Source organism: Macrobrachium rosenbergii, chromosome 16 (assembly GCF_040412425.1).
Source record: "Macrobrachium rosenbergii isolate ZJJX-2024 chromosome 16, ASM4041242v1, whole genome shotgun sequence".
Classification (NCBI taxonomy): domain Eukaryota; kingdom Metazoa; phylum Arthropoda; class Malacostraca; order Decapoda; family Palaemonidae; genus Macrobrachium; species Macrobrachium rosenbergii.
The window spans coordinates 17,351,502-17,423,590 of NC_089756.1; the positions used below are offsets into that span (position 1 = coordinate 17,351,502).

Here is a 72,089-nt window from a genome sequence, read left to right on the forward strand (position 1 = left end):
AGAACTGTAGATTTTTCATTCATGTTACAGAAAACTATTGTCCAATCAGTTGGACTGGGGCGAGCAAGTGTTTATTCTAACTACATACAGGAAAGAAATATTACAGAATCCGGTCTAATAAAAAGAAAGCTTTTGGGAGCAAACGAATATCAGTCACGGAATGCAGAAACTTGATCCATTTATTGAAAAAGAAGCATGTGTGATGTCTAAATTTTAAGGAAGTTTACATGGGCCTACAGCAAAGGCATGAGCCTATCCACATAGATAAACAAGATGGCTAGAAGAGGTGTTAGGAGAAGAGTATTCGATGCTGTAAAAAGTAACAGATTTACTAACTTGCAAAACATGTCTTGGTCTAGTAAATGTTTATTGTATATTTATATATCAGAGTCAATACATAAATTAAGGCAACAATGCACCTAATAAGAACTTCATGTGGTGGCACAGTATTCAGAAAATATTGTGGTAGGGTAAAATGGCAAAAAGCAGATGCAGCTAAAGAGAAAGGGGACGCAATGATGTCTTTGAAAACAAAGACAAAACCTGTCCGGATTTACACCAAAGGTTTCATTTTTCGCTATAGTACATCTGCATGATACAGTGCATTACAAATTGAGAGGACACTCTTTGGCCTCGCCATCAGTTTCACAAAAACTGTTGTTGTGCTGCAAGGACTGAATCAGAAAATTAATTTTTACTTGGATGGCAAGTTGATTAAAAATATTCTCCTTTGTCACCTTAGCTCTTCCTTCTCAAACCTTAGTTTGGATGAAAAAGTATCTCCAGGAATTGGAAATGAAGCAGAAAATTCTGCTTCACTGCTAAAAAAATTTGGTTCCAAAGACTACTCACACTGTAAACAAAGGTCAATGCTGGAGAAAGACTGACTTAATCATACCTTTTCAAGACTTTATCTTTAATTGCTGCTGTTTGAAAAATTCCTCGAGATACAGTGGGTTTCATTCAGTGGCAAACATAAAGGTCCTGAAAGGGGCATATTCTGACTTCACTTATGCCCATTATGAAACAAGAAACTTTGTTGGATTGGCCATCTTATATAATGGATGACTGCCGAGATCCAAAGAAAATACTGTATGGAGAAATACAGAGGGAAGAAAATAGCTGGAGGACACCTTTTGTGCAACTCAGGCTCTGTGAAATGTGAACTATATCAGTATACAATAAAAACGGGTCTACAAACTTGTTTCAGTAACTTGCAAAACATATGTCAGAAAACCATGTGTTAACATAGTATTTAGAGAATTAAAATCTTACCAGAATATATGCGCTGTAGATATTAAAAGTGAACACAATGATGAATGGTACATGAATTGTGCATAAATATATGCATCTCTTCTGCTCCTATGCTGTCCATCATGAGCTTCATTTTTACTTCTTATGCTTAGCTTTGACTATCAAAGTCTGTAGACAACTTACACTTCATGAAAAGTATGTAGTAGTGCAGGAGTGAGCATTTAAAACTTATTTTCAACTGCTACCTGGTCCCAAGCCCAGGTCTACATACACCTGGAGTTGCTTGTATGTTTTTGTAACTTATATTAATGTTCTAAGTATTTATGTATTGTATTTAATGTAATTACTTTACCTCTTGCAACTTTCTTTGATCTATTCCTTCATATTAATGTTCTAAGTATTTATGTACTGTATTTAATGTAAATTACTTTACCTCTTGCAACTTTCTTTGATCTATTCCTTCTAGCAATCACATATAATGGTATAACGGGGCCATATCAGTGGTAACTTTTTCCTTCACTTCTCTTAAAAATACAGTAAAGTAATTTAAGCTCATCACCACTATTACCTGTCTGTGAATACTTAGCTGGTGGAAACAACCGATACTACTGTACAACAGCAGAGCTTAAAAAACTTGGCCCCATTTATCTCTACCTTTCCTTGAGGGTTAGAATCTACAGTTGAGCGAGTGTCTCATGCTTCACTCTCATTAAATGACTGGACACATATGCAACGGTTCCTTATGCTACAAACATCGTCATCACATTTTCTTCCAGAATTGTGAGAAAAGGTCACCAAAAAAGATACATCATGGCTAAGGTTTTTTTGTCTTGTTAGATTAATAATTTCTGAAAACCACTACACTGATCTTAAGCATTCCAAAGGTTAACCAGAATTTAAATTTTCTTTAAAAATGTTTTATTTTTCCCTGGGTTTCTTAATTTCATAAGAGAATAGTTTGATTGCATTGTAACCATGCTAGATATGGATATGTATAATAAATAAACTCTTTGTAAAACAAGCAAAATAATGTTTATAAAGTACAGTATTCAGTAACAAATATAATTTGACAACATGTATCCAAGTCCTGGGATTAGGAGTATTTTCTATCATATAATACACTATGGATTTTGGCATCCAAGACAACGATCCATCTGCTCCACGAGAAGGCACGTATTTCCCCACAAACACACACGTTCCCATGCGTTATGACCAGGAATAAGCAAACAGCCACACCGTACCTCAAAGTATTCAAACTGAACCTGAACTTGAATCTTACAAAACACACTGAAAATTCATAGAAAAATATGCTACCGAAAATATTAAAATATACTCAAAGTCATCTGTGCTATTAATAACTAAAGATACATTACATTAGAAATAAACTATTGTTTGCTGCTCTAAGGATTATTTGTGCTAGAGTTAGGAGTGATTACTGTACTATAAAAACACATTTACACCAAAAATAAGGAGCTCCTACTTCTCTCTTTTTGGTAAATATTTTGTGCTTCGTTTGTAAATAACAAAATAAACATTTACACCAAAAACAAATAACTCTCACTTTGATCATCAGAGAAGAATAACAAAACTTCAAGTATAGTGTACTTATAATGCACTGTAGAAAATAATAAAACTATCTAAAAAAACTTTTATAGGTATTCATATACAACTGGACCTATCTTTAATAAATTAACTCCTAAAATTAAATGCTATGAAGATATCGTGTCTCCTGTTCGCATCAATTCCAGCATACATCCAACAGCACCAAAATAGCCCTGTAAAGAAGATTAGGATAGCTGAACTTACAAGTCATTATTTAAAATACGCACCTATACTGTACATATGAGAAAAGCTCAAAATGTTATTAACTTGCTAAGTGTCCACAGATCAGAGTGCATCTAAGTGAAAAACAAAATAGTAAAGAAAGGAGAGTCTAGTCAAGTAGACATGAAAATTAGACATAAATCAACTTACTATAAAAATATAACAATCCATAAGAATTTACACAAGTACTAGGTTGAGGGATGTCATCAAAGTTAAAGCCAAAGGTTAATATATTATACTTCACACTACGCATGCAATTAATTCCCAGTGTAATATATCAAGGTATTACAATTCAATGGATAACACAGTTAACTACATGTATGAAAAAGAACTCCAACAACATTACAATTTACTTCTGTCTTTCTGTATATAACAGAACCACATGAAAAATATCTCTACCTCATGCTCTAGGAAAATAGCCTTCAGTTGTCCACCAGACCAGAAGTCCATTGCATATGCAAGCAGCTTCATCGAGATAGGATTTACACGCAGGAAGTTTCCAACAAACAAGACCTATAAAACATGGGACCAAAGTAAATGTCTGAAGGGTTAAGGGTTTACAAAAAAAAAAAAAAAAAAATGTTTCACAACTTGCTATTCCATATCATTTGTTGGAATTAATTTCTCTTAACATTTTTATTTCCTTTACCACTCTGCCAGTTTGCTTATTGTGTGCAATCAATTTTGCATTAAACCAGTTTTGAATTGGGTATTTGTCAAGATCAATAAACGAACACAATAAATATTACAAAAACAAATCTTCCCGACAGGTGATACCAATGAAGGATGACAAGCTTTCAAAACCTGATCGTTACTAACACATGAAGTTACATACCTTTTCTATTTTTTCATTTGCAGCAACCATGCGAGCTATCGAGCCAATATTGTTTGTTATTGTTACTAAAGTTGCGCAAGCCAGATCCTCTCTGGAAACCTTCGCTCTCTTCTCGGCACTGTTCATGTGACCAAAACTGAAATAAAAATTTGTGGTAAAAAAAAAAATACAACTAATGCATTGCTTTATATCAAAAATGTCTTTTCAAGTTTGTTTCCTCTTGTCTAGCATAGGGACATCCCAAGTTATCTTTTTAGTAGGCCATTTTATATAAAATCGAAGCTCAGGCAGACCACCTTAATATTTCATCTAGAAATATTGTAGGCAAGAAATCTGTATCCTCAAAATTGATGCATGTTTTTTAAAGGAAGAGTTATCATTAACAGTAAACCCTCAATCTATTATAGTACTCAAGTAGAACCAGGGATGGGGAAAGGGGGCTTCAAATACACCAAAAGTGCAGGAAAAGAAATAGTGACGAGGCTAGCTTATGGAAATCTTAACATCATAAAATATTGTAAACAATTCAAAAAGACATGATTCCTGATGTCTTTTTCATGTTAAGTGCCCATTAAACATTAAACAACCAAAAACTCTGACACTTCAGCAAGCATAACGTGTCCTTCAAGGACTTCTTTACTATAGCCTAGCCTACCAATATCTACGTATTCATGGTCAAGTAGCTAATATCATCAAACAAATGTATTCATGATCAATTAACTATCATCAAACAACATATCCAAACGTATTGTACTAATACGCCTGTACAATGAATGCTGTTTATGTGAAAGTTTATCAAGAAAATGAATACACAATGACCAGATTACCAGTAATGTTGAATGGCAGCACATAAGTAAGTGTGATGCTAGCATACTTCATGTTCATGTTGTATTTACATTTTATACAGTGGTTCCTCAGTTAACGAACAGTCCTGTTCATTAACATATCGGGTTAAGAACCAGATGTTTGAACATTTTTTGTTCTGGTTCACAAGCTACGCTTCAGGCCAAAAAACACACAAACATCCCCCAAAACAGTCCACTGAAAGTGCCCAGTTTTTTTTAGTGGAGGATGGAGCATCATCATAAGTACAGTGGTCGATGAAATGCATAGAGAGAGAGAGAGAGAGAGAGAGAGAGAGAGAGAGAGAGAGAGAGAGAGAGAGAGAGACTACTGCCCCACTTAGGTTGTTACACCAGTACAGTATATCGATTTGCAAAAGTTGAATAATAGTTGTATTGAGAATAATGATAATTTTAATAAAACTGTTGTTTTACTGTCATGTTGTCGTATTACAAAATATGAACTGAGAGATCATGTGCCATTTGCATTCTGGCTTTATTTACATTCTTAAATTCAACAGCTGATTGCATTTTACCGACATCATCACTGTCTTTAGTTGCCGAATGAAACTTAATTCAGAGAGAAGTTTCTTTCATAAATTACCAAAACTAGGTTTAAAAATTGCAACTACTTTATTTATAATAAAAATGAAGTAAATTACATGAAGTACATTTGTGACTGGGTCAGTTTCAGGCATTCCTTTTGCTTCCAAATCGTTTTGAAGTCTGCTCATTATTCGTTTCTTTAGCCACAGCTATAATACCTGCTGTTTGAAGTTAGTGGCATACTTTCTTAACACTTTCTTCTCCATTGCATGATGGATGAATAAAAATGTATTTGATTTTTATTTGTGGAATTACACTGAAAGTAAGCAAGTTTTTAACACGACAACTGTAATGCAACTCTTAGTAAAAGTGTGTTAGTTACGGTAACTAACATCAGCAAACAGTTGTTTATTAATATAAACTGCAAAACAGTAAAAGCTTTAGCATAATTTTTAGAGATGAAAGCAATGTAAATTTTAATAAAGAAACAATAACAACTCAAGGGATGCTGGTAAGCGAGTGGTGTACCCACTAAGAGCGCCTGATTTGAAAAAACAGCTCGGCTCTCGATCTGGAGGCAAAAACCCTCAAACTGATATTTCCATTTCACACCGACATATCCGTAAGTACAATATACCAAGGTACATTATATCGGTGTGCTACTGTATTTGTATATAATTAAGATTATTTTAATTTAAGTCTATAATCTTTGTCCCAGAAAAACATAAAAAAATTGACAAAAAATCTGTGTTTCTGAGGATTGAACAAATTATTTGTATTAACATTATTTTAAACAGGAAAAATTGATTCAGGTTATGAACTTATTGGGTCACAAACTGCGTCCTCAAATGAATTAAGTTCGTGAACCGAGGTAAAACTATATATGGATCCCAAAATCTAAATACAACAGTGTATATAATGACAGAAAACTAACACTCATGCAATAAATATTACAGAATAAAACTCAAATGACTGTGCCCTACAATGTTCATTTCTCTCTCCAATACATCCAATTTGATCTTCACTCTGCAATTTGCACTCATACCTTTTAGTGTGATTCAGTACATATACATGGTTGCAAGGAAAGGTGTGACAAAGGGCATACTATGGGTAAGGAAAGTGCAAATGATTGAGGAGTTACTGTATTCTATTCTGTTCATATAAACACTAATTGTATTCACCTCTCCTTACCCATATCATCATTATTCTTTTAAAGTTATTGTATTCACCTCTCCTTACCCATATCATCATTATTCTTTTAAAGTTATTTAATTTCTTTCATTTGCTTTACAAGTATGGGCCACTAAGAGTCCAATAAGTTACTTTTGGCTCACAGGTCTGGGGCAAACAGCTCTGGTCTACTGTACTACAAATTTATACTACCTTCCTAGCTCTATTCTCCAACTCAATCCGCTTCTTCGTATAAATGTTGATGCTAACAGATTTTCACCTAGTTAAAATACAGTTAAATTCAAATCACTGCAGGAACTGTATTTTCAAGTACACCCTTAATACATTTGTGAAACTGATATTTTAGTGATATCTGTTACAAACTATTAGTTCTTTTTATTTGTGTACTAACTTCCTTATAACATTAAGTGGTTTTTAAAATTTTCTTCCTTGAACTTTTCATTCATAGAAACTTTGGTAGTAGTTGCATGTCAATACAGGTAGTGCTCGAGTTACGATAATTCGACTTACGATATTTTGAGTTTACGATGGGGTTAGCAATTAATACCGATACGAAATATTTAGAAAATAATTTTAGATTTCATGCGGGCGCAGGCAGCAGCATACAATCAGGCAGCGAGAGAGACCAACTTACAATAGACCAACTTCTTTTCCTCCATCTCTTTATTCCATCTTCTAGTTAAAAAAGTAAAAGAGAATGATAAAAGTATTGTTAGTAACATTATACTCTTGCGTAAATGCGTATAGCCATAAACAACCGAATGAGAAACTGTTGTTTTGCTAATAATCGAATTGGATAACAACAGTTTTTCTTGCATTTCAACCATCGTACGGTTAAACAATTACTGTGGTTATGTTACAAATGACATTAATTACAACAGGACTGATATATTTTTTACACTATACCCTTATTCGCTTTGGAAAAAAGATCAGCAAGGAAATATACTGCTACAGAACTTTAAGCTGCAAGTTGTAGCTGAAGCTGAGAAAACAATGTTCAAGCTGCTAATGACTATAAATTATCATGCATCAGCAACATGGATGAAACTCGACCGTAAATAAAATTGGAGAGAATGTATTTTAATCAAAACTACTGGGCATGAAAGAACACAAATTACTGCTGTTTTCACGCCGATAGAAGGTAAATATGTAAAGCTCGTATTATGATGAAATCAAGAGAAAATAGCAAACGGAATCTTGATTTCTGTTTACACAAAACAAACATGCCCCCAAAACGGTCAGCCACGATTCCCGCGAAGGTCATATATTAACCCTTAAACACCGAGCCTCTATTTACAAAAGTGTCTGCCATATGCCGGCGCGGTTTGGGAGTTAGCGCTGAAGCGGAAAGAAAGTTTTTTTCAAAAAATCACAGCACGCTTAGTTTTTAAGATTAAGAGTTCATTTTTGGCTCCATCTTTTCTCATTGCCTGAAGTGTAGTATGCAACCATCAGAAATGAAAAAAATATCATTATCATATATAAATATTGGAATATATGACCGCAAAAAAAAAAATTCATATATAATTGTATACAAATCGTGCTGTGAGCAAAACGGTTAAAGCTAGAGTTATTTTTTTTCGTCGTATTTACACTAAATTGCGATGATTTTGGTATATTACAAATTGTAAAACGATCAAAGCAACACAGAGAAAATATTATCACAAAATGATGCATGAATTTGTAACGTGTGGATGTAAAAAAATGTTTTTTTCAAAAATTCACCATAAATTGAAATATTGTGCTAGAGACCTCCCGTTTGTTGCAAAATGAAGGTAAATGATTGAATATTACTAGAATGTAAGAGTTTTAGCTTACAATTGCATTTTTCGACCATTTCGGTCGAGTTGACCGAAGGTTGAAATTTCAGCAATTATCATGATTTATGTGAAAATATTTCAAAATTGATAAAAGCTACAACTATGAGTTATTTTTTGTTGCATTCTACATGAAATTGCGCACATTTTCATATATAAAACTTTATGTAATGGCTAATACAAAACAGTGCAAACATTATGACAAAGTGACTAAAGAAATTCTGAGATTTTCAGCAGAGTTAACGCATGTGGAGGTAAGGAAAAAGTTTTTTCAAAAATTCACCATAAAACGAAATATTGTGCTAGAGACTACTCGTTTGTTGCAAAATGAAAGTAAATGATTGAATATTACTAGAATGTAAGAGTTTTAGCTTACAATTACATTTTTCAACCATTTTGGTCGAGTCAAAGTTGACCAAAGATTGAAATTTTGGCACTTACCGACCGTGATTTATATGAAAATATTTCAAAACAGATAAGAGCTACAACCATGAGTTATTTTTTGTTGTAGTCTACATGAAATTGTGCACATTTTCATACATAAAACTTTATGTAACGGCTAATAGAAAACTGTGCAAAAATTACGGCAAAATGACTAAAGAATTTCTGAGATTGTAAGAGCCTAACGCCGTCTCTTCCAAACACGTGTGTGTTCGTCGTCCATCAGAGTGGCGAGACGTTTGGCGTCTTCACAAACAGAAACATACACACAGTTTTATACAGAAGATTCGTAGGAACATTATGAGTACATGATTAGAATGCTTGCATGGCAATGAAAGTAGTGGTGATGGTACATACATCAAGACAACAATGGTTAGGGAGAAACAGACGGAAATATTGTATGGTTGAAATGCGTTCCTTTAGAGAAAGAAAACAAGATGCTCTTGTTGTCTTGTCCACTCCGACGGACGACGAACACACGAACACACACGTGTTTGGAAGAGATGGCGTCAGGCTCTTACAAGATTTTCAGCAGAGTTAGCGCAGACGTAAGGAAAAAGTTTTTTTTTAAAATTCACCATAAATTGAAATATTGTGCTAGAGACATCTCGTTTGTTGCAAAATGAAGGTAAATGATTGAATATTACTAGAATGTAAGAGTTTTAGCTTACAATTGCATTTTTCGACCATTTCGGTCGAGTCAAAGTTGACCGAAGGTTGAAATTTTGGCACTTATCGTGATTTATATGAAAATATGTCAAAATTGATAAAAGCTACAACCATGAGTTATTTTTTGTTGTATTCTACATGAAATTGCGCACATTTTCATAAATAAAACTTTATGTAACGGCTAATAGAAAACAGTGCAAAAATTACGACAAAGTGACGAAAGAATTTCTGAGATTTTCAGCAGAGTTAGCGCGGACGTAAGGAAAAAGTTTTTCAAAAATTCACCACAAATCGAAATATTGTGATAGAGACTTCTCGTTTGTTGCAAAATGAAGGTAAATGATTGAATATTACTAGAATGTAAGAGTTTTAGCTTACAATTGCATTTTTCTACCATTTCGGTCGAGTCAAAGTTGACCGAAGGTTGAAATTTTGGCACTTATCGTGATTTATAAGAAAATATGTCAAAATTGATAAAAGCTACAACCATGAGTTATTTTGTGTTGTATTCTACATGAAATTGCGCACATTTTCATATATAAAACTTTATGTAAAGGCTAATAGAAAACGGTGCAAAAATTACGACAAAGTGACTAAAGAATTTCTGAGATTTTCAGCAGTTAGCTGATGCTTTCTTTTGGGATAAGAAAGAAATTCGCGCATGCGCAGCTGGGTCACGCTTGTAAACAAAACAACAGCGTGATCCGTGAACTCCCAGCATCCCTCAAGGCGCGCGATTTAAAATTTTTCGCAAACGAGGACTATAAGTATTTTTCCGCAAATATTTAAAAAAAAATTTTTGTAGTCGACGTATTTTACGTCCACTCGGCACCCGACAGACAACTTTTGTTGACATACAATACGTTCAGTCGGCGTTAAAGGGTTAATGAAAAAAAATATCTAAATTAATTTCACAACGAGACGTATTTGTTATATTTCAACTTAAAAACACTTCGTATAACGAAAAATATCCTTGTCCCAAATAAATAAAGTATCTATATTCATTTACGTTAACTAGAAGCAGAAAAGCGCTCTGAACTGAGTTAAATGTGGCGAAATAAACACCGCCTGATCGATTCCCAAAACAAAACATTGATCGCAATTTATAATACAAAAGCAACATGAGAATATACGCAAACGGATACAGTGTAGTAAAGCATAACTTTCTAAAAGATCCATGAAAAAGATGCACATTTGTTATGTTGATGCTTGTATAATGCTGTTAATATGTGAATAGAGTTCAGTATAATGTAGGCTAGGCTACCGTATATGTAGCCTATACGGTATACCATAGTGTAGGCTAAGCCTTGTTTGTTATTCAATTTCTCTTTATACTGCAGAATTAGCTGACAATAAGAATTACTATACCGTTAATGTATAGAGTATACTGTGTAGTGTAGGCTACGCTACCATATATGTACAGATGGTACTGATTACCCTAGTACAGGCTAGGCCATATTCAAGATACAATTTTTTCAACAAACGATGGGTTTTTTGGAACCTAACCCCATTGTAAGTAGGGCAATACCTGTAAATAGGTTGTAAATGGGAATAAGTCTGAAAACTGGATGGATATTAACCATGAATATCCATACTTCTAGCGATCTCTAAAATGACCACAACACAAAAGATGACTCTCCAAAAGGTCCATCACCTTAAAACTAAACCCCATTTAACTCAGCAGGCAACAGACAATGGCTTTTGCTGTTCTGTCCTTGTTCTGCAACTGCTGCAAGAGTAAATTAGCAGTATTTAAATGTGCAAAAAAACCGTAGGCATTAGCTAACACTTTCACACCATATCACAATTCATTTCTCACACAAAAATATATCACACTTTGAGGAATATTTATCAAAGCTCTGCTCAAAGCAGCAACTATTTCATAGAAGTTGTAACTGATGAGAAAAAATGGCTGCAGACTGACTGTTGCCAATCCCTACCTTCAGCTCAAACTATTATGATCATAAGGTAGTTCAATGTGACCAGCAGATCAAAAATGTATACAATACTGCAGGGGTCGAGTGTAAAACTCATTTTTAAAGGAATTGGACGGCTGGGTGGAACAAGACCAGAAACGCAGAAAGCAAGCATCTGAACACCAAAGTGAAGCAACAAAGAACATTCAGTACCATCTAGTCTGCTGCACAAGACACAATGTGTCCAATATTCCCAAATAAGGGATCCTACGCAATAATCCACTCACCTTACAAAGAAATTATAGTTTTCCCTTATTTACCCCTTGTTGTAACTATCATTGTTTGGTACTTTACCACAATATGAGTTAAGAAACTTCTGCTGTCCTCTATAAAATATGCATCCAAAGCATATTTTGCAATCCATTTTAAGAGGACTGGACACTAAAAGGTCTGACATTACAATCCAAATGGGAATTGGACTTGTAAACAATGTCTGACACTTGTATGATTGGTTTTCCACACAGCAATGAGCACAGTTGAGTTTTTATGCTAATACTCAGGGACCAATGAAAAAATATTTATCTCATAATAATCATAGTTGGAATTTCATTACCAAACCAAGTGAAGTGAAATTATAGTGCCAATGTTTGACGTTTTGTGCATGACATGCTTTACAAATGAACTGCTAGAATTATAGAAAGAGACCTGCCCTTGAAAACCCGTTGTATATTTTAAGTACTCTGTTTACAGTATTATGAAAACCCAATACCAGTACAGTATTTCTACGGACTGAACTCCTGAATGAAAATTTAAGTGACTAGAAGTAGTGCACAATAACATAAGAAACTACCTGTGAAAGTGCTGTCCCTAACTTATAACACTAATGAAGTAATAATTAACCTTACATATAACTTTCCTGCAATGAAGGCATTCTTTCTTCACCTCTATTCTACAGTCTCCCAAAAGATTTTTCTTTTCTTAACACATGTCCATCATTTCCCAGACTTGGAAGAGATAAATGAAAACCCGGAACACCTGAAAAGTATACCTTTGATAAAACTACAAAGTATTTGCTCCTGAGGTCATTCAACCTTCATTTTCAATCCTAGGAATAGTCCTGCTGAATCTATTTGGAAAATTAACCTCCATTACTGGTAACCTGGACAGCAGAAGAGAAAATGTGAATGATGATGATGACTTGGTAGAGAATAAAAGAATATTTATTTGATAAAGAAATACTGATGCAGATATGAATGGGTGTGTCTGTGTGTACGAAAATGGACTGTTTTCATGAACCTGAGGCAATTCTGGATCCTTTTTCTTTATTTGGATCAGCAGAGAAAAACCAAAATGTGACCTCCAACATGTAGCAATACACCATCAGCAGTCATGACCATTTATAAAAATAAAAACGAGTTAAGAAACAATGTAAAAACAACTGCAAATGACCAGTGAAAACCTCATATACACTGATATGCATTATATATGACTATTACTTTAAAAAAAAAAGTTTAATTATAAAGAAACAAAGTACCTAAAGGTTTATTAAGAGGTACTCTGTGTCTTAAAATTACCTATGATTAAACAACTGAAAATATTTTGGTATCAAGTTGATTTCAGTTAATTCTTTAAGCAAGATTAGCTGCCTGTCTTTCACTGTTTGAAGTCAACAAACTTGCCTTTGCATGTAACAGACATCAAATACTTTGTTCTATACTGTCTTTTCATCTGTATGTAAAAAAAAACCTAGTTATGTAATCTAGAACCCTAGACCTGGAAGCTGTGGCATAGTTACACAAGCATAATTTTAATGCATTTCTTACCATACAAAACAAAACAGGAATGGAAGCATATGAAATTGAAGATAATATGCACTTCTACTAGATAGATTAACCCAATTCTTTTACATGAATACATCTTTGACTAAAGTTGGTGCAATCGCTGATGCTTGATAACAAGGAAGTTAACCCTTTGAGATTTTGGGGGGCTCCAAAACTCACCTGTGTTAAAACACACACTACCGTATTCTGGCTTACTACTGACAAGCTTACGTAAGTAAATTTTTTTTTACTACTTTATGTAAAGTTGTTTTTCATGACAGAATGCTGGGTTTAGTGCTGTTGTCAAGCAAAATACTGAACATTATTTTGATATATGTTATTATACATAAACTTAATGGTCATAATGAAGCACTGAAGTTAGCCAAGAACATGAAGTTCTTTACTTTTCATAATAATAAAAAAATTGAAGTGATTTAATTTTTTTTTTTTTTGTGAACAAAATGTAGTGAGCCCAGTAATCAAGTTTAAGTGTGAATGGGATTGAAATTTTACAGGTCTGCAGAAACTAAACACTGACTAAGCTCCGAGTGTTGTTTCATACTGTGTCGTTAAAAAAGCAACAAAATTACTAAATTACAATTTATCAAAAACCCAGACTGAATCTCACTCTGAAGGAATCATCATGAACAAGTGAAAATAAGACTATTTATGGGAACACAAAATGAGCTCCCATGTTCTGTGCAGGAAGGAGAAAAACTTCACACAAAATTCTCAGTAGTAAAAAGATATTAAGAAGATATCGGCTACAGATATGTGGTGTTTAGCAGGACATTATTATAATTGTTATGATTATAGAGATAAATAGTTTGCTCAAAGGATCTGTCCTTAAAGAGAGAGTTGGAGCAAGGTTAAGTAAAAGAAGCTGGATAAAGTATAAAAGGAAGGAATGCAGCTTGAACTGAAGGAACGTTGCCAAGAACTTTTAGTACCATCTACTGTGTGTCACAAAGTTGAACTGCAGCAAGACAAACATATATGAAATTGGAACATGCAATCTTTAAATAAATCTGTTCTCTACATATACTGGATGTTCTCTATATATAATGGAGAACTTATCTAGAGAACAATAATACTATCAAGAAATAAAAATTGTTTATTAGCTTGGAGATTCTTGGAATGGAATGTGTGATTTAGGTATAAAGCCAAGCACTGGAACCCATAGGATCATTCAAAGCTATGATGAGAATGAATGAAAATAGAAATGATATAAATAATGAGTTTATGATAGACATTCTAAAGGTCAACATTAAAAAAGGTAAAATCAAAGAGATTTAATTTCTAATGGAATTAAAACTGCCATAAATAAAATAAAAAACAGAGATTCTTGGCGGGTCACAAAACTCGCTTACGGCAAACCACACAGGACTGATTATGGGCATGGTAAAATTTCCCTTTTATTGTTCATTGTGAAATCATTTTTAATGCTGAGTTTCTTTTTGTTTAGAAGCTGAGTACATGTATCTGCTTTGTAATAAATTTAAAATAAATTATTTAAAAATGGAAAACCACAAAATCAGAGTCATCACATCACATTAAAACTTGCCAATAATTTCTATATATATGTCATTTGATGTCACAGGAAATTCAACAATTAGGAGTTTGGCAATGTCCACTGACAAAGGGTTAATACCAGTGGATACAAGATCACTGATGATCAAGTATTCAAGTCAGGGGTAAAGAATCTCAATAACCTCTCCTAACTTAAGTCACAGCATGTGTATTCATGCAGACACTATCTTAAGCCAAGGGAAATGAAGGACATAGCATAAAACATACAAACTAAATTGAGTTTATATACAGCTTTCAGAAAATGACCAATGAAGTTGAAATATAATGTTTTCTTAAAAAATCTCAAACCCAATTCAAATAAATTTCAAATTTTTTTTTTTGCATGGCCAATTTGATAACAACCAGACTAAATCAGCAAACCAGGAAGCAAAGCTAACATGCAAAAACTGGGAAGCTCAGAAATGCATTTCAAGTTTTTTCCAGCATATTTAGCACTTTCTCTCAGGGAGATACAATGCTAATTTACAGGAAAAAGAACACCCATACCTTTCCAGCAAGATGCACAACATTATTCTCTTGTGCAACTGCAAAGCCAAGAAATAAAAGCAGGAGGAAATGTGGCCACTGCAGTAAACACACATGCTCTAAATAAATAAAGGGAATATTCAAAGAGCAACATAAGCACAACAAGAGAAGCACTACAGTACCTGCTAGCAACAACGCTGCCACTGAGTCCAAATCTTGAATAATCACCACCATAAATGTCCCTCACTAATTTATCTACATTTTCATTGTTGCCTACAGCTGCTAATTCGATGGCTTCTTCAAAAGTCTTGCACCCTGTGAGGAGGCAGCATAGTCCTAAAAATGTACCACCTCCCAAACTGGTACCAGAAACTCTTCTGTAATTATCAGGACCATCCACAGCTAGGATGCTAACTCCTGAGCCGATGTTAACAACCTGAAAATAAAAATTAATTTTAGTTCCCTAAACAACCACCTTGAAAACACAACTAAATTTCTAGCATATGGTTATATAAGTTAAAATATAGTTAAATATCACATTAAAAATCCTGGGTTCTCTCTAAATAAATGTAACTTTATGCATGAGAAATATTTCACAACAAACTTATATTTGTACATTCATATACAAAAGCACATACTCCCTATATTCAAAATTTTAAAATTATTTTGCATTGCTCTGATATAAAGTTTCTTAATTGTAAAAATACCCCATGATATTATTCGGTTCTCCCTCTACTTATCTAGTTTTCTCCTTCCCATATCTTCTACTTTTGCTTGGCTTCTTAAGAACAACTATTTAATTACAAAATGAAACTAACATGTTTAAATTATATATTAATTCATTCTGCATCAGCATTAATGTTCTTCAGTCCCCTACTGCTGTCAAGTGGCATATTAAAAAAAATCCTGAAGCATGCTAATACTAATATGGCACCAAAAAATGCCCTGGGCCTTAATTCGAATCTGACCCTCTTCAGTTACAACCTCTACTGTACGAGTATAAAGTTTTATTTTTACCACTTTGAGTGAACACCATTATGATAAGTGAGAACAGAATATTTAGGCCGAAGGCCAAGAACTGGAACCCGTGAGGTCATTCAGTGCTGAAAGGAAAATTAAGAGTAAAAGGTTATGAAGGTGTAACAGGAGGAAAACCTCGCAGTTGCACTATGATACAATTGTTAGAAGAGGGAGGAAAGTAAGATGGAAGAAAGAATATGAATGGAGGTAGAGTAAAATGAATGAAAAGGGTTGCAGCTAAAAGCCAAAGGGACACTGCAAAGGACCTTAAGTAATGCCTACAGTGCACCACATGTGAGGTGCACTGACAGCACTACCCCGCTAAGGGATGATAAGTGGGACAATGTAATGCTTAGCTGAGAGAATGATGTTACCTATCACCTATTAAAATGGAGATGATAAGCTTCTTTAACCACAGGTTCATGTCATACCAAAATACAGTACAATGTTTTGAGACCTAAATTTTTCTCATACAACAGAAGCAGCAGATCCACTGACACCTCAATTTAGCAAATTTTGTAACTTAATGGACTCACCATCATGTCCAGCAAAAATAAAATAAATTAAAAAATAAATATATAAAATTTGATTTTGCTACTATGCAAGATTATTTTTTCTTGTGATTTAAAAGTTTAGAGTGTACACAATAGTTACATAATGTAATGTGTCTGCTGGACATTCAATTTATCCTTACTGTAATACAACTCTAAATAAATGTGCCATAGTTACGATAACTAATATCAGCAAAACAGTTGTTCCTTGACTTAGTTGTTCAAGTTAGTACAGTATTTGCTATCCACCCCTGTGTTTTGTTGAGCAGTGGTCATTGAAATAGTTAGTGGTTATCAATTACAAGAAATAGTAATGAATTATTAGATAATCCAGTAAGTTTGGCAATCCTGGCTGAATGTATGGCAATTCACATTTAGCTTGTATGTGCGTGTGCATACTCGTATATGTATGCACGCATCGCACCATGATAAGCTAGCACTTACAGTAAGTTTGTCCCTCCCTCTCTCTCTCTTCTCTTATTCCTTACAAAAAATGGTTTACTATGAGAGAGAGAGAAGCAAATGCACAGTAACTGCGTAGTTTACCTTAACACCATCCATATGTATATGTACACATGCACAAATACACCAACTGAAAAATACGTCACACATTACTGTATTAGGTACAATATTGTACTGCATTGTTAATAAAAATACTGTACCAGAGAGAGAGAGAGAGAGAGAGAGAGAGAGAGAGAGAGAGAGAGAGAAGGGGGGGGGGCACACAGTCAGTGTGTAGTGTATGTTAAAACACAGATGTTTGTGGTCTTCTTATATACTGCATGATTTTTTAGTATTTAACATGATTTTTGTATATTTTACATACCTTTTAAGCATATCCAGTAAGTATGTAGTAAGTATAGCAATAGGCTATGTCAACTAACACTGTTCAGTAATGTTTTGCATGTATTGTTAGCAGAAATTCATTTTCCAGATACATATCAGAAACTGAAGTTGTGAATAAATTTAATTTCAGGCTGAATCAAAATATCAAATACCAGTTAATACAGGCTATTATTTTATATGGAATTGCTGTTCATTAAAAGCTAAGTGAATTGTTCTAGGGTACGGTATTGTGTTGGATATTTACCAGTCTTTGTTCCTTAGTAGATTTCATTACTTTATGGGGAGGGGCAGAGCCCCAAAAATAACAAAATAAACTAACAATTTGTATTTTTCCTAAGATGCAGACCTACACCTTCATATACAGGAGATTCCCGTGAGCTTCACATGAATCGGCTGACTGTAGACTCCTTCTACTGAAATCCACTAACTTCCTGTGCCCTCATTTGGCCTGTGTGAACCTACCCATGCTTTGTCATCTGCTGAGCCAGACCAAGAATATGACCGAAAATCTTCGCACGTGAAGAGATCGAGCTGAGAGGGGAGGAACGAGGAGGGTGACTTTAACTATATGAAGATGCAGGTTTGTGTATGAAGATGTAGGTTTGTATGTTAGGAAAAATACAAATTGTTAGTTTAATTTGTTATTTGTTCTGATAAGAATACTCCCTACACCTTCATATATAGGAGAAACACCTAGGTGGGAGGTAGTTCTCTCAGAAAGTAGCGTGGGTGACCCAATAAAAGAATTAAACTTGAACAAATACTATTCTGAGAATAGTACTCTCTAGATTTCGCAGAAATCCATGAAGCCATTTCTCTGAGTGACTGGAGACAGCTGTGAGTAGCTCTACACATTAAGACTACCTGTTGTGCCACCACAACTGGACCCAAGGAGAATGTGTCCAAAAATTTATGAGCGAAGTCCTTGAGGTAGAAAGAAGTAAACTGTCTGTCGCTTCCAAATGCCTTCCCGCAGGATTTGTCCAGCTGCATAGTTCTTTTTGAAGTCTATTGAAGGACCTATACCTCTAATATCATGAGCCTTGACTCTGGTAGAGACAGGACCTGCACTACCTCCTGAACTGTAAGCACTTTTTATCACTTCTCTCAACCAGAAGGAGACCGTGTTTTTGGAAGTCTCCTCCTTAGTTTATCCCATACTGATGAACAACCTACGTTTCATTGGTCTGTGTGAGTCTGTCTGTTTCAGGTAGAGTTTTGCAGCTCTTACAGGACACAGTAGCATTTCCTCTTGATCGCTTCCCACGAAGTCCTTGAGAGAGAGAATGGAAAAGCCACCAAACCTTAGGTCATATGTGGAGGGATTCTGAGTCTTGGCTACGAACTCTGGAAGGAATGTAAACCACAATTCGGTCCAACCACGGGTATGAGTGACCTCGTACGAAAGGTCATGTTTCTCCCAACCTCTTTGCAGATGTTAAAGCCAAGAGGAACACTGTTTTCAACATCAAGTCTCGATCCGAAGCAGTCTTGATCAGTTCATATGGAGACTGTCAAAGATGATAGGACTTTGGTGAAACTCCACTCAGGCAGTTTTAAAGCTCTGGGTGAGCAACTTATTTCTAAATGTTTCACCAAGTCTGATAATTCCCACGACATTGACAAGTCTTTGCTTCTTGCCTTTAACACTTTGGAGACGGTGGCTCTGTATCCTTTAATTCCTGAGACAGAGAGGTTCTTCTTATTTCTTAGAAAAGGGAGGAAATCTGCTACATCCTTTACAGCTGTTTTGAGGGGATGTAGATTTCTCTCACTAAACCAACCCATGAAGACCTTTCATTTCCCCTGATACAGGTTGAGAGAGGACTGTCTAATGGAGCTGGCGATGACTGCTGTAGCATGTCTTGAAAACCCTTTCTTCCTAAGCAGTTGCTGGATAGCCTCCATCCGTGAAGTTGAAGGGAGGCTACTGCTCAATGTACTCGGCTGCTGTGCTCGTCTCAACAGATTTTAGGCCAGTGGTAGCTGTTCAGGTCAGTGGTAGTTGTCTTGGAATGTCAATTAGCAGGTGGAAATCTGTGTACCACTCTACTTGTGGCCACTTTGGAGCTCCTAATGTCATTCTTAGGTCCTATGAGATGAACACCCTGTTTATTACCTTCTGGATCTGGCTGAACAGGGGAAACCTGTAAACATCCATGTTCACTGATGTTGGAAGGAGTCCTGTAGGACAGTTTGTTCATCTGGGACTGGAGAGCAGTACATGGGCAGTTTGTGATTCTTTGATGTTGCAAACAGATCTAATGTGAGACCCTCCCACAATCTGAACAGTCTGTTCGCCACTGTTTGATCCAAGGACCATTCTGTCTCCATTATCTGATCCAGCCTGCTTAGAGTATCCACCACAACGTTGTTCTTTTCTGGGATGTACGTGGCCACCAGTGTCAGTCCCTTGGGTTCCGACCATTCATGAACCTTTACTGCTAACTGATTCAGAACACTTGAGACCATTCCTCCGTGTTTAAGTATGCAATTCAGGTTGCGTCTGAGAAGACTAACATCTATGGAGCTGATTGTCTTAGTTGTAGATGATTCTGTGGATTCCTCCACCACATAAGGTCTTGTTTGTTCTTTTCTGTCACTATCAGGTCTTTCACTAGTTTTGATTGAACCTTGCTCTTTTCTTTCAAATTTCACTGCAAGTAATGAATGTGGGCCCTACAAGGGGAACCAGTTCCTCCACGGACACCAGATGCCATATCAGGATTTGCCATATCTTTTTCGGCTGTTGAGGTTTGGAGAGGAACAGGTTGGATATTTCCAGGAACTTGGATATCCTCTCCTGAGATGGGTAGGCCTTTGCCTTTTCTGTGTTGATTATCATCTCGACGTATCTGGTCTTCTGAGTGGGGATGAGTTCCGATTTCTTGAGGTTGACCAAAATTCCTGAGTCTTGCATAAATCTAAGATCAGGTCCCTGTCCCGGTGGGCTTGTTCTACTGTTCGTACCACGAGTCAATCGTCCAGGTATCGTCGTACACGAATTCATCTCCTGTGGGCCCATTCTGAGACTAGTAAAAACTTGGTGAGCTGTTGCCAGGCCAAAGCAGAGAGCCTTGAACTGGTAGGTGATCTTTCCTGAGACAAATCTTAGGACCTTCCTGGAGGAAGGATGTATCGGGATGTAGAGATATGCGTCTTGAAGATCTAAGGAGACCATAAGTCTTCTTCCCTGATCACTGCCAGGACTGACTGAGGTGTTTCCATCTTGAACAGAGTTAGGTCCAGGTACCTATTCAAGGCTGACAGATCTATGATGGGATTTCCACAGCCACCTTGCCTAGTATGTCTCTAATTTCTAGCAGAAGTGCTCTCTGCTTGGCATAGTCTTTCCTGTAAGAGGGGAACTTGAGTGGAATGGATGTCAAGAGTGGTTTTTGACTGAAAGGGAGGATGTATCCTCTCCTGAGAGTTTGTACAGTCCAATCCTCTAATCCTGCCTTCTGCCACTCTAACTACTTGGTCGCCAGACATCCCCCACAAAACCCCTGGGCTGTAATAGTGGATGGGGGAACCTTTGTGTCTCGTCTATTACCTCCTCTCTTTCCAGCTTGTCTTCCTCAGCAGATGGGGAAAGAGGACAGTAAGACTGTCTTCCTTCTTCGCGTGTCCTTCTCTGAACGACTGACAGCCCTGTTGACGAAATTTCTGCTGAAAAGGTTGCCTTGAGGACCTTGCCTGTCTGCTTTGAGGGTTGGCACTGAAGAGTTGTCTTCTAGGGGCTGAAGAGAAAATGTCCTTGACATCCTCTCTTCTGTCCACAATTGCTTGGTTCAGAGGCTCTGGGATGAAGTAATTTGACACGTTTGATAAGGGACTATTTCTAAGATTCAGCCAACTGTCATAAGAGATCTTTGAGTTAAAGAAAGGAGGGATTCTCTTCTAACCAAAATTTGTTGGGAATGGATTCCTTAGTCTGTCTAACCACTGCTCCTTGGCAATTGTCTAATCAAGAGACAGCTCTCAACGTCCTTCCCAAGGCTATTTCGAAATCACCATTGCAGCACTGGTGAATTTTGAGCCTACCTGTCTTAAGGTGTCTAAGGAAGCATTTCCAGGTAGACAGGAAAGTGCTGCACTCCTGGTTCTGGGAAGAGAGGTCGGATTCTGTGACATAGAACTTTGCCTGACGAGTCAATGGAGGAGGTAGTAATTTCTGTGACCTCGAAGAGGCTAGGGAACCTTCTTCCCCTTCTATCAGGTTATCTAACTACTTCAAAGTAGACTTAACCATCGGAGACCAAGAAAACAAACAGAATCTTTTGCCTCTGGAATGGTCTCCACCATTTGTTTCATGAAGGAGGTGTCGGTGGTGTCTTCAGGGATTCTCTCTCTGGCTCCGATAGTTTTAATTTCTCTCTTATCTTCAAGACGAGGTTTGTAAAACTTAGTTCCTCCTCGGGCAGATCTTGTTGGGCTAGGTCTAGTTCCTCTTCCAAATCCAAAGTGCTTGTCTGGCTTGTTCTGTTCCTCATTCCTTTGCTGTGATCAGGTGTCTCATCTCTGGTGTCTGGTTCTGCCATCCGAGAGCGGAAGAACTTTCAATTCTCCGTCCAAGTCCCAACTCGGAGAACGGTGGAGGGACCATTGTGTGGAACAAAGAGGAAAGATGCGGCTCTTCTCTTTGTGCTGCTCAAACCTCGAGTAAGCATCATGCTGCGTCAAGCTTCTAGAACATGAGCGGGAAGCATTCTCGGAACGCTGACAAGATGGACAGCTCTTCTCTGCATGCCACCATCCATACTTCACCAGATCACCTTGCCGCGTCACACTTCTGAAACGTCAGTGGGAGGCGTGTCCACAAGGGAAGGGAGACTGACGAGTGACAGAGTGGTGCTTAGACCATTGTCGAGAGCACTGGCTCTTGTCCCTGAGTTTCTCATACCTCGAAAGGCACCATGCTGCGTTACACTTTTAGAACACGTGCGGGAGGTGTTCCCAGAAGGGTATGGAGATTGACAGTTCTTCTGTTGTTTCTGCCGTCTGAGATCCGTTTTGTCCATGGAACGGAGATCCTTTCTCTGTATGGCCTTAGTTGCAGAAGGCAAGTTCAGAAGACAGTCTCCTTTGTGCTGGAGTAGGATGTAGAGGGGAGACTGACTCAGGAGAGAAGGACCTCCGTCTCTTCTGCTGTAAACCACTGGGCCCTGCCTGCTTGATGTCCTGTTCCAGCACCGTCAAACTACCGATCCTTGTTGAGAGTTTGCCACAGAGCCAATGTTTCCTGTGGAATTTCTTTTGGAATGGAGGGGGAAAGCTAAGGGAAGATGTTCCTCCCTGGAGAGAAGGGAAGCAGAGGTGTCTGGATGGGTTGTGTAGGAGAGGGCAAAGGGATGCAGGTGATGTAGGAGGTTCTCTGGATGCCGGTGTCAGCTTCTTTCTCCGCCTTTTCTCGAATTCATCCCACTGAGAAGACGGCCACTTATCACACTCACTACAAGTGGCCTCTCTGGAACATTCAAGACCTCTACAAGAAATGCAAACTGAATGGGGATCGACTAGCACACGCGACAAGAAATCACTTTAAAAAAAACTGTTTAACTTAAACACTGTTATAAAACACATTCCACAAAGTTTTGTTTGAGTAACACAAAGCGAAAAGATTGTCGAGAGATGGGCAAGACTGAACAACCACCCTGATGCCAATGCTTGACCATAAGATCAAGGGAGTGGATATCTCTCTGTTCTCCGATACACACTAAAACTGAAAGCTAGCAATATGACACTTTGTCAAGAAAGTCAAAAAAGCTCAGTAGATGTAAGGGCTAAGAGACAAAACCCGATAAAATTGCACAAAGTTAAATGAGAGACTATAGGATGCAGAAGCACCAAAAGAACGTCTTATCACGCGCTCGGCTGGGAAGCAAGTGAAGAAGCATGGGTAGGTTCATACTGGGGCAGATGAGGGCTCAGGAAGCTAGAAGATTTCAGTAGAATGAGTCTACAGTCAGCCGAGTCACGCGACACGCATGGGAATCTCCTATATGAAGGTGTAGGGAGTATTCGTATCGGAACAACGACCATTAAGTTGAGGTATCACTGTACTATAATGGGATTTTTTAAACATTACCAAGCAAGTCAATGCCTCGACTATGGAGCTAAGCTGGAGACCAATCAGATGGAATGGAGAACACAGCTATGTTGCCAGACAAGACAAGACAACACACCATGAGCAGAGCTGTGACCCAGGCTTTCAGGACCTAGGACTTAGCAATGTCAGGAACCAACTGAAGTTGCAGTGATAACAGCTGTTTTCAGTTGGAGATGGAACCATGAGTGCAAGTAGAGTTGCTAGGAGGTCATACAGTACAACTGTCCAGAATCTCTTCTGCTTTATATGTCCTTAAACAGTTTCCATCCCAGAATGCAAAGAAGCATTACGAATCCTCAAAGCAGAACTAGAGTATGCATTTCCCCTCCTTCGATCTGGAGCACATTGGTATTCTCCAACACACAGCCTCAACATACCAGGTTAACACATGCATGTTGTAAGATACTTCAACCAGGGTCCTTCATTCAAAAATTCATTTTACACCAGGAGAGATGGCCTAGGACCATGATAAGCACGATAAAGCCCTATTCAGTGAAGATTATGGATGTGATTACTGCAATCTTCAGTTTTGGGAGGTAACAAGATCCCTTTCAATCCTTTGATCTCCCAATGACATTTTTCAACACTCCAAACATGCTTACTGGCAGGATTTAAAGGACAACAGAATAGACAGCTAAAAGGGCACTGATTCCTGATTTAGAACTGTAGGAGTCAAAAAATAGCTAGAGGTTCACCCAAATAGAACTTTCCTGTCCTTTGTCTTTCTTTCTGGACAATACATCCTTTGTATCTACCTATCGGGACAATACAGTATACCCCTGCCTGTAAACTTCTGGGCAATATATTCCTTGTCTCTCAAAGTTTTACTGGTGCATTGTACTGTACTCTGAATGCAATTATTGAATTTTTAGATATTTTGCCTCTAAACTTCTGGGCAATATACTCCTTGTCTCTCAAAGTTTTACTGGTGCATTGTACTGTACTCTGAATGCAATTATTGAATTTTTAGATATTCAGCCTAAGTCAATTCTGTACTTGCTAAAAAGTTGCTTAAGTATGCCTTTTGAATTTATTCACCAAATTCAGATAGTTGGGCTTAATCAGAATGGATGTGATGAGCGCCATCTATTTTGCAGCAGCAAGGTTTTATTCTATTTTTTCATATTTTGTGAAAAATCACCTCTTATAAACGCATAATGCAAAAAAAAAAACCTATTTACAAGTGCGTAAAATGTTAAAGATTCATTCAATAATGATTATAAATTTAACCATTTATGTACTGTAATCATTCTCAAAGCCCCAAAATCTTATATTTCTTTTCCTCTTTTAATTCTTGGACAAACAAAATGTGACTGAGGAATTCGCATTCTTTCTTTTCTACCAAGATACAGTTTCTACACAACTATTACAACTAATGCAAGGTCAAGACCCAATTTGAAGGAGGGACTACTCTGTCTTATCTATATACATATTATTTTATCTTAAGATTCTATACTCAAATGCAAAATTCTTTTAAAACATTCATGCATGCATTATGCTACCAGGAACTAAATTACTATTACAAGGGAATAAATATTCCCATTAGATAAGTCATAGAAAGAAACTTGCTTCTGAAAGGCATTCACTAAACATAACAGCAATTACAAAACATTACAACACCAGCAAATGACAAAATGGGGAATAATGCTCACCAAAAAAGGATAAGGGTCACTAAAATCATACATGATTTTTTGGCAGGTTTCTTCATTCCGGGGATTAATGAAGTAATAACATTCCCTGTCCATATTGTTATCCTCTATATACTCAATACCTCGTATCAAGCAGTCCAGTTCATCAAACTTGTGCAACGTTAGGTTCACTTCCTGAAATAAATGCAGAAAACTATTATGTAACATATGCCCATACTGTATATACAAAAGGATCTTAAACTGAAAATTTAATACTAACATTTCTGGGAAGCAAACATCTAGTACAAGCTACCGATCTCTTAACTGTTAAGTACCACCAACGCTATATCAAAATGGCTACAAATGAACATTTCCGCCATGGTTACAATGTTTCTTAACATCTGACTTTCTATCTGCTCACTTTGGTTTTTTCCCACCTAGCTGTCCAACTTCTTTAATTCTGTCTTGCTCCAGTTTTCACTGACTGTTTGAGAAAAAATCTGCAAGCCTGGAAAAGTAGCACCACTGTCTAGTGAAACTACTCCACAATGATCAGGTAAAGAAATTACAAAATATTCTCATGAACTGATAAGACGGTTGACTGAAATATACCAAGTAGCCTACACCCTAACTGAAGGAAAAACCAGTGTATAAAATTCTTTTAACTTTTTGCAAGCCTGATGACGAAAAACATCTCTCACTGCTGTGTTTTCACAGTAGCCAATTTTTATTAGGAAACTAAGCAAATTCTTTAACAAAAGGCTGTAACCATACAGCACAGTCCAACTGCTGCAAATGTCAAAAACAAAATCTGCAATGTCTCTGTAAATATGAGAATTGACTGTTTCGTATAAATCCCTCAGATATGTTCTCTGTTTACAGTGCTCTAGACAAACGACAAAAAAAAAAAATCATTAAAATCCTTCCTCTTATAATTGGAACTTCCAAAGAAAATTACATTCACTTCTTTACTGCCAATGTGTCATTGCCTCCCACTTTTACATGTTACATCTCGAAAATATCTTGGTTATTCTACATACTACCTCACTTCCGACTGTATGGTGTACTGCTAGTGCTTCTTTGTTCAATGTCAAACCTGTTAAAACAATTTACGCAAACCACAGTTAAATTCTGAGGACTTGTTCTTGACGAATTGTTCTTAAGATGTAAATATTTGAACACTACCAAGCTGAAGTTTGGTAGCTAGGTGGGAATAAAATTAAGAAAACAAAGGGAACTGATGAAAGATAAACAAAAAAAATAGATGAACTATATAGTTTTGCTTGCATTATCAGTTACTCTCAAAAAATTACATTTTTATAATCAAATAAAATTTATATATACTTACCAAATAATTACATAGCTATTGTTTCTAATTTACGCGGCAGCTCAAAATTTAAAATTCATGGTAGTGCTCTTTTGTTTTGGGTGTAGTTATGCTGCCCGCCCACTTTCGGGGAGGGATAAGTATAACATAGCTAAAGACCGCAATTCGTTTATGCTCTATGTCCATGAGAGGGGAGGAGGGAGGGCTCTGATCATGTAATTATTTGGTAAGTACATATAAAACTTTATTTTATAATAAAAATGTCATTTTTGTATATATAACTTGACAAATAATTACATAGCTCAATACCACATTGACAGGAGGTGGGACACATCGACAAAACTACTCAAAAACACTCAGAGATGGAGATGAATCTGAAATAGGAAATTTAGCTGGCATCGTGAAATGCTTGTTGTAACCTTACCTAGTGAGGGAGCTACGGCAGGTGGGTACTGCCTCTGGCCAGAGTTCCTTTCGACCTGTAGTGGTGTGGCGGTAGAGCCAAGAGATGCCTCTACTTCAGTGGTTGCTTTGCAACGTAGGAATTAATCGCAGGTTGCCAAAGCTAACAATCCAAAAAGACACATCGAAATGTGTGTGCCCCCTTGCCCTGGGTGCAGTACAAAATATGACCAGAAAATTAAAATTAAAACCTACACCACAAACTTGTTAAAATTCAAACCAACTGATGGCACTCACAACACAATACTAATCAGGCTTCCCAAGAAAACATCAATCCTCATTCAAGGAGAGTGGATAGAGGAAAAACTAAGAAAATCCTCCTACCCTCTTTACCCAAACCATGCCAGCTGCGAAATACGGGCCTAGAGTACTGCAACTTTCATAAATTGTTTCCACATCACGCAGGTAAAACATTACAAAAACTAATTTGTACCTCCAATACATGGACTGCAGGAGAGAAGACAGCGACAGATTATGCTTGAAGACCAAGGAAGTCGCCACTGCCCTAATTTCATGTGCTTTGACCTTGCATAAAGGAAAGACATCTTCCTGGATCTTGGAGTGTGATTCAGAAATCATAGTTCTTAAGAAGAATATTACGGCATTCTTAGATAACGGTCGGCTGGGGTTTTTAACTGAACACCACAGGTTTGGAGAAGGGCCTCTAACTTCTTTGGTTCTTCGTAAATACACGCAAAGAGAGCGAACTGGGCAGAGGACTCTTTCCTGATCCACTTGACCTAGAATGTTAGCCAGGCTCTTGACTGGAAAGGAATGTGGCCAGGGACTAGAAGGGTCTTTGCTCTTCACCATAAAACCTAAGGTCAAGGAGCAGATAGCATCACCTTGAGAGAAGCCTACTCTCTTATCAAGGGCATGTAGCTCGCTAACCCTCTTCGCCGTTGCTAGAGCCATTAGAAAAAGCGTCTTTCTTGTCAGATCTCTAAGAGAGGAGGATTCTAGAGGCTCAAAGGGTGGGCCTGAGAGCCATTTGAGGACAATATTTAAATTTCACGAAAGATCAGAACTTCCATCTTGCTTACTAGTATTCAGGGACTTTATCAAATCACTTAAGTCCTGGTTTGATGAAAGGTATATCCCTCTGTGTCTGAAGACAGAATTCAACTTAGCTCTGTATCCCTTGATGGCTGAAGTAGCTAAACCTTTCGAGGATCTGAGGAAAAGCAAAAATCTGCAATCTGTGCTACAGTCGTCTGAGAAGAGGATATATTTCTGTCTCAACACCAGCTCCAAAAGACTGTCCACTTCAATTGGTAGAATGCAGCAGAAGATCATCACCTACATCTTGCAATAGCTTCTGCAGTCTTCCTTGAAAACCCTTTCGTTCTGACAAGCTCCCGGACAGTCTGAAGCCTGTCAGAGCAAGAGTGGATAAGCCCCGGTGAAAACGACGAAAGTGGGGCTGTCTGAGAAGATTTCTCTTCAGAGGTAGAAGCCTTGGATAGTCTACTAGTATGCTCAGAAGGTCAGGGAACCACTCCTTGTGTGGCCAAAAGGGAGCCACTAGGGTCACAGGGACGCTGCTGTGGGTGCTGAACTTCCTCAACACTTCTCTTACCATGTTGAAGGGAGGAAAGGCGTAGACGATGAGATCCGACCAATCTTGCAACATAGCATCCCTCACCCAAGCTTGTGGGTCTGGAGTCAGGGAACAGTACAGAGGAAGTCGGGGAACAATACAGAGGAAGACGATGGTTTCTTGACATTGCAAACACTGGCAAATCACCGACTGCCCTTATGAGCGCCAGAGTCTGAGTCACTGGAAGACAAAGCATGTATGTCCAATTGGATGCCTTTCCAATGGCAATCCTCCGAGTCCTGGGAAGGGCAGACAACGGGCTCAGATGAGGCGACCACTATTCGTGTGCAAACCCCACCAACCCCCCTTGGACTGCCAGTTTGCTTCCTCCCAGGTGAGCAAGGGGAGTTTAGCAGGGACCTTGGTCTAGGAGCATCGGTACGACGAGTAGCCGCCCCCTCCACTGACAATGCACTAACACTGTTGAATTTGTCCATGAGGACATGTACAGTTCCCAATTTGGGAAACAGTGTTCACTAATAAATCAAATTTCTTGTCCACACGAGCTTCTAAGCTGGCAATGGCGTTGGGACTAGAAGAATGAGAGCCAGGGATCGGAGTTGCAGGGAAAGTCGGAGGACTTGAGATGGGGGAAAAAGTGGTCCCAGGTGTTGCAGGAATAGGTAAATGAGTCACATCAACCCCCAGAGACACACCTTGACTAGCGGAAGCTTTCGCTTCAGCCCTTGCAGTAGCTTTTCTAAGTCTGTCATGCTGTAATTTGTCTAAATATGCATTAGGAGTCTTCCACTTCCCCTGATCCCAGTCTTTACATTCGTCACAGCAAAGTCTGGGAGAGCAAACTTGTTCCCTGCACGAACTACAAACAGTATGATCGTCATATTTGGCTGAAGTCAACCTATTCTTACAGCCTTTACAACAATACCTTATGCTAGAAAGGCTAGAATCTGACATGATTACTAAATCAAAATTGGGAAAATCGCAAAAAGAGAGTTCTGAATTAGCTATGCTAATTAACAGTAGCGCACTACCTAATAGAACAAAGTACTTCACCAAATGACGAATAACAGCAACCATCCGGTGAAAAATTAACAAAATCAGAGCTGCCAATGAACAAGAATTCAGTCATTGACTGGCAGAAAAAAATTGAGCTCTTTAGCTGTCTTGTACCTATCCTTCCCCGAAAGTGGGCGGGGCAGGGTAACTACACCCAAAACAAAAGAGCACTCCTGCGAATTTTAAATTTTGAGCTGCCGTGTAAAGTAGAAACAATAACTATGTAATTATTTGGTAAGTTACGCACATAAAACTCAATATTTTTCCACCTTTTAACATATTACATACAAATAACCAATAATCCAGTTAACCAAAGGTCTGTCTTGTGGGATGAAAAGGGTTAGCTCAAGAATCACAAATTATGTAAAGGTTATCTCTGCATACTGAACATACACATCAGTTAATTGTTAAGGGTGAGATAGAAGTTTGTCAAAAACTACACGTGTATAGAATATAATGCTATTGTGCATACAGTACTTCATTCTTTAAGGGTTAAACAATGTTCAAGCTGAAACAAAAAACATACTGAATTTTAAAAAGAAATTGCAAAAGGCACTGGCAGTGTATGAGACAAAATTAATAAAAGTGATCCCTTACAACTACGAACACCACATCCGCACATCACCACAACCAGACCACCACCAGTGCAGTTGCAAGACACGGTCACCGCCACCAGCCAAATACTGTGGTACCCAGGCCTGTCTCTACCCACACAAGGAGGTTGCCCGTCAGCTGCAGGATGGCAGGAGTGGTGAGAGTTAACTTTAATACCCACGCGTTGGAAATCTTTTTCAAATTTGTACGCTCCACCGCCAGTGGCACAAATGGTTGATGCCAAAGTAGCCATTCCTTTGCTCTTGGACAGTTCTAAAAATTGTGGCATCTCGGAGGTAGGAAATCGAATGAAATGCAGGGTGCCAGTGTGGTTGCCCACACGAACTTTCTCCATCTACGGGGAAAAATAAACAGAATTAGAATAATATTGGTTACATATGAATTAATGCTGTTTTTATCTCCAAATCATACTGCAATGCATATCAAAGTGAATTACTCTACATAAATGAATAACTATAATGAACTATGCCTACAGAGAGAACTCTTACTCTGTTCTCTGCTCACCTGAAGATGTGCGTCTCTATGGCCAGCATCTCCGTAGGCCGAGTTACTTTTCAAATACTTCCGAATGTTCTTCACGGTCTCCACTTCACTCTCTTCTTCAGCCTCACTTAAATCCGTAGGTTCAAAATACACTAGTTTCGTCAAGGTTCCTCCAATGTCCATTCCAAACCATGGCATTGCTGTAAGGAAAAACACTACAATTTATTGGCACTCTCAAATAAAAAACCACTCTGATATTAATTTTGTGTACACTATTCATAAATCACTGAGATTAAATTTAATAGCAACCAACAGGAAAAACTTATAGTACATTAAAAAAGTAATTAAAAATATACAACTTGAAATCGAATGTCTCCAAGTTCATACGAGCCTTTAAATACTATACATGCTTATTAAAATCATAAAATGAGATACCATGTAATATACTTATACATATTAAAAGGGAATATTTATATTTCATGAAGGTAGTTATCTGATTATTACCAACCACACCTCCATTCATTGGACATACCGTACAGCATTATGGTCTGCATTCAAGGTCTTGAAAAAGAATTAATGAGAAATCTTAAAACATTGTCCATCAAGAAAAAATTCTACAAATCAAGCACAATTTTTCAGAGATTCTCCATAAATGCCTTTTAGATTCAAGTCTTTCTCAGTTGTACTTACGTGGAATACAGTCATGGGAGTTTTGGTGACCATTGCTGCCATTAATTTCTGTCACCACTCTGTTTTTGGAATGTGAATCAGACTGCCCATTCAAGGTCTGGCCACTGCATGATGGCTGATTTGCAGCATTTCCTGAGTCAGATTTTTCGACAGGCATTTTCTGAAACCAGTAACAAAGTTAATGAGCATATAACTACGAGGCATTTCAAAACTGGTTTACCTTGACTTACTACAGTGTGTTTTTCTGAAATGCAGATACAGAACTTCTTTACATTCCTTATTTAAAAAATATAGCATAAAAATCCAAAGATTTTAAATGAATCTGATAATGTGTAACATACTAACCACTGCTTTGATAGCAAGCAATTGCTTAGAAGGTGTCTTGGATGTCAAAATCTCACCTACATGGGGTTTTAAATCAGTATAGAATTAAAAGTTAGAACACTTGTCAGTTCTTATAAAATTATGACTACTGGATAGAAAACTAGCAATAATGGAGGATGTGGTTACTTCTTAAAAGAAAATGGGAGGAAAAAGTAATGTTTTTGTTGCTTAGCCTAGAGCTCCACAGATAAGATAAGACAGGTCAGCCACCTGTGTCATTCAATGTTAATGTCTGGAACTTTTTTTTTTTTCATTTTGTAAGGAGGCCCTGGAATTGGCAATGCAATGACCTGTATAACACAAGCTTGAAAAAATAAAAGAAAAAAGGATGAAACTAGAAAATGCACAGCTTCATACTGGAAAAGGTTCAGAAAGCTCTAAACTTTCTCAGCTGATGACTATGAGAACAGATGAGAGGTAAATTACTGTAAAGAGAGGCGTTCTGAGGATAGGCTAAAGCAATACGTGTCCTGTAATGACCCACGACCAACTCTCTAAATGCCTTTCCTATAAATGTAGGTTTCTTTAGTCAACTAAGGTGGTTCTTCTCCAGATTATTTATGTTAGTAGTTTGGGGTTTTTACCATTAAAATACTTCTTTATCTTGTCAAAGGATTTGTTTCTCTGTCAAGATAACCTAATACCCTTAAGCAAACACTTCTCATGCTACCCCAAGACCTTCCAAATGAGCATATTCTTAATACAGTACCTGCAGAAAATGTGTTGCACAATGAATAATAATCACAATTGTCAACATTGTTACCTGCAATGATTCAGGTAACAACCAAAACTTGTATAATTTGCCTCACGGACACCATAACTAATATATATAGTGTTTTTTATATACATGTATTCATGATGGTTGCGAAACTGTAACAAGGAGATGCAGGAGTCTAGATGATTTCAAACTTTTAATGTACTTAATGTAATTTGCCTTTGACCAACAAATACCCACAACAAGGTTAATATCTATACAAATTACAATAGTCCCCAAGCTTTGTCAATGGTTCCATGCTGCAATGGAAAAAAATTAATACTAACAATAAGTTTAATGCACTTTAAATCTTGACAATTAGTTATTAGCATGATGATAATGTTGCGCAATAACACAAAGCACAAAGCATAATGGTTTGGACACCAAAATGGAGCAACTGTTTACATACACTTAAACTTGTTTACTAAATGACAGAACACCAGTCTTTTTAAGTGAAAGCATAGACTAACAGTAATACCAAAATCACCTGTACTTGGGGGACTACAGTGCAATATTAGCCCAACTGCAAAGTGAAATGTTCTGCTTTATCACATTCAAACTGGACAGAGAGAGAGAGAGAGAGAGAGAGAGAGAGAGAGAGAGAGAGAGAGAGAGAGAGAGAGAGAGAGAGAGAGAGAGAGAGAGAGATTGTTTTTGCCAAGTAACTGACATGAAACGCTACAGACAAGAAACACTACAGTACACCTAAACACTACATGTATATATACAACCACACCAAGTGCATACCTGTAAGTTAGAACTAACATTTTTACAGGAATTGTTAAAGGTTTTTTTAACAAAATTATTTTACTTCAAAATAAAATGAAAAACAGTCCTGGTGTTTAACTAAACTTTGTTTTAAACTAATATCAAATTAGTTTAGGTTCCTTAAACAGTAAAAGTGTCCTTAATGGCTGAATGTCATTCCAGTACATTATATTTCGATACATATTAATCTTAAAAGTTTATCGCCTATTACAGAAGAGTCTTGCCAATCCATACCCTATGAAACCTCGTAAGCTACTAAATGATGAAGCTGCAAGGCAGCAGGTAGACCCTGTAACATACTGAGGGTTGGAAAAGGCTGCCAGATGTATGGGATTTTTAATGACAAAATAAGTGTGAAAATTAGATAATAAAACTCTGCCTAACTAAATCATACTTATGTGACATATGTGCATATTGTACATCATTATAAATGTGATGCATCACACTAATTAACATAATAGCAATTAACCATGTTTAATACATAAATTTCATTATAAATGTTACCTATATGTTGGCCTTTACTTTTCAACACAGAACTAATTTTCATTGGATGACTGACTTTCCATTGAATTTTGAACTATGTTTCACATTCAAATGGGCAATACTATAGAGTAACTTAGAACGTAAAAACCCGAGTTAAAATAAATAACACAAAAATTTCCAAACCAAGTTCAAGTACATTGTTGCGATACATCTCTGCAGTAAAAAAAAAAAGGCACACATACATCCTAAAGCTTCCAGAAAAACCTGAAACACATACTATAAGGTACAGGTCATAAACGTGCTGGGTGCAAAAGAAACCCAGACTTTACATAGGCTTAACCTAGGCTAACACACAAACCATGAAAATTTATTGGCTAGCCTACACAATAACGAAATGCAACACAATTAAATAAAGTTTATTGAAACTCACCATTATCAGTGTCTAAGCATAGCAAACTGAAGGACTACTAAGAAACCGAGATATATTCTTCCCCTACAGCAGAAATGGCAGATGCCTGAACTCTAAAATGACTGCTAGGAAATATCCTAGTTTAGACTAATACAGTACAGTATTGATCTGGCAGTTTTCACTCATTCTTAAACTGCTGTAATTTACTGATCATACAATACACAGCGCAATCAAATGTGAATTAAATCCTTGGGTTAGATTTTCAGTAGTGTCATATGATACACATTTTGTCACTTTGACTGTGGTTTAAGGACACACTACTGCTGCTCTACTACATAAACTCCTGAAAAATGATATTTTTATGATAAAATAAAGTTTGTTCATACTTACCTGGCAGATATATATATATAGCTGTATTCTCCGAAAGGGACCGACAGAAATTCAAAAACTTACGGCACACGCAGATGGGCCAGGTGGTTAGTACCCATTCCCGCCGCTGGGAGGCGGGTATCAGGAACCATTCCCATTTTCTATTCAGATTTTCTAGAAACTAGAACTACTGTCTCCTGAGGGGAGGAGGGCGGGTACTATGATTATATATATCTGCCAGGTAAGTATGAACAAACTTTATTTTATCATAAAAATATCATTTTGTTCATGACACTTACCTGACAGATATATATATAGCTGAATCCCACCATTGGAGGTGGGAAGAGACAGAATAGGATTTAGGAAACAAAACTATGTAGGCGATTGACGCCTTGGTTCCTTACCTGTTAGCATTGCTGACTTCGTGATTACTGTCACCCAAGCCTGCTTCTGCTTTACTAGAAAACTCCAGCGAGGTAGAGACCTATAGAGCTGGTGGAATCTAGATGATCTGTCAACGGGGCGAGACCACAATGTGACTAGACCATATGACCTTACTATGAGGGTGTTTACTAACTAACAACCACCTGACCAAGCCTAGTTACGTTAAAAAGATTAACATAAACTAAGGACTGGGGCGACCACCACTGGTGGAGACCCAACGACCATAAAAAACAACACAAAAAAAAATATTAAAAACACACCAAAACAAAACTAAAGGAGAGGATGAGAGTCGCTTTCTGTTCCCAAGATCGTATTTGCGGAAACGTAAGGCCCCAGCGCACAGCAATTCTCATAGGACGTCTTCACTTCTGTGAGATAATGAGAAGCAAAGACCGAATTGCTTCAGCCAAAAGTGGCACCCAGAATGTCATTGAGAGACTGGTTTTTCTGGAAGGCCACTGAGGTAGCAATGGCTCTCACTTCGTGAGCCTTAACCTTCAAAGTTCTCAAGTCTTCGTCTAGCACACTGGAATGGGCGTCTATGATGGTGCTTCAGAGAAAGAACGCCAGGGCATTTTTCGAGAGAGGTAACTCAGGCCTCTTAACGGAGCACCAGAGATTGCTAGAAGGACCTCTACAATTCTGGGTCCTCTGCAAATAAAATTTTAGAGCCCTGACAGGACATAGGGTTCTCTCAGGTTCTTGTCCAGTGATGTCCGTCAAGCCCTTAATTTCAAGGACCTGGGCCAAGGGGTAGACGGGTTCTCATTCTTAGCAAGAAAAATAGGGCTCAGAGAACAGACAGCATCAGGGCCTCTGAAACCTATAATCTTGCTGAACGCTTGAAGTTCACTAACTCTCTTCGCCGTCGCCAGAGCAGTTAGGAAAATAGCTTTCTTTGTTACATCTCTGAAGGAAGCAGAATTTAAAGGTTCAAACCTCTTCGACATCAGGAATTTTAGAACTATATCTAAATTCCATGAAGGTAACTTAGGGGAGGCTACCTTAGACGTCTCAAAAGACCTAAGAAGATCATGAAGGTCTTTATTGTCCGATAAGTTCAGGCCTCTATGCCTGAAGACCGTTGACAGCATACTCCTATAGCCTTTGATGGTCGGGACTGCCAGGTTCAAATCCTTTCTCAGATATAAAAGGAAGTCTGCTATCTGGGAAAGAGAGGTCGTGGTGGAGGAAATTCCCTTAAGTTTACACCACCTCCTGAAATTGATCCACTTGGACTGGTACACTGCACTGGAAGAGGCTCTCCTGGCGTTAGCGATCGCCTTAGCCACTGGTCTAGAAAAACCTCTCGCTCTGAGCAACTTCTCGATAGTCTGTATGCAGTTAGACTCAGAGCGGGAAGGTTTTTGTGGTACCTCTCGAAGTGGGGTTGTTTGAGAAGATCTGTTCTCAAAGGAAGCGTTCTTGGATAGTCTACCACGAGAGACATGACCTCTGGGAACCATTCTGCTGAAGGCCAAAAAGGAGCGATTAAAGTCATTCTCGTCCCTTCTGAGGCTACAAACTTTCTGGACGACTTCCCCCAGAATCTTGAATGGGGGAAAGGCGTACAGATCTAGACCTTTCCAGTCCCAGAGAAAGGCGTCTATTGCAAGGGCTCCCGGGTCGAGAACAGGAGAGCAGTAAAGGGGCAGCCTTGTGGTCCTTGAAGTCGCGAAAACGTCCACTAGGGGACGTCCCCAAAGTTTCCAAAGATCCTGACACACTTCTGCGTTCAGAGTCCATTCTGTAGGCAGCAGCTGATGTTGTCGACTGAGAAGGTCGGCACGAACATTCTCGACCCCTGCAACAAAACGAGTGAGAAGCGTCACCTGGTGAGAATGTGCCCAAAGCAGGATCTCCTTGGCGATCAGGAACAGGGACCGGGAATGAGTACCTCCCTGTTTCTTGAGGTACGCCAGGGCCGTGGTGTTGTCGGAGTTGACTTGAATCACCCGACCTGCAACTTGATCCTGGAAGAACTGAAGAGCCAGGAAAATCGCTTTCAGTTCTTTGAGATTTATGTGCCAGGACACCTGTTCCCCTTCCCAGGTGCCTGACACTTCCTCCCCCCCTAGTGTTGCTCCCCATCCCGACATGGACGCGTCGGAAAACAACACTAGGTCGGGGCTCTGAAGATAGAGAGAGACCCCTCCTGCCAACTTTACAGGATCGAGCCACCACCGAAGATGGTCCTTGACGGAGAGAGAGATCCTGAGAGACTCGTCTAAGTCCTCCTTGTTCTTCCAGTTGTCTGCAAGAAAGAACTGTAGGGGTCTGAGATGCAACCTCCCCAGGGAAACAAACTTCTCCAGTGATGAAATGGTCCCCAGCAGACTCATCCATTCCCTCACCGAGCATGTTTCTTTCCCCAGGAAGGCCGAAACTTTTACTAAGCAGTGCTGCTGACGGTCCTGGGATGGAAAGGCTCGAAAACCCGCTGAATCCATCCGAATCCCCAGATAAAGAATGGACTGAGAGGGGATCAGATGAGACTTCTCTAAATTCACAAGAAGTCCCAGGGACTTCGTCAGTTCCAAAGTCGAATGCAAGTCCTCCAGACACCTTTGTTTCGACGTGGCTCTGATGAGCCAGTCGTCTAGATAGAGCGATATCCTTACTCCGGCAAGATGAAGCCACCGGGCAACGTTCCTCATCAGGACTGTGAAAACCATAGGAGCTGTACACAGACCGAAACAGAGAGCTCTGAATTGGTACACTCTTCCCTTCAGGACAAACCTCAAAAACTTTCTCGATTGAGGATGAATGGGGACATGAAAATACGGCGTCCTGAAGGTCGAGAGAGACCATCCAATCGCCTGGTCGCAGTGCATTGATAACCGACTGAGGCGTCTCCATTTTGAACTTCTCCTTGACGACAAAGTTGTTCAGTCTGCTGACGTCCAGGACTGGTCTCCACCCCCCTGACTGTTTTGGAACCAGGAAGAGACGGTTGTAAAAACCTGGAGACTCCAGATCCAGGACTCGCTCTATTGCTCTCTTCTGAATCATATCTTCCAGCAGATCTAAAAGGATCTGTTGCTTTTCCGGTCGGTAAGAAGGCGACAGATCTCTGGGAGTAGAGGACAGGGGGGGGTTTTCGAGGAACGGGATCCTGTAACCTTTTTTGATCACATTGAGGGACCAGGAATCCGCCCCTCTTACCTTCCAGGCTTCCGAAAACAGGAGAAGCCTGGCTCCTACTGGTGTCTGGAGGTGAGAAAAATCACTTCTTGCCCCTTTGGGAAGAAGGGGCTCCGCCTCTGGAGAGACCTCTTCCTCGCGAAAAAGGTCTAGAGGAGGAAGATCTCCCACGAAAGGGCTTCTGTCTCTTCGGGGGAAGTCCTTGCGAAGACGTAGAAGGGACACTAGGACGCCTGGAAGACTGAGCAAGGAGATCCTGAGTAGCCTTCTCCTTAAGGCTGGAGGCGAGATCCTTGACAAGCGGCTGGGGGAAGAGATGGCTAGAAAGAGGGGCAAAAAGTAACTCAGCCCTCTGAACAGGAGAAACTGACTTGGCAGCGAAATTGCAGTACAAAGCCCTCTTCTTTAGGAGGGTTGTACCAAAATGAGAAGCCAGTTCATCAGCGCCATCCCTGACGGCCTTGTCCATGCACGACAGTACACTGGACAGCTCCCCAGAGAAATAGAGTCCGGACTACGAGTCCTTAAGTCCAAGGCCCCAAGCACCAGTCCAGAAAGTTAAAAACCTCCATCGACTTGAAGAGGCCTTTCAGATGGTGGTCGGTTTCAGAAAGAGTCCAAGACACCTTAGCTGAAGAAAGAAGAGACCTCCTTGACGCATCCACGAGGCTCGCAAAATCACCTTGAGAGGAAGAAGGAACTCTAGAGCCAATTTCCTCTCCCGTCTCATACCACATACCCGCTTTCCCGCACAATCTAGACGGGGGGAGAGCGAAGGAAGATTTCCCTTGAGACTTCCTATCTTCCATCCATGCATTGACCCTCTTGAGAGCTTTTCTTGTAGCCAACGAAGTCTTCATTTGTAGGAAGCCGGCGATTTCTCACCTTCAAGAAGCTAACTGCGAAGGAGGGGAAAGCGGAGCAGAAGGCTGAAACTTATCAGGAAAAAGCTCCTTAAGCATACTAGCCAAAATCCTGTAATCGGAGAAAGACGAAAGAGGGGGCTCTTGTTCAGCAGAGTCCGACTCCTGAGACAAATCCGCCTCTTCGACAGGAGCGACAGGAGAGTCTTCCGGGGCTAGAGAGAAACAAAGACCTTTGGGTCCAATACGACCCAGAGACCTCTTCTCGTGGGAAGAAGCAGCAGAAAATTCAGGAACAACTCGTACAGGAGCGTCCTGCCGAGCGTCCTGATGAGCGTCCTGAGGAGCGTCCTGACGAGCGTCCTGACGAGCGTCCTGATGAGCGTCCTGACGAGCGTCCTGCTTCGAAAGCAGCCGAGCGTCCTGAAGAGCGTCCTGTCTTACAAGCTGCCGAGCGTCCTGACGAGAGTCCCGACGAGCGAGCCGCCGAGCTTCTTGACGAGAGTCCTGGAGAGCATCATGCAGGGATCGGGAAAACGAAGCGTCCTGGTGGGCGTCCTGCCGAACGTCAAAACGAGAGCGAGAAGCAGGAGGAGAGGCAAGAAGAGCGTCTTGGCGCGAACTCTTACTAGCAGCAAGCCGAGCTGCAAGAGGAGCGTCCTGATCAACCAGCGAGTCACGACGGGGCAAGGAGAGCTGATGATCCGCAGAACGATGAGGGTGACTACGAGAAGCCGCAGGGGAGAGAGACAAACGAAGAGAAGGAGAGGGAGACCTCTTAGATCTTTTAACTGGCAGCGACAAATCCTTGCGGCGCCCACGAGGTTGCTTCTCCTTAGCAGCGAGAAGGGAAGCTAACTGCCGCTGCATATCTAGGATAAGACGCTTCGAAGGAGAGGAAGCCCTCTCAGGAGAAGGGCTGCTCTTATGAGAAGAAGAGGGGGAAGGAGACGTCCTCCTCCTTCTACCAAGAGCGACAGGGGCTCTCTTCTTGGTGCGGCTGGGGCGTTCAACAACGTCCTCCTCCGAAGAAATCCTGGTCCTCTTCTGCGGCGGCAAATCTCGCAGCCAGTCGGGAGAAGAGTCCAAGGCACGAAAGAGGAGAAAGAAGCGTCCTCTTCAACGCGCTCCTCTTGAAAGGACGAGAGTCCAACCGAGAGCGTGACCCCTTAAGTGGAGAGGCGCCTCGGAGGACGAAAAACAATCCTTAAGGATCCGTGGCGCGAGCACGATCCTTGGCAGCCTGGGAGACGTCAACAAGGCCTGCCGAAGGGACGCCAGATCGGTGGGGGGTCCCCGTAACCCTCTTGCGGCTTTCGACATGCCCATTCCCTAAGTCCTGGGAGTTCGGCAGAGGTCTAGACCTAGAGGCATTATAGGGCCGATCTGACGCCCCCTCCACAACACTGGGGGGATCACTGCACTTCACTGCACTTTCGATCGCCAACACCTTAGACTCCAAGGTGCGAATGGAGTTCAAAATCTGCGCAAAGGGCATTACCTTCCGCAGACGCAATCACAGGGTTAGAAGGCGACTCTACAGGAAAGGAGAAGCATTAGTAGGGTTAACAGGAGATAAATTAATACCCTGACTCCCACCTACCGACACACTCCTGGAGGAAGACCTCCTTACACGATCACGCTCTAGCTTGCGAACGTAAGAATCGTACGCCTTCCAATCAGAATCAGGCAACGATTCACACTCCTTGCAGCGATCATCCAACATACAGACATGCCCTCTACATCTCATGCATACTGTGTGAGGGTCTCACCAAGCTTTCGGTAGCCTCACCTTACACTCCTGAACAACACACACCCTGAAACTAGCAGAACTAGATCCAGACATCTCGTTCAAGGAAAAGCCAAAACCAAAATCAAAACAGTCCAAAGAAGCGTATGCCTATCCACAAAGCCAAAGTCCAAATACCAAAAGACAATCAGAATACTTAGTGGAAAAAGTTTACGAAATCCAACGGCGGAGGTATTGGCAACAGGTGTTGACAATACCGGCGACAGAGAAAATCTGAATAGAAAATGGGAATGGTTCCTGATACCCGCCTCCCAGCGGCGGGAATGGGTACTAACCACCTGGCCCATCTGCGTGTGCCGTAAGTTTTTGAATTTCTGTCGGTCCCTTTCGGAGAATACAGCTATATATATATATCTGTCAGGTAAGTGTCATGAACAAAATACTATTTTAAACAGCAAGATCTCACCTAAAGAGCAAACCAGCAATGATTCCTCTAACAAAAATTAAGACCTTGTGATGTTATTAATTAAAGTAGTATGCTAATTTCAAATCAAACAGAATTTCCTAAATGTGTTGGCCATCTCACTGCTGCTTACATACTTCCTCCTAAGTGATCAATTATTCTCTTCAAGGCCCAGCAAGACCTATCTTTGCTAGTGTATTGCTATAGCTGTTGTACTGAGTTAACAAAAATTCAATATATATTTCCAAATGTGACGGACAAAGCTTCATTAGCCAGTGCAAGTCAATACTCAACGTATCCAAGAGCTTTATGTAAAAGCTCCAATCATATCACCTCTATGAGTTGGCTTGCACTGATACAAAACTTATGAAAACATGCTACCCACTTGCTACAACAAATGGCAGCTCAATAGGTAGGAGAGAGACCAATTAATTTTTTCACCAAACACAAGTCATATATTTTACTTACTGATTTGCCTGTACTTAGCATGTTTATGACCATCAACCACTAACGTTGCAAACAATGTGGGAAACTGGGGTTTTTGGGCAGATAAAAACTTACAATAATGAGTGAATGGTGTTACCCGCAATAGTGAAATGAGTTAAAAACCACTGAAAAGCAACCACAAAATATAAATAGCAGACATGCATTCACTAAAAATCAAGAGAAAATATCCATAACAGAAAAACCTCTTGCCCACAAAACATGTAATATTGGTAAATTACTAGGATTCATCCTAACTTTTCCTAAACAAATAAAATGTTAGATGTCATGTGTAAAAGGTATTTGAAATAAAATACCGACAATTACAAACTTGAAAAACTAATTTGTTGTAACATTCTATCTTTCAAGAAAAGAGCCATATATACTTATTTAGAACAACTCTGATGAAAACATCACAAAATGGGATTAGCATAGTTTGTTTCTCCTACATTAGGGGGTTTAATGTTGAGGAGTAACAAATGGGGAAAAACACACCCTGCACACATGGTTTTGCTTAAGAATTTGGCAAGGACGATCAAACATGGACTAAGAAGGGTGAGAAAGAGCTCCACACACAAATATTGATTAATGATGAAATTTTTTCTAGGACAACACAGAAAAGGGTGTACATAATGCCATACAAGTGACATCATTTAAGGAATTTACCAAGATAATCTGAGAAATTTAGAGTCTTTTGTTCATGACTTTATGCTCCCGAAAGCTCTGAGGGCACCATGTTTAGTACCAGCCCTCAGGGATGAATGTAAAATCAAACAAAAGAAGGTAAATTTCTCAAATTATCTCAGAAAAATTTCTCAGTTATCTCACCAGTACTGCACTATATACACCATTTTCTATATTGTTCGGTCAAAAAATTTCATTAATAAATAATATTTCCATCCGTATAATTTATCGAAGAATTACACTAGGGACACTGCAAAGAATGGGTAAAACACATTCCTGAAGGAATACAGGAGATGGTGTTCGTGAGGATGACAAAATTCAGCCTAGCATTCAGAAATCTTGTACATCCAAAATAATCCCGGAGCTAGAGGGACACAGCTGAATCAAAGGCACCATTACCATAAACTGAAGCCAGATTTTTAAGGAATGCCCAATTTCCAAAATCCTATACTCTTTCTGACACTTGTAACAACTAATCACATTTCAGCATTTTACCAAGGACCCACAATTCCTAGAGCAGATGTTCTTGATATATAATCCATGCTTACCCACAATGCACTTCCACAAATAAAATCCAATTAGGGCTCCAGTCCCGTGACAGTGTTAAAAAAAAAAAAAAGAACTTAAAAAAATTTCTATAGCATCCATATAATACGCCTACTTTATCGTCAGTTTTCTTGGTAATTATTACAATTTCTCACATTATCCCAGCTGTATTGCATTTAATGCAACCTTTTCGATAATATTCAGTCAAAAAATTTTATTAATAAAGAATAGGCTATCTTCATGCAGAGTGCTTTCTTCAAAGATTTACTTAGCTTTTCTACATAATGCAACCCAGGACATATAATTAACAAGGATATCATTACCCTGCCATTCAAACCCTCTGAATAAAAGTCACATACATATTTACTTGATCACTGGTGCTAGGCTAGGCTATTTGATTTAATTTTTACAAAATTAACTGGCCAATGCCTATCTTAGGATAGCTAGTCTATTCAATACAGGACAAAGGTAGGCTAAACTAACTGGTTCATGAAAGTGCTCAATAAAATTGAAGGCTACTACCAAACCCCTCTGGTTCATTAACTACCAGTTAACATGCAAAGTGGGCACCATGTTTAGGCTAAAGGGGCTGAAAGTAAAACCATAAACAAAAGGCTGTAAAAACCGCAAACACAAACAAAAGCCATAAACATAAAGAAAAACATATGCAAGAGAGGGTAACTATTCCTGTTGGCAACTGGTGGGAACCTGGCCAAGTTATAGTAGACTAGTCTTCAGTGTTACCACTACTAGCCTAGGATACAGCCTTGACCTATGGTCTTTCATCATTAGCGAAACGAAATATATAATCTCGCTGCGACATATGTTTAAAATCTTAAAAATTTATATTCACTTCGCTATGGTCGCCCGCAGTAACCTACCGTAGGTATACCAACCAGTCTCCTTTAGCTACGGCCGCGTAATCCCCGGGGACGAACCAGCCAGTACAACTTGCGTTGCAAGACTTAAACCTTTGATTCATTACTCACATGCAAGCTACATACTCATCACAAAGCTGATGATAAAACCGAGATAAGCCAAGGAGGAGCCTTTTCCATAACGCAATCAACCTTTGCCCAAAATGTCTTACTAGTGGCGAAGGCGACTTAAGGCCAATAGCGGTTCGCCTTGGCTAGTAACAAAAAACAGACCTTCAACTCACATCAATTATAACAGGCGGAGCGGCTTAATGGCCCTAAATGAGCGAGGGAACCAAAAAGGGTACGCAAATCTTGGTCGATTCCACTTCATCCGACTCCGGATCCGGTGATTTGAAGCCACGAAGTACCAACAGATGATCGTCAACAGCAGAAGGGGGTTTGTCCCACACTCGACAGGGTAGCCAACATGTAGGAAGATACAGTCACCTACAAAATTACAATTATACGTCATTTTCCACCAACATTAAAAAAATACCTAACATTTACTAAATTAAATACATTTATATACGAATCTTTATGCTTAAAATTAGGATTGACATGTAAAAAGCATAGACTTTCAATTACATTTACTCGCAATAAAGATGGCATCTTGATTTTTGACGTCATGATTTGTTTAGATGCAAAGGAGTTCTCATTGGACAAGATCTATCACGTGATCAGTAGGCTCATCTCGGCGGAACAGTACTCGGCAGGTAATTAATATCGGACTGTGGTAAAATGTATATTTGGCTTGAAATAAGAAAAAATCTGATAGAAAATATGCTCGATATCTTATAAACAGTTACAAACTGATTTTATCGTGATTTTCCTCTGAAAATTACGTACAAAATAAGGAGTATTTTTGGCTGTAGTCTGTCCTATTGCCCCACCAAATAATATCTTCGAGATCAATGGCAGCCTTGCTCGTAATGTTTATCTTATCACAAAAATAATGTATGCTGCTGTTATCTACCCTGCTTATTATGAGTAATAATAAGATAAGGTATAAGTGAAGTAACCGTGTTATGACCACTCTTGAATAAATGCTCTTTTCGTATCAAGCACAGGAAACGGCAGTACGACTATAACCGCAGTTGAAAAAACGCACAAGGAGAGAGAGAGAGAGAGAGAGAGAGAGAGAGAGAGAGAGAGAGAGAGAGAGAGAGAGAGAGAGAGAGATTAGATTCCGCAAGTCACATCGATGTCGTGGTTTTCCCAAAGGGACTTAAGGTTCTTTTTGAGAGTAGAAAAACACACACAGACACACACGATAAACCTTGATACTGAACACACCCAAGATTGTGCATGACCTCTACCGAAAACCTGGCAACGTTTACCCTGGTGAATTAATCCCTGATTATACATACATCATATTGAAGGTTTTATGAACACAAGCGAATAAACTTTGTACGTGTTTGACATTGTATAATAAGAAAATTGTACAATCAGTAAAATATATTACAAAATAAAAGGGAAAGCAACCAATGGTCAATATGGGACAACAACACAATTAAGAAAATGCTTTAAAATTTGAAATATTCGAATGCTGGAGTTAAAAAGGCTAGGGGTTTAGGAATTGATAATGAACATTTGTGCACAAAATGACATATCCTTCGCAAATCCGCAAAGTATGACATGACAAATTAATAATGGCGGAACAGGTGTGTGAGTGAATTAATAACCTTAACACTAACATTTAGAAAAAAGCAGCTGGAGACATATGCGCTGTGGTGACGAACTCACCCCCCTAACAGATGACCTACCGATCAAGTGCTCTCTCTCTCTCTCTCTCTCTCTCTCTCTCTCTCTCTCTCTCTCTCTCTCTCTCTCTCTAAACCAAATGCTTGAGGTGAAGGCCGTTGCCTTCTCTTTAGACTGTGCCTGGATGACCTCTGATATTCAACACGTTCTTTTTTTTATAAGATCTATCTATCTATCTAAATGCTTTTGAGAAAAATTTGCTTTGTAGACGAAGAATTGTCACGACACGGATGTCGCTCTATACTGTGGTAGCTACAACACCAGATAATTTACAGCCAATTGATCAGTCCTTCACACAATAATCTTGACATCACAGTTAGGCTTAGATTCATGGAATTTAGGCTAAAAAAGGAAAACAAGAACTGGGACAACTTCAGCCATAGAGTGTGAAAAGAGGGAGGTCGAGTGCCTACAGCAAGATACAGACACCAAAGAAAACAAACGGAGCTAAATTACAAGGGTCTAAAGGTGATTGGTTGATTTATAGATTTTAGGTATACATGCCAAGCACTGGGGCAACAAAGGCCATTCAGCGCTGAACTGAAACTGACAGACAGTAAGAGGGTTGAAAGCTGTAACAGGAGGAAAACCTCGCTGTTGCACTATGAATCGACTGTTAGGAGAGGGTGGACAGTAAGATGAAAGAAAGAGAATATGAACGGAGGTACAGTAAAAGGAATGAAAGCAGTTGCAGCTAGGGGCTGAAGGGACGCTGCAAAGACCCTTAAGTAATGCCTACATTGCACCGCATGAGGTGCACTGACAGCCCTAGTCCTCTACGGGGGGTCTAAAGGTGAAACTGGGAGACAGCCCCACAATCGCAGAGAAATAATAGTTAGAGAGGATGGGCAGCAAGATTTCAGAATGGAGGCAAAGGAAAAGGCTAAAAAGTGGGTGTAGCCAAGGACCGAAGGGAGGCTACAAACACCCTTCAGTAATGCCTACAGTACACCACGTGTTGTGCATTGACGTCACTAAACCCGTACTGGGAGTTTACGAATGGCCACCGCAACCTAATTACAGAGACAGAAAGATGTTCTACCACGAATCCAACTGTTGTATGCGAACATTTAGTAAATAAACTGGTGTATTTAGGTCTAGGTTCATGAATAGTCCATGCCATGAACCATGTGGGTTTATTGTTAAAACATTTACGTATTTAGCACTGTCGACTTTCTTTTAGAGATATCTATGCTGTTTTAACAACTGGACCCGTAGATTCTCCTCTTGAGAAAGATAAGGATGTGCTGATAAACAGAATTTCTCATATTAATGGGTAAATGTCACGGTTAAGCAACATCTGTGACTGGCTTATCTCCAGGGCCGCGCATATTAGTATAAAATAAATTATGTGCTCAATATGCTGTACAGTACTTTAGTGCCTGTCGATGCGTAGAGCTTCTGTTTAATTGTTTTTTTGGTTCCTGTTATGTAAAACAAATTGCGTTTTGTTCAGGTCTTTTATATAATCTTTTATGACATTTCGATATGAATTTCTAATGCATCTGCTAGGGGGTATTGCCGTCAGTGCACCTCATGCGGTGCACTGTAAGCATTACTTAAAGGTTCTTTGCAGCGTCCCTTCGGCCCCTAGTTGCAAACCTTTTCCATTCATATTCTCTTTTTTCCAACTTACTTTCCACCCTCTCCTTACTATTGATTCATAGTGCAACTGCGAGGTTTTCCTCCTGTTACACCTTTCAAATCTTTTTACTTTCAGTTTCCGTTTCAACGCTGAATGACCTCGCAGGTCTCAGCGCTTGGCCTTCGACCTAAATTTTATATTCTATTCTATTATTTTTGATGCATCTGGTGCACTTCAGTTTTCCGTAAAATGTAGTAGGCCTAATGACCAAGGATTTTGTACTGTGCGACTTGACTTTACTCTGTGAGTGTGTGTATTAAAAGACCGCTCTCTCGCACTACTTAAACTCGTTTTGGCAGGAGTCAATCTTTTAATTTTTTTTTTTTATTCGTTGCTGTTTAGTGTTTGGCATTTGTAGTAAAGGATGGGCATTGTCTCCATGTAGAAACTTATTTATTTTTCTCCTGGAATGTTCATTTTCAGTTTATCTTTTGGGGGCGGTTGACATTTCAGGCAATGTGACTACTCATGCTCCGTTGCTGTAAGGACTGCAATAGAACATTCACTGCTGGCAGAATTTTCACAATTTCTTAGTCAGAACGGATAACGGACTTGTAATATTCTTATATTGTTGCGTGATGTTTTCAAGTCGTATGATGCAGTTATAAAAAAGCACGTCCAACTAGGAAGGTGGAAGTCGATCCTAGAGCCTAGAAAGTCATTATGAAGTTGGCTTGCAAGGAGGAAAAGATAAGAGCAGCGCTGTGAGGGTCTGCACCAGTATTCACCTATCGTTTTGAAATGTTTCTAGGAGACATTGTAGATAAATGCAATTCATGCCTTCGAGGCTGAAGATGAAGGATATTTATTATTGCTTTCAGTGGTTGTCTCTTTCCCAGAAGTGAATGTTTTGCGAATATGTTAGTGAGGAAGACCACCGATTCATTTTTTTTTTATTTCTGACCAATCATGCATATATCTCTGGCCTAGGACTCGCCCAACCGTAGTATAAAATTCTTTGATAGAAATATTTGTTCTCTTGAATATCATTCTGGTTACGAATTTGATGTTTTGTGGTGAAAATGTTAGCTTAGGATATATAAAATTAATTATTTGCAAACCTAAAGTAGTTAGCCTAAAAACATTTTTCAAAAAATGATCATTTGGAACCTAACTCAAGTGCTTCAGTTGAAAGAAGTTTTTCTGATATAAATAAAATGAATCCCTAACAGGTTTGCTTCCTATAAAACAAATGTTGAGGAATGAATCGAGTTTTGTTTTTACTGTGACAAACGATGTTCTAGAGCGAGGTAGGCTGGAAGTTGTAGCCAAATATAATGAACTGCTGTGTCGTGCTGTCTAGTTGGAAACATTTATTTAAGTTGGAGATAATTATGTGACAACTTCTTTAATTTTCCCAATTTGTAGTCCACAGGAATAACCTGTGTCCTCTTTAGTTCTGAATATGTTTGGTGAGGTAAAACTAGTTGTATGCTCCCTTAATTTTTTGTTATTTATAGCAACTTAAGAAACGCCCTGCATTGTTTCGGTTGTGTTCAACATATAAAAGAAGTAGTGTTGATTGAATGCCCTTTAATTTGTCCGTATTATGTGTAAGTGCACGGATTTTTTAAAGATTTTATTTCATGTCTACAGATTTCTACAGATTTTTTAAAGATTTTATTTCATGTCTACAGATTACTGCATATTTTTAAAGATTTTATTTCATATCTACAGATTTTTTAAATATTTTATTTCATGTCTACAGATTTCTACAGATTTTTTAAAGATTTTATTTCATATCTACAGATTTTTTAAAGATTTTATTTCATGTCTACAGATTTCTACAGATTTTTTAAAGATTTTATTTCATGTCTACAGATTTTTTGAAGATTTTATTTCATGTCTACAGATATCTACAGATCTTTTAAAGATTTTATTTCAAGTCTACAGATTACTGCAGACATTTTAAACATTTATTCATGTCTACAGGTTTCTACAGATTTTTTTTTTAATTTTATATATTTCATGTCTACAGATTTCTATAGATTTTTAAAAGATTTTATTTCATGTCTACAGATTTCTACAGATTTTTTAAAGATTTTATTTCATGTCTACAGATTTTTTAAAGATTTTATTTCATGTCTACAGATTTCTAAAGGTTTTTAAAAGACTTTATATCAAGTCTACAGATTACTGCAGACATTTTAAACATTTTATTTCATGTCTACAGGTTTCTACAGATCTTTTAAAAATTTTATTTCATGTCTACAGATTTCTATAGTTTTTTAAAAGATTTATTTCATGTCTACAGATTTCTACAGATTTTTTAAAGATTATATTTCATGTCTACAGATATCTACAGATTTTTAAAGACTTTATTTCATGTCTACAGATTTCTACAGACTTTTTAAAGATTCTATTTCATGTCTACAGATTTCTACAGATTTCTAAAAAATTTTATTTCATGTCTTCAGATTTCGGCAGATTTTTAAAGATTGTATATCATTTCTACAGATTTCTACAGATTTTTTAAAGATTCTATTTCATGTCTACAGATTTCTACAGATTTTTTAAAGATTCTATTTCATGCCTACAGATTTCTACAGATTTTTTTAAAGATTTTATTTCAGATCTACAGATTTCTACAGATTTTTTAAAGATTCTATTTCATATCTACAGATTTCTAAATATTTTTAAAGATTCTATTTCATGTCTACAGAGTTCTACAGATTTTAAAAAAATTTTATTTTATGTCTTCAGATTTCTACAGATTTTTAAAAGATTTTATTTCATATCTACAGATTTCTAGAGATTTTGAAAAGATTTTATTTCATATCTACAGATTTCTACAGATTTCTCAAAGAAATGTTCAGGTTTTTGGCAAAATGATCTGAAGACGCTGCCGGCTATGGTAAGTAAGTGAAAAAACGTGAATAATTTTTCCTTATTCCTGAGAAGTTTGCCTGGCGAGAATAAGAAGTATAGACTGAGTCAAAGTCTAGGTAAAAAGATAGTCTGCAAACAATGACAATGACTTCAACAGGAATTGCATCAGAGAGAAATATATACATATATGTGTTATATATATATATATATATATATATATATATATATATATATATATATATATATATATATATATATATATATATATACACAATCACGAAGCTACAAATGTTGTTGGATAAGTGATAAATGGATCGGTACCGCCAGGTCTCGATCCCTCGACACAGTACCTTCCAACGACTCCATTCGACAGTCTTGACCAGGGGGATGAGGTAGGAGCCCAACCCTAGCTACAGAAGGGAGTGGGATATGTTTTTGAGATGCAGGATCAGCCAGGAATCAGGTCTCAATTAGTCATGGTGGGTAATCTGCATGCTAGACTTCCCTTTAGAGATTCTTGTTCTACGACCAATTTCCCTGTGAACTCCTATCTTCTGGTATTAATTACTTTTCCAGGCCTCAGGGCATCTCTGCCCCAGCAAGATGGTGATGGGAAAACTGCGCACGACAAGCCAGTCCTCGCTCAGTCTCCTTAAGCATAACACCTCGTTACTAGCGCCCTGTCCCTGGGCGTCCCCCTTTGTGTACAAGGGTCAGAAGCAACCCGGGCCCCAAGCCATCCTTAGTTAGTAGATAAAGGAAAATTGGATCTACTGTATTGCAATTGTGCCTTGCAAAATAAGCATAGCAGGTAAGCCTGAGTTTAATAATTAATTACCAATGTCTGTTTCTATTACTGAAAAATCTCTCATTTCTGTGTTTCAAGATTCCCATCTCTCCTCGTCCATCCCTTGAAAAAGCCTAGTATGCCAATTTCCCTCTTGAATTACGTCCAGTAACTGAACTAATCCTTGCTCAGTGATATACTTACATTAAAATTACCCTCCATGGTGTTAAATTGTAAGTGAGAGATCTTTTATATATGACTTGTTACCTGGATGCTCTATTTTCAGAACGTGTATGTCCGCCTTGAAGACTGTTAGCCCCTCTTGCTTGGAAGACGCTGAAGTACCAGATCTATAAGGTATTCAGTAACCCCAGAATTAGTACTTTAGGTAGCTGTTTCACTCTATTGGGGATTTCATTTGCTTATTTGGTCGGAATATTTCAGTCATTTTCTTGGAGCATTTAATTGGCTGTGTTTCAAAAAATGTAAATTCTTGTACTGATTAAGTTTTAAACTGGCGACCTTCTATTAATGTCTCAAGTAGTTGCTGTATTCCTGCCTTAATTGGCGTGTTTCGTGTGTCCATGGTAAGTGCAAGGCAAGTCAATCCAATAAATAGTTAATTACAGTAATTAACCGTGTGCATACACGTAAGAATATATATATATATATATATATATATATATATATATATATATATATATATATATATATATATATATATATATATATATATATATATGCATTTGGGCATATCTTGTCTCTAATGCAATTCCTGTTGAAGTCAATTTCATCATTTGCAGACTATCTTTTTACATAGATTTGACCCAGTGTATACTTCTTTTCCTATATTCACAAATTTATATATATGTACATATACATATATATACATATATATATACATATATATTTAAACATATACAGTATATGTATATGCATTTATATTTAAACATATATATATATATATATATATATATATATATATATATATATATATATATATACATATATTATAAATATTCTCTGTACTCCTCTCTCCAGCCTATTATCTTAGGGTCTAGAATTCTTTGAGGCTGGAGCAGACCAAATGGCGGTGTATAGTATGGGGTCCTGAGCCCCTTTGTCGTGCGATGTGTGGAACTGTTTGTGTGGAAAAAGCAGGCTAAGAAATAGGCCGAATTAGTCGTGGCTGGAAGTAGGCACGCTAGGTTGATCTTTAAATATTCTAAACACATATGACCTGTTTTCTGTGAACCTCTTTGCTGGCCGTTAATTCACTTTCCAGATACCTGAAGAGTCGCTCCGCCCTCCGAAGTCAAGGGAGGTCCAAGACACCGGAATTTGACCTTGCTCCTGTGGTAGTCATCGAGGCGAACAGACGTCTCCCTCAGCACCAGCCCTTAATTGGTGCCCTGTCTTTGTTTCACTTTCACTGGTGAACCACGTGTCTGTAATTGTTTAGGACAGCCGAGTGGACCCATCTTATTGCAATCGAGCTCAACTGCCCTTTAGAAAAGTTAGTTCCTCGGTGGACGTGTCGGTACTGTTCTCGGCTAGCACTTTGCTGGGCCACGTTCGAGTCTCCGACCGGCCAATGAAGAATTGTAGGAATTTATTTCTGGTGATAGAAATTCATTTCTCGGTATAATGTGGTTCGGATTCCACAATAAGCTGTAGGTCCCGTTGCTAGGTAATCAACTGGTTCTTAGCCACGTAAAATAAAATCTAATCCTTCGGGACAGCCCTAGGAGAGCTGTTAATCAGCTCAGTGGTCTGGTTAAACTAAGGTATTCTTAACTTTTTTTTGCACAGAGGTTACAGGTACTGTACGTCTGGATTGTAGAAATTAACGCCAGTGTCTGTTTCTTTCACCTGAATTTCTTATAATTTCCCTTGGTTCAAGATTCCCACTCTTGCAAGTCAAAGACCATTGTCTACAAACCTAGTATGTCGATTCCCCTCCCTTGAAATGATTATCATCGTACCTTATTTTGTATATATCGTGGTTGGCTCGTACATACCTATCAACGTTGCCAAAAGAGAGAGAGAGAGAGAGAGAGAGAGAGAGAGAGAGAGAGAGCAGGTAACTATAGTTACTTTATTTGTTTATGGGATAAGACGATCAATGGAATTTAACGCATCGCCGTGAACTAAACACCGAAGCCAATCAGCATTTAGTCAGCGGCAGGCAGCGAAGCTGCGAAGGCGACTGGAAGTCGAGGGTCTATCGTGTTCCGGCAACCATTGACGTCACCCTCCTTTTTCGAGATCTCTCCAACGCTGGAGGCCATCAGCAATTCAACCCCAAAACTCAGCAATTTCCGCCCGGCTGAAGGATTGCCTTGCAGGATGACGGCGGCGGGGAGGTCCTGCGAACGACGGGTCCTTCCGGGGATCCCAAGTAACTCAAAGTGTGGGGACAAAATGGCTGCTCTCTCAGTGTTCATCATGGCTACCTTCTTCGCCTCGTTTGACAGCGGTAGGCTAGTAGGCAAATCTTTTCGGAATATTGATTTCTCTTGAAATATTTTTGACTTAGGCTGTAATTATTAGTACATTAGTTAATATTTTGTTGTTGGTGAAGGAATAGCCAAACTGAATGTGGACAGGTGTTCATGCAGCGTGTGAAGACTTCTGTTCATACAATTACGGTATTCGCAAAATGAGGACTTGAGTATTGGTAATGACTAGACCCACTCTAATTAGGTGGAGACAACTACGAGGTGGTTACCATTAATCCTTATCGCTGAATATTTATAAAGAATATGTAATCGCATACGAAAAAGTAGTAATAGGTTCTCACAGGTGTACCTTTAATTCGAAATTAATGCTATAGACCGAGTGCGTCGTATTCTGGTTCGGAGAGAGAGAGAGAGGGAGAGAGAGACTGAGACTTCAGAACATGGAAAACCAGATTGGGCAATGTCCTCAGAATATGTATACTTAATGCATGATGAAGAGTGTACAGTAGAGACAATTTAGAATGGCGGTAAATAAGGTCAGTGTAGGTGAAGGGATGAATCATAGGACCACCTATTAGCCTAGTCGGTTTCATTTCATCTGTGCACTCACCACATTAAGGTAGATGTGGCATATGCACAGCAAGATTGGCTGAAATCAGTGTTTCCGATATCGTAGGCTTAGGCCTACTGTGATATAGTTGGAAAATGTTTCTTCAGCACTACATCTGAATGCCTGTATATACGAACAACCATCACACCTTCTTATTTGGATCAAAATATGCCGATTTATGTCCATAATATAGCAATACAAGCACACGAATGACGAACTTGTAACAGTCTTTGGTCAAACGCAAACGAACGATGGACTTTAAACTATTTTCATCTCATTACAGTTAAATAAAAAGACATTTGGAAGTGAGAGTTAGAGTAAAAGGCACTTAGATAATTGCGTGTAAATTACACGAGTACGTGAATATTCGAAATAAGCAAGAAATGTATACGAGGCTGTCTAGGGGGAGGTGCAAGGAACAGCCACTGCCGTATTGGCTGGAAGGGGGGAAATTTCAGTTACAACATGGCATGGTAGCATATTTAAATATTTTTTTTCTTAAGCATGCAAATAATTATAATAGCTCAATGCTTAAGCATTTTCGGGACTATTTAGCAAAATTACTCAAGCAGCAAAAGTTTAAAATCCCATTCAGTTTCCGTCATCCTTACTGTTGATGACGTACGTACGGCATAAAGTGCTAGCCTAGGCATACAATTTGTTTCATTACTGAGAATGGGAACGATGATTACATAGAACGAAAGAAAAAGGTTACAATAAAAAAAGTAATTTTGACTAAAGATGGAAAGAATGTGCTTAAAAGAAGGCCAGTAAAATAAAATACCTGGCGAATCAGTATCATAGGCCTAGCTTCATTGGTCCATGCATCATATTCTAGGGTTAACAGTATTAAAGGCTATTTTTCAGCTTACGGACTTAGATATTTCTTAGGTATCTCATTAAAATTACTGGATCTTTCCTAGATAGTGATCCTCAAGGGTTTGCGGGGGTCGTTATCTGGGACTAATATTTCTTGGGGTCATTATCTTTATGATATTTACAGTCTTTTGTTTATGTTTTTTACGGTAATCCCCAACGGGCTTTTACTAAACACGCCGCAAAGGTGGATACATACCGGGTTAAACCTGTGGGGATCACTATCTAGGAAAGATCCAGATTATTTTTATATACATGCAATGAAACTGTACTTATAATAAAGTTTGAATAGTAAGAAAATCTTCTGATCTAAACAGATTTTGAGCCATGTCGGTCTGGCTTGTACTAATGAGACGAATCAATTACTGAAAGCTCGTCGTTCGTTTGTGTGTATGTGAGTGGATTGTTCGATGGAATTTGTCTTTCGTGTGCTTGTGTTGGTATATTATGAATACAAATCGACGAGTTTATGATTTATAGAAGAAGTTGGAGAGGTTTCTTTGTCTACATAAGCATTCAAATACGTTTCTGGGGAAATAGTTTGATATTTATCACAATAAGCCAATGATATCGGAAACGTTGATTGTCAGCCAATCACGTGCTACCCATGCGCATGTGCCATATCTTCACTCGTGAGTGGTCAGTGCACTGTGGCGTGCCATTAGTGGCGCCCGGGGCGGACTCTTAAAAATTGCTAAAAATTACTCAAGCGGTGAAAATTAGACTCACCTTTAAAGCCTTAATATCTCAATCATTTAATTATTTTATTTAATAAAGTTAAAAAAAAAAAATTTACAACGAAACTCTATGAGCTTTGTTACAAGCGAATTCTCTAATAACAACTTCAAAGTCCAACTGATTAGTAATTTCATGCTCAAAAGATGCCAGAGTGCCGCCAACCCCCAACCCCCGCCCCGACAGTGTCTACCGGAACGGACCGGCCCCCACCCCCATAGTTACGCCACCGGACAGAAGAAATGAAATCGACTATAAGAGACAGTTTGGTCATGGGGAGAGAGAATGAACGTTTTTAAGTTGGTGATGAAGAAAAAAGAGAAGAAGAAAAAGAAGAAGGGGAAAGTACCAGAGTTCTAGTCATTGGTAAGTGGCACACTGTGTGCTGTCGGGGGTAGATGTGCTGCTGAAGCTCTGTGTAGGTGTAGAAAGTGGGTGACAAAACTTATTTTTTTTATATAGTGTCCATCCTTGATTTAGAAGCTTCACACACACATACACATACACACACGCAATATTGTATATATATATATATATATATATATATATATATATATATATTAATTTATATATTTGTATGTATATATAAATATATATATGTAATATACTGTATATGTAATTATATTATATATAAATATGTACTGTATATATATAATGTACTATACATGAAAAGAATTAGTTTTAGAGAACTGTATAACAACCTATATATATATATATATATATATATATATATATTATATATATACATAAATACATACATATATATAATATATATATATATATATATATATATATATATATATATATATATATATATATATATACATACTATATATGAAAAGAATGTTTTAGAGAACCGGATAACATAACCTATCAGAATGATCTCGAATTATTGTAGTGTACATAAATTCGGTTTTATTTTTGCGTAACCATAGCAGACGCCAACGGCTCTTGAAAACCAATTTGAAGCTACGCACGCGATTCGATTTATTTCTTCTCAAACGTACCATTGTGCTGCCCCCAATCTACAGTTCATTTAATCCACAGTTTTTTTTTCTACAAGTGCTTTGAGTAGTGTAGTTCGTCAATACCGTTTTGTTATGCATAACTTCATAACTTCATGGGTATATACCGTTATTCCATTTAAATTTGCAGCTGTCTAACTACGTACGATTTTCAGCTGAGTAATTTATTCCCTTAATTGGTTTGGCATTTGTTAAATATTAATTATTGGTAATAATGGTGGCTGTCAGTTATGCAGGAGAAAATATTTAGGAGATTTGATTCTTATTTGTATAATAATAATAATAATAATAATAATAATAATAATAATAATAATAATAATAATAATAATAATAATAATAATACCCACTTTTAGTAGTCTGTATCGCTTAATGGCTGCAAGTGCCACAGTTTGTGGTTTTATAGCCGAAATTTCATAAATCATCAGTGGCATTAATAATAATAATAATAATAATAATAATAATAATAATAATAATAATAATAATAATAATAATAATACCCAATTTTAAGTCTTGAACGCTGAATGGCTGAAAGTGCCCCAGTGCATGGGTTTATAGCCTAAATTTGCATATAATAATAATAATAATAATAATAATAATAATAATAATAATAATAATAATAATAATAATAATAATAATAATAATAACTTTTCATTGTTCTGCGCTGAATGGCTGAAAATGCCCCAGTGTATGCCATAATAATAATAATAATAATAATAATAATAATAATAATAATAATAATAATAATAATAATAATACTAACAACCTATGTATTTACAAATGGATTATGTATGTATATGTGTAGGTTCCAGTATAAATCTGAAATGTGTTGAGCAATTTCAACCAAACATAGTTTGCATATGACTTATTATCTGGGAAAAAATACTGTGGGAGTAAGACATCACTGGCACCAAAGGGGTTGTTGTGGGAAGGGGGTGACATGTAAAAATAACTGAAAATGAGAGACATTAGTGTCTAGGCTAATCCACAGTTTTTGAGGACGCTGAGATGAATAGTGACACTCCTGGTGCCCTTTAAGTCCAAGTTCAGCCCTGATAGGAAGCGGGGGAGAAAGGGTGGGAAGGAGGTGACATGTAAAAATAACTGAAAACGACAGATATTAGTGTCTAATCCATAGCTTTTGAGGATGCCCTTTAAGTCAAAGTTCAGCCCTGATAGGAAGGGGAGGGAGAAGGGGTGGGAAGGGGGTGAGATGTAAAAATAATGGACACGACAGATATTAGTGTCTAATCTATAGTTTTCGAGGTTGCTGAGATGAATAATGACACTCCCGATGCCCTTTAAGTCGAAGTTCAACCCTGATAGGAGGTGGGGTGATAAGGGGTGGGAAGGGGGTGACGTAAAAATAACCAAAAAAGACAGATATTAGTGTCTAATCCATAGTTTTCGAGGTCTCTTAGATGAGTAGTGATACTCCCGATGCCCTTTAAGTCCAAGTTCAGCCCCGATAGAAAGGGGGCCGAGAAGGTGAAAAATAAAATGTAAAAAACGACAGATATTAGTGTCTAATCCATAGTTTTTGAGGCCGCTGAGTTGAATAGTGATGCTCCCGATGCCCTTTAAGTCCAAGTTCAGCCCTGATAGGAATGGCAGGTGAGAAGGGGTGAAATATAAAATGTCAAAAATGCTGGACAGTGTAACTGAAGAAACTATCTTAACAGGAAAGGGAGAGAGTGAAAGAGAGAGAGTGAGAGGGAGAGGAAGTGAGAGAGTAGAGGGGGTGTTGGGAGGAGAGAGAGAGAGGAGAGAGAGAGAGAGAGAGAGAGAGAGAGAGAGAGAGAGAGAGAGAGCGTCATTCACTTTTCCTGGGCAGCACCGGGTTGTTCAGCTAGTACAGTAATAACAATAATACAGCTTTAACATTCTTCCAATCTGACAGCGGTTGGTCTGGGGGTACCCTGCCCAAATGTCAGCTCAGTGCTCCAAAATGCCGAAAAGTCTCTCCAGTTCACCAACATTTCCCCGGACGTCGTGGTTGTGACCTGCACGACTTCCATGGCACCCACAAACATGTCGCTGATGAAGGGTTGGAGCGACAAGGATCCTCTCAAGGTCACCAGATGCATCGCTGGCGAATGGCTGCCCCTGCAGAGTACCTGTGGAGGTAATGTTCTCTAGGAAACGGGTAGTTTAAGTGAAATAGGCCTAATTTAGCCCCTGCAGAGTACCTGTGGAAGTAATGTTCTCTAAGAAACGAGTAGTTTAAGAGAAATAGGCCTAATATAGCCCCTGCAGAGTACCTGTGGAAGTAATGTTCTCTAAGAAACAGGTAGTTTAAGAGAAATAGGCCTAATTTAGCCCCTGCAAAGTACCTGTGGAAGTAATGTTCTCCAAGGAACGTGAAGTTTAAGAGAAATAGGCCTAATTTAGCCCCTGCAGAGTACCTGTGGAAGTAATGTTCTCTAAGAAACGGGTAGTAAACTGTATTAATATGTAAAGACAAAAGCAGACTTTCGAACACCTGAAGGGTGTTCCTCATCAGTTGACTGATGAGAAATACCGTTCAGGTGTTCGAAAGTCTTTGCTTTTGTCGTTTTACTATGTAATACAGTTTACCATATAATTGTGAATTTTTATTACACAAACCGTTTTTCACGAGATTGTGAATTTCTTAGCAGTATTATCATCATGATCTTAATCCTAATCCCGAACTTTTGGATACGTTTTGTTGCAGACATTGCAAGACACAGTTGCTCCCAGGATCCTCCCGTAGTGACCGGCGCCTCGGTCATTGACACGAAAATCGAGGCCGATTACACCCAGGATCCTGTGGTGGTAGCTAAGGTCTACAAGTGTGACTCTGGGGGCTTTCTCTCTGGCGAACCCGCCAGGCTATCGGTCTGTCGAGGGGACCAGTGGGCATGGGTTCACGATTATTGTGGAGAAGGTACGGAGGGTATTAATAAGCGATTATTGTAGAGAAGAAGGTACGAAGGTTTTTGCTGTTATTAATATTATTCAGTAGATGAACCCTATTGATATGGTACGAAGGTTATTGCTGTTATTAATATTATTCAGTAGATGAACCCTATTCATATGTTACGAAGGTTATTGCTGTTATTAATATTATTCAGTAGATGAACCCTATTCATATGGAACAAGCCCACCATAGGCACCACAGGGGCCATGGACTTGAAATTTAAGCTTCCAAAGACTATAGTGTTCATCATAAAGAAGTCCCAGAAGGTAAAGGGTATAACTATGTATTTATTTATATGTATGTATGTATATGTATATGTTCAATAAAGTCTCTCTCTCTCTCTCTCTCTCTCTCTCTCTCTCTCTCTCTCTCTCTCTCTCTCTCTCTCTATATATATATATATATATATATATATACATATATATATATATACATATATATATATATATATATATATATATATATATATATATATATATATATATATATACTGTATATATATGTGTATACTGTACATATATGCAATGTATATGTATAGATGTATTATATATATATATATATATATATATATATATATATAATATATATATATATATATATATATATATATATATATATATATATATATATATATATATATATATATATATATATATATATATATATAAATTACATATGCATATGCTATGCATATGCATGTGTATATATAAATATATATATATATATATATATATATATATATATATATATATATATATATATGTATATATAAATTACATATACATATGCATGTATATATATATATATATATATATATATATATATATATATATATATATATATATATATATATGTGTGTGTGTGTGTGTGTGTGTGTGTGTGTGTGTGTGTGTGTGTGTGTGTGTGTGTGTGTGTGTATACACATACCCATCTTGAGAGCGAAGCCTCTACATCAATCTTAGTTGTATTTTCAGTACAAAGAATTAATCATCTTGCTTAAATGTAGTTTCTAAAGCGCTTGAAGGAATTGTAAATGGTAAAAAAATTCTCATCACGAAGGGATCAGTATGGAACTTAATCATCATCTACTCGTTTGAACTGCGAAGCTTTAAACTGGGTTAATTTTCTCTCTTGATTGCACCGCACGAAAGGGCTTCCTCCACGATGCCAGACTATGAGAAAAAGTGCCACTCGGTCCTTGCGCGATTACATTTCAACATGCAATTCCCTTGAAGGGTATTATCGCCAGTAATTACAGTTTGAATTGTGTTGTAATTCATGCGGCCAACGGAGTGTTATATATTTATATATTGTGTACAGTATGTGTGTATATCTACATACACACACACACACACACATATATATATATATATATATATATATATATATATTGTCACGAAGTGTACCAAGCACCTGGTTATTACACAACTAGTTACAAAATCCAAAAATTTGCCTCACTTCAGCCAGATGCCTGAACCCTCATAACAATAAAATTATGACTGAACACTCTGAAGGTAACAGTGATCCCTTAAAACTTGCTTATTACTTGAAATATCAAAGTAGGTTTATCAAGTTATGTGTGAGGTATTGAGATATACTAGATAAAAAAGGACATCATGCCATCAAACAACTATAATTGTTTCCCTGGTCTTCATTCACTTCAACTGTTTGAAGGAGAACAAAACATGTCTATCACTTTGCCTTATGCACACACAAATAACCCTATTAGCTGGTGGTCAAAAAATGAAACACATTGTTTTTAAAACTTTAAATACAAAAATTTATTTCTAACTTCAAAAGTTGTAATTAGACCTCACAATCTGAAAAAAATTTACTATTACTTGAATACAACACAAGATTTAATTAATTCTTAAACAAGATTAATTCACAAAACTTCAGTTTATCAAGAAATCACGTTAACTAAGCAAAATTCAAACTATTAAGATTTATTCAAGATTTGAAAAAGAAATCTTAACAAATGAAAATCAAATCAAGTATGCAAGGTTAAAGTATCAACATATGTAAAATGCTAAGTAAATAAATGTTAAATCACCAACACAAAAGTTTGGGTAAAACTGTGAAATTGTAAACACAAGAACACACAAAAAATGTAAAAACAAGAACATAGAAAAAATGCACAAAAGGTTTATCAACAATAATTTCACCAAGGCAAAATCTCTTTAAAGTTTCTATCTTTTTACCATGGCAAAAATAAGTGAAAAACCACTTTACCTTATACAAGTTCTGAACACTTTTACACAACTCTTGCTGCAGCAGAAACACTTTTTATCTAAGACACTGTTACACTTATTTTACACTTTCTTTACTAAGACCTCGGAAAGACACACACTTGAATAGTGATCACACCAAATCTGTTATATTGTAAATTTTACTCTCCTCTGAAGGAAGAGAAGCATGAGAGAGAAAGAGACAAAACCTAACCAAACTCTACAGAATCTCCGTCTGGACTGATCAGTTTCCCAAAACTCTACTATGAGAATAAACCTATGTTACCAGTTAGGCATTTTTTGGATATGGGTCAACCTGGGAATCTTCCCTGGAAAAAAAAGGAATAAACAGGGTTTTCTCCCCTGGAGGAGGGAAAATAATCACAGGGAATTATTCTCTAGCTCGAAAAGAGCTATCTGGGCCTGTCAGGATACATCCTTTTAAATGGAGAGGGGATTTCCTGTATGCACACTTGTTCAAACAGAAAACGCCTCTGGATTAAGCACCTTATCTAAACCTGTTATTCCACATCTCTTTAGTTAATAGAGGATTTCCTGTCTTAACACTTGTGCAAACAGCAAACTTTTAGACCAGCCAATGTTATCTAAACCTGTCATCTCATCTCTCTTTTAGTTGACAACTTAAGTGGTTTGGGGCCTCTCTTGCATAAAGGGACAAATACCGTGGTCACATACTTGACACCTGAACAAACATTCGGCTGTGCAAACACAAGAGCCTTACAGGAAAATGTATCTCATTTCTAAAATCACACAGTCTACTAACCCGTTTAAGATATGAGACTTGATATATCAACACACAGCACATGACAAATACAAGAGAGAATATATCAAAATTACAGAAAACATTAATTTTACAGAAAACATACATATTATAAGACATCATTATAATATATATGTATATTCTTCAAGGGGTCAACGAAGGAAGGGAATTTCATAAACCTCAAAAGTTTATCTTAATTGTTCTTATTTGTGGTGACGGAAATTTGAGCTCAGGCTGGTTTCTCAACACTTTCTTAGCTGATAACTTAAATGTGATGTCTTTTATATTTTTCTTAATGTTTTCCCACTTGTGATGGCAAAAATACTAGCTCTAGCACTCTGTAGCTGTCTGTGTGTTCTCTCCAAAGAGGACAATTGTTTTATTTGTCATGTAGTTATCATTAGGACAGAATAATTTTAGTGGAAAGGCGAGATATGGTAGACTGTAACTATCAATGACTATCAAAGAAGATAAATAATTCTATTGCAAAACATTTAACTCGAAGAGGAAGTGACTAACGTTCGTGTACTGAGAGCCTGGATAATGAATTTTTATACCTTTCTGATAAATCAGTCAACTTTGTACTTGTTTGTACAACCTTACTTATCTCAAGATGTTATGGAGAAATGTCAGCTTATAATACTGATTCACCAATGCTGACTGGCCTGGTAGTTCTTCATTAGCAACCCTCGTCAGCAACCCTTACAAATTTATTGAGGGCTTTTTCTGATGGGTAACCCTTATATTCTCTGTTTCCTATTCATAGACCTTAGCACAACTTTTGTTTCTAAACAGCAACTTTAGAAGTTTATGTTTTCTCTACTGCAACCTTTAGCTTAGTCTGTTTATTGTTAACAAGATTTCACTACATTTTGCTTTAATTCCACATCCTGAACCTCAGTTTTCTTTTCATCAGCAACCTTTAGTAAGCTTTCTGTTTCTCTTCATCAACCCTTTGCCCAATGTCTCCTTCTCATCTTCAACCCTTAGCCAGTTTCTACTTCATGTCCACAATCCTTAGCCAGTTACTACTTCCCATTCACAACCCTTGGCTAGTTTATATTTCCCATCCACAACCTTAACCCATTAGCTGTATTCTATTTCATGTCCACAACCTGTAGCCAGCTACTACTTCCCGTTAACAACCTTAGCCAATTCATATTTTCCATCCACAACCCTTAGCCAATTTCTACTTTTCAACGACAACCTTTAGCCTAATTTCTACATCCCATATACAACCCTTGACCAGTTTCTCCTTCCTGTCCACAATCCTTAGCCCAATTTATACGTCTCACCCACAGCCATTATCCCAATTTATACTTCACATCCACAACCCTTAACCCAATTTCTACTTCTCATCCACAACCCTTAGCCCAATTTATACTCATCCACAACCCTTTGCCCAATTTCTACTTCTCATCCACAACCCTTTGCCCAATTTCTACTTCTCATCCACAACCCTTTGCCCAGTTTCTACTTCTCATCCACAACTCTTTGCCCAATTTCTATTTCTCATCCACAACCCTTTGCCCAATTTCTATTTCTCATCCACAACCCTTTGCCCAATTTCTACTTCTCATCCACAACCCTTTGCCCAATTTCTACTTGTCATCCACAACCTTTTGCCCAATTTCTACTTGTCATCCACAACCCTTAGCCCAATTTCTACTTGCCATCCACAACCCTTTGCCCAATTTATACTTCTTATCCACAACCCTTAGCCCAATTTCTACTCATCAACAACCCCCAGCCCAATTTATACGTCTCATCCACAACCCTTAGCCCAATTTTTACCTCTCATCCACAATGCTTATCCCAATTTATATTTCTCATCTACAACCCTTAGCCCAATTTCTACTTCTCATCTACAATCCTTAGCCCAATTTCTGCTTCTCATCCACAACTAGGCTATGTGCCCAGTTTCTATTTCTCATCCTGAACCCTTAACCCAATTTTTATTTTCCATCCACAGCCCTAATCCCAAGTAAACTACTTCCCATCGATAACCCTAAATACAGTTATCTGCTCTTCATGTACAACCTGTTGCACAGTTTCTAATTTCTCATCTGCCAACTTTAGCACAATATCTGTATCACATCAGCAGTAACTTTTAGTCCTGTTATATACCCTGACCCAAAGAGCCTCAGCTTCCAGTTTTGTTTCCAGATTGCCCAGTGCCCAAAGACTGCTCCCAGGTCCTGGATGTTCCAAACGCCCATGGCATCTACAAGATCAGTCCTGCAGAAAGAACCGACTTAGGAATCATGGTAAGTGTTTTTTAATGTGGCAGAGAAGAGAGTAATTTTAAAGGAAAGAATGCACCAGTTCTCAAACCAGATGGTAAGAGACATGCATGAATATAAATTTAATGAAAGAAAATTCTCATAGATTTATTTTTAACTAGCTAGATCTCCTGTAAGTGAGTGCAAGTAATGGTCCAATTTTGGTCTATTTCCTGTAAATGAGTGCAATTAATGGCCTCTTTATTGTTCATTTCCTGTAAATGAGTACAGTTAATGGCCCAGTAAATGAATGCAATCAATGGCCTTTTTATTGTTTATTTCCTGTAAATAAGGGCAGTTAATGGCCTTTTTATTGTTTATTTCCTTTAAAAGATTTCAATTAATGGCCTTTTTATTGTTTATTTCCATTAAAAGATTCCAATTAATGGCCTTCTTATTGTTTATTTCCTGTAAATGAGTGCAATTAGTGACAAAATTTTCGTTCATCTCCTGTAAATGAATGCAATCTATGACCTTTTTATTGATTATTTCCTGTAAATGAGTGCAATTAATGGCCTGTTATTGTTTATTTCCTATAAGTAAGTGCAATCAATGGCCTTTTGATTGTTTATTTCCTGTAATTGAGTGCAGTTAATGGCCTTTTTATTGATTATTTCCTGTAAATGAGAGCAGTTAATTGGCTTTTATCTTTTATTTCCTGTGAATGAGCGTAATTAATGGCCAGTAATTATTGGCCTTTTTATTGTTCATTATTCCCAGTAAATGAGTGGAATTAATGGTATGTTTGGTCATTGCCTTGTTAATGGGTGCAAATAATGACCTTTTTTGTCTATTCGCTCCAAATGAGTGCAAATAATGGACTTTTTGGTTTATACCATGTAAATGGATGTAATTAATGGCCCTTTATTTGGCTTATTCTAATAAATGAGTGCAATTTCATGGCTTTCACGGCTTATTCCATGTCAGTAGGCCCTGTAGAGGGGGTAGCGCCATCAGTGCACCTCATGGGATGCACTGTAGGCATCACTAAAGGCTCTTTGCAGCATCCCTTTGGCCCCTAGCTGCAAATCCTTTCAATCCTTTTACTGTACCTCCATTCATATTACCTTTCTTCCATCTTGCTATCAGTCCTCTCCTAACAATTATTTCATAGTGCAACAGCGAGGTTTTCCTCCTGTTACACCTTTCAGACCTACCCACTCTCAATTTCGTTTCCAGCACTAAATGGCCTCATAGGTCCCAGTGCTTGGTCTTTGGCCAAAACTCTGTATTCTAGTCCAGCCCAGTCCATGTCAGTAGGTTTAAATGTCTGGTCTTTTTGGCATGCTCTATGTTACTGAGAGTAAGTGAATTATTTTATTGGCTTGTTTCATGTAAATGGATGGAAGTGAATGGCTGTTCCCTTAGGAGAGTGGTACCATCAATGCACCTCACTTGGGGCACTGTAGGCATTACCAAAGAGGTGCTTGCAGTATCATTCGGCACCAGCGCCACCCACCTTTTAGCCTTTTACTTACCTCCATCCCCGGCTCCTTTCTTCAGCATTGCTGTCCAGCCTCTCCAGCTATTGCTTCTCAGAGCAATTGTAGGGATTTCTCATAGTTCCACTTTTAGATCCTTGTATTTGAACTCTTTTATTTTCAGGATTTTTATCTAACTGTCCAACCACTGAGCGCTGAGTAGCCGGAAGTGCCCCATGCATAGGTTGACAGCCTAAATCTCATGCACACGCACTCAGTCAGGGAGTTATTGCACTGTTCTGCGTGACTGGTCACCCATTACAGATAGGTCAAACACGTACTCAGTCGGCTTTTGCAGTGTTCTGTGTGACTGGTCACTCACTACAGATACTGTAAATAGAACACGCATTCAATTGGGGAGTTTTTGCACTGTTCTGCGTGACTGGTCACCCATTACAGATAGGTAAAACAACCACTCAATCGGGGAGTTTTTGACTGTTCTGCGTGACTGGTCACCCATTACAGATAGGTAGAACACGCCCTCAATCGGGGAGTTTTTGCACTGTTCTGCGTGACTGGTCACCCATTACAGATAATTAGAACACACACTCAATAGGGGAGTTTTTGCACTGTTCTGTGTGACTGGTCACCCATTACAGATATGTAAAACACACACTCAATTGGGGAGTTTTGCACTGTTCTGCGTGACTGGTCACCCATTACAGATATGTAGAACATGCACTGAATTGGGGAGTTTTTGCACTGTTCCGCGTGACTGGTCACCCATTACAGATAGGTAGAACACTCACTCAGTCGTGGAGTTTTTGCACTGTTCTATGTGACTAGTCTCCCATTACAGATAGGTAAAACATGCACTCAGTTGGGGAGTTTTTACACTGTTCTGCATGACTGGTCACCCATTACAGATAGGTGTGACCAGTACAGACAGGTAGAACGCGCTCAATCGGGGAGTTTTTGCACTGTTCTGTGTGACTGGTCACCCATTACAGATAGGTAAAACACGCACTCAATTGGGGAGTTTTTGCACTGTTCTGCATGACTGGTCACCCATTACAGATAGGTAAAACACGCACTCAATTAGGGAGTTTTTGCACTGTTCTGCGTGACTGGTAACCCATTACAGACAGGTAAAACACGCACTCAGTTAGGGAGTTTTTGCACTGTTCTGTGTGACTGGTCACCCATTAAAGATAGGTAAAACACTCACTCAGTCGAGGAGTTTTTGCACTGTTCTGCGTGACTGGTCACCCATTACAGATAGGTAAAACACCCACTCAATTGGGGAGTTTTTGCACTGTTTTGTGTGACTGGTCACCCATTACAGATAGGTAAAACATGCACTCAATCGGGGAGATTTTGCACTGTTCTGCATGACTGGTCCCCCATTACAGATAGGTAAAACAGGCACTCAGTCGAGGAGTTTTTGCTATGCTCTGCATGACTGGTCACCCATTACAGATAGGTAGAATACGCACTCAATCGGGGAGTTTTTGCACTGTTCTGCGTGACTGGTCACCCATTACGGATAGGTAGAACACGCATTCAATTGGGGAGTTTTTGCATTGTTCTGCGTGACTGGTCACCCATTACAGATAGGTAGAAAATGCACTGTTCTGCGTGACTGGTCACCCATTACAGATAGGTAGAACACGCACTCAATCGAGGAGTTTTTGCACTGTTCTGCATGACTGGTCACCCATTACAGATAGGTAAAACACGCATTCAATCAGGGAGTTTTGCACTGTTCTGTGTGACTGGTCACCCATTACAGATAGGTAGAACACGCACTCAATCGGGGAGTTTTTGCACTGTTCTGCATGACTGGTCACCCATTACAGATAGGTAAAACACGCATTCAATCAGGGAGTTTTGCACTGTTCTGTGTGACTGGTCACCCATTACAGATAGGTAGAACACGCACTCAATCGGGGAGTTTTTGCACTGTTCTGTGTGACTGGTCACCCATTACAGATAGGTAAAAGGAACTGTAATCGAACATGCTGTTATAATGGAATATTTATTTCTTCCCTCATCCAAAAGGCCAATTGCATGAACTTCGGGGGCGACGGCGGCTGGACGCTCGTGGCTCGCCAAAACTCTTCCAACCCAGATGCCTACAACGAAACGTTGCTCATCAAAGGTTTCGGAGTCCTGCCCAACGAATCAGTGAACTATTTCATCGGTAGGTAAAGGCGAAAGTCTCAATATTCTTAGAAGAAAATCGGAATGACTGTGTTTCATTAGTAATGAGTGTTAGAAGTGACTCTGAAATTGAAATACTGGCGCTTTCTGTGTAGAGAAGGGAAATGTTCGTATTGCTAAGTTAACATGAGAGAGAGAGAGAGAGAGAGAGAGAGAGAGAGAGAGAGAGAGAGAGAGAGAGAGAGAGAGAGAGAGAGAGAGAGAGAGAGAGAGAGAGAAGGGGCATCTCATACATAGACTGACTTTCCGAAATCATATAATTTTCTTTACGTACCAGGAATACTGGTATTGCTAACCTAACGAGAGAGAGAGAGAGAGAGAGAGAGAGAGAGAGAGAGAGAGAGAGAGAGAGAGAGAGAGAGAAGGGGCATCTCATACAAAGACCGACTTTCCTAAATCATTTCATTTTCTTTCCCTACCAGGAATGCATTACTTGGTAGCCATTAACCAAAAGAGCACCCTCGAACCCCGACCTCTCGTGTTTCTGGTGAGTACCGTGTTCTCTTCCGTCCTGTATAAAAGAGAATGGGAGGTTATCTCTAACCTCAGTTTGGGAGAGTAGAAATGGGGGTTCTGGGTAATTATTAGCGGGAGAAATTAGGAAAGAGAGGCTCTGAGTAGCCTCAAAGAGAAGAGTCTTAAAAGTGGGGCTCTGGTTAATAGAAGAAAAGACTTAAAGGTGAGTCTTAGAGTAGCCTCAAAGAGAGGAGTCTTAAAAGCGGGGCTCTGGGTAATTGAAGAAAAGTCTTAAAGGTGAATCTTAGAGGAGCCTCAAAGAGAGGAGCCTTAAAAGCCGGGCTCTGGGTAATTGATGAAAAGTCTTAAAGTTGAGTCTTAGAGGAGCTCATAGAGATGAGTCTTGAAGGTGGTGCTGTGGGTAAATGAAGAAAAGTCTTAAAAATTAATCTTAGAATAACTTAAGAAAAGTCTTCGAGGCGAGACTCTGGGTAATTTTGAAGAAAATCTTAAAGGCTCTGAGTAGCCTCAAAGAGGTTCCGGGTGACCCTGAAGTCTTGAAGGTGAGTCATAGAGTCACTGAAGAAGAGTCTTTTAAGTAACTTAGAAGAAAAGTCATAAAGCTGAGACTCTGGGTAAACTCAAAGAGTCTTTTACTAAAAAGTAGGCTCTGAGCACCTTTAACAAGGGAAACTACAACAGAAAGGCTATGGTTTGCAAATTCAGGCTCTGGGTAACGTCCAGTCATTGTTAATTGGAAAACAAGTCTCTGGTTAAGAACTCGTGTCTTAGGAATGATAAATTGGAAAGAAATTCAAGCTAGTTTATTACTATATTACCAGCTGTTCTCACTGTGGTGCTTACTAAGACTGTTGAGTATAGTAGTAATTTCTAGACCAAACAGTTATTATTATTATTATTATTATTATTATTATTATTATTATTATTATTATTATTATTATTATTATTATTATTATTATTATTCAGAAGATGAATCTTATTCATAATGGAACAAGCCCATGGGAACCGTTGTCTTGAAATTCAAGTTTCCAAAGAACATGGTGTTCATTAGAGAGACGAAACAGAAGGTAATAGGAAATACATAAAGAAGAGAACACTTATTAGAAAAGAAAAATGATTTAACAAATTAATCAGTAAATAAATAAAAATGTAAGTAAAATACGTGAACTGTTTTAGTTTAGTAATGCACTGCATCTTCGCTTGAACGTTTCAGGTTCCAACTGCACAACATCCTCAGGGAGACTGTTCAACAGCCCTTTTTTCGTTCAGCATTTACAATCGACTAGCCACTAACGATTTTTCCTGCATTTGCAGTTTGTCATTGAGGACGGCGTGAAAGGCACTGTCGTAGCCACTTACTCAGATGTTACCATCAGCAACGATACCTTCAAAGTCACCGTGGGGGGAAAATTCTTTGGCGATGCAGGTTGGTCATTCCAGTCAAATTTTTTTCTTACCACTTTCCGCATATTTCAAATGACAAAGCTTTTGTAGGTGACTTATGCAATAAGTACCTAGGGCAGTTAGCTAGTGAGTGATGACATCATCAGAGCAGGCAGTAACAAGTTCCCTACACCAGTGTTGCTTTTCTTGCCAATGGCGTTAAGTAATGATATAGGCCTTATTCTTATTGTAAAAAAGTCTTTAAGCAGTTTACTTCTAAGCAAGGAAGCCCTTTTCCAGGCTGTTATTATAAACATATTGTAAACATGTTTTTAAGCAGTTTACTTCTAAGCAAGGAGGCCTTTTTTCCCCAGGTTCTTATCTTAAAAAACTTTTTAAGCAGTATGCTTCTTAGTAAGAAGGCGCCCTTTTTCGTTGCAGGTTCTTATCATAAACATTTACAGTAGATTACTTCCCATAAAAAAGTTTTTTTTTACTACTTCTTACAAACAGGTTTTTAAGTACTTACCTCTTAGCAAAGAGGCCCTTTTCTTACGGTAATGTTGATAGCTCGCGCAATTTCTTTAGCACTTTTCTAAGCATCGCCTTTTTGCAGCGTCTCTCATATTAGATGAACTCTTTGTAGGACATTTCTTAGTAGACAGCAACATTTTTGCAGCGTTTCTCATAGCTAGTACATTTTTCTGCAGGACGTCTCTTTGCAGACAACACCTTTTTTTTATATGGTTCTTCTTAGCAGGTATACCTTTTGCAGAAAGCTTCATAGTAGACAACACTTTTTTGCAGAATCCTTCGTAGCAGGTGCACTTTTTGCAGAACGTTTCGTAGTAAACAACACTTTTTTTGCAGAATCCTTCGTAGCAGGTGCACTTTTTGCAGAACGTTTTATAGTAGACAACACTTTTGCAGCATCCCTCATAATGGGTACACTTTTTGCAGAACGTTGTTTAGCAGAAAATATCGGTACGCGGTGTTCCTCATAGCACAGGCACTTGTTTTTGCATTAAATTTCTTACCAGGCAACACCTTTTTCTGGTATTTTATCCCGTAGGGGGATAGTGCCGTCAGTGCGCCTCATACGGTGCGCTGTAGGCATTATTAAGGTTCTTCGCAGCGTCCCTTTGGCCCCTAGATGCAACCCCTTTCATTAGTTTTACTGTATCTCCGTTCACATTGTCTTTCTTCCATCTCATTTTCCACCCTCTCCTAACAATTGATCCATAGTGAAACTTCGAGGTTTTACTGCTAATTTCAGTTTCAGCGTTGAATGACCTCATGAGTCCTAGTGCTTGGCCTTTGGCCTAAATTCTATTTTTTATTCTGTTCTAATTATAGTATGTAGTTCAGTCTTGTTTTGCCCTTGCACCTGTGTTTTCTCCTGAGCATATTCTCTAGCACATGTTATTGATTCTGGCCTAACGTAATTTTTCTTCTTCTAGGTAACTGCTGGAAGGATTTATCGTCCACTGCCCTACACCCACCTGACGCTAAATCAGAAGTAAGTTGTTTTCTCGCAGCTGGGAAGCATTATCAATATAAATAAATAAATGAATAAATAAATATGACCCCTGAATCAACTT

General features: G+C 38.4%; 3 protein-coding genes across 11 annotated transcripts in view; 1 reads left to right on the forward strand and 2 right to left on the reverse strand.

Annotated features, from left to right (window-relative positions):
* Positions 1-2,155: 2,155 nt before the first annotated feature.
* Positions 2,156-45,153, reverse strand: fbl (pantothenate kinase 3 fbl). 8 transcript variants are annotated; one of them, XM_067118475.1, is made up of 10 exons: positions 44,611-45,153; positions 44,268-44,472; positions 31,562-31,721; positions 30,893-31,071; positions 30,549-30,722; positions 25,392-25,562; positions 15,393-15,646; positions 3,914-4,049; positions 3,478-3,591; positions 2,156-3,029 (listed from the first exon to the last, which is right to left on the reverse strand). In XM_067118475.1, exons 3-10 carry the CDS (start codon positions 31,716-31,718, stop codon positions 2,964-2,966), a joined length of 1,251 nt encoding a protein of 416 aa, XP_066974576.1. In that variant the 5' UTR covers positions 31,719-31,721; positions 44,268-44,472; positions 44,611-45,153; the 3' UTR covers positions 2,156-2,963. The 8 variants fall into 8 exon arrangements, with proteins under 8 accessions (XP_066974576.1, XP_066974571.1, XP_066974573.1 ...); XM_067118470.1 differs by having other exon boundaries at positions 30,486-30,722; positions 44,872-45,117; XM_067118472.1 differs by lacking the exon at positions 44,611-45,153 and having other exon boundaries at positions 30,893-31,086; positions 44,268-44,443.
* Positions 39,204-40,049, reverse strand: LOC136846887 (uncharacterized). Its single transcript, XM_067118138.1, has one exon. It carries the CDS (start codon positions 40,047-40,049, stop codon positions 39,204-39,206), a length of 846 nt encoding a protein of 281 aa, XP_066974239.1.
* An 8,076-nt stretch (positions 45,154-53,229) lies between the features above and the next one.
* LOC136847122 (uncharacterized) overlaps positions 53,230-72,089 on the forward strand; it is a 59,265-nt gene continuing 40,405 nt past the window's right edge. Inside the window, exons 1-8 of one of the 2 annotated variants that reach the window (XM_067118477.1) lie at positions 53,230-53,526; positions 58,653-58,877; positions 59,448-59,660; positions 64,869-64,969; positions 68,467-68,608; positions 69,051-69,115; positions 70,420-70,531; positions 71,949-72,007. In XM_067118477.1, the coding sequence (XP_066974578.1) occupies positions 53,397-53,526; positions 58,653-58,877; positions 59,448-59,660; positions 64,869-64,969; positions 68,467-68,608; positions 69,051-69,115; positions 70,420-70,531; positions 71,949-72,007 (1,047 nt within the window). In that variant the 5' untranslated portion in view covers positions 53,230-53,396. The remainder of the gene's footprint in view (positions 53,527-58,652; positions 58,878-59,447; positions 59,661-64,868; positions 64,970-68,466; positions 68,609-69,050; positions 69,116-70,419; positions 70,532-71,948; positions 72,008-72,089) is intronic. The other variant, XM_067118478.1, reaches the window with a different exon arrangement.

What these genes read in the sequence shown, in the direction of transcription:
- fbl (XM_067118468.1), bottom strand. Translation starts at nt 31,718, where the DNA reads ATGCCTGTCGAAAAATCTGACTCAGGAAATGCTGCAAATCAGCCATCA. An exon ending in ATAGAGACGCACATCTTCAG is followed by an intron (nt 30,723 to 30,892) that starts GTGAGCAGAGAA and finishes TTTTCCCCGTAG; the next exon opens with ATGGAGAAAGTTCGTGTGGG. An exon ending in CAAATGAAAAAATAGAAAAG is followed by an intron (nt 3,592 to 3,913) that starts GTATGTAACTTC and finishes CATGTTTTATAG; the next exon opens with GTCTTGTTTGTTGGAAACTT.
- LOC136846887 (XM_067118138.1), bottom strand. Translation starts at nt 40,049, where the DNA reads ATGCAGCGGCAGTTAGCTTCCCTTCTCGCTGCTAAGGAGAAGCAACCT.